This window comes from Anolis sagrei, chromosome 2 (assembly GCF_037176765.1).
Source record: "Anolis sagrei isolate rAnoSag1 chromosome 2, rAnoSag1.mat, whole genome shotgun sequence".
Taxonomy (NCBI): domain Eukaryota; kingdom Metazoa; phylum Chordata; class Lepidosauria; order Squamata; family Dactyloidae; genus Anolis; species Anolis sagrei.
In genome coordinates this window covers 75198217-75255623 of record NC_090022.1, presented here as the reverse complement: position 1 = coordinate 75255623, position 57407 = coordinate 75198217, and the positions used below count along the sequence as shown (strand labels likewise).

Genomic DNA, 57407 nt, shown 5'->3' with positions numbered 1-57407 from the left:
GTTCAAGTCAAATATCCCCCTCAGAAGTGCCCGCCATACCTCTTATGTCAAGCATCTTCAACAATGCATAAAGTTCAAAGCACACATTTCCCCTCTGCTCAGCATATTAACATCCCATTTTGAAAATTTCCTCTTGCAATTCAACAGGGGGATCCATTTCTTAACTCTTAACCCTTTCTTAACTAGCTGTATAATATAACCCAGTTTCACACATTTTCTGTCAGAATACACATTGAGATTTAGAGAACACTTTATTGAATAGACAAAATATATATTGGTTTTTTTTCCAAAAGCTCTTTGGCTATGATATGCCCAAGTGTGATCATCTTATGGCTTTCCTTGTGCTATCCATCATTCCTGCTCACAAAGCACTTCTATACTGGACTTTCTGTTTGAGCTGTGCAGGTGGAACAAAATCAGCTCTCAGATTGTCAAATTAGCGGTTTGACTGGTGAGACTCTGCCGCATATAGGCTCAGTTAGTATCCATGCCATCACATTCTTCTGATTTCATCTTAGTACTTGTGCAAGGAGAAGGGTTTCTCTGAAGCTTGTCATCTCTGCGTTGGTAGAATAGTACATAGGCTGCTTTTGTCTACAAGACAACAACAGACGGGTATGATATAGAACAAGTAAGAGGACATAGTAAGAGGACAAAATTATACTTCAGGCCCAATTCTAGTGTTCATTTTGACCTTTAATTTTTTTTTCTGAAACATTCTTAATGGCTTGGGACCTCTGGTGCTGCAAGGAAGAGATCCTCCTTTGGTACCTTCACACTGATTGTGGAGTGGCTTCTTTCAAAAGATTGGCCTGGCAATTTTTTTATGGTAATTCTGATACTAAATTAAGGTTTTTATTCTTTCAGACCTTTTCAATTTTAAATTAAAATTTTCACCATGATGTGAAGTTGTTTGACCCCCTGCCCTGGAACAATGTAAGCCATTTCACTGAGAACTGTATTTTATTTTATGTTTGTGAGCTATTTAGTAGTCAATATTGTTGCGATCTAACTCGGTAAACATGAAGGGTCCCAATCATAAATGTTTAAAATGTGTAAAGCCTACCTTTCTCAAAAATAGTGCTGCACGTAGATGAAAAGCTAGCTCAAAGAGCAAGAAACCAAACCACAGTATGTGGTCAGTAAGCCAATATCAAAATAACTGCGGCGAGACATATGAATTTCAGCAACTCAATTCTACTGCTTGAAAGATATGACCTTTAACTTATAAAGGCTTCTATGGAAACAGATAAGGCCAGCAAACATTGATGCACGAAAACAGTGCAAAGAAAGTACGACTTAATAGAGCTTTCTCCTTGGAACTCCCCATGACTTGAATATAATTTTCTTTAGAAATGGATCTGTAAGTCCATTCTTTCCTTGCACTTGGCAAATTTAACCACCATATATATTACCGTATATACTCGAGTATAAGCCAACCCAAATATAAGCCAAGGAACCTAATTTTACAACAAAAAACTGGGAAAACTTATTGATTTGAGGGTGGGAAATGCAGCAGCTACTGGTAAATTTCAAAAATAAAAATAGATGTCAATAAAATTACATTAATTGAGGCATCAGTAGGTTAAATGTGTCTGAATATTTACATAAAACTGTAATTTAAGATAACACTGTCCAACTCCGATTAAATAATTATTTTAATCTTCTTCAACATAAATGTGCTTACGTATCTTTCCAATAATACATTTTGGGGAAAATGCTGTGTGTATATGAATAAGGAAAAGTGGGAAAGACTAGCTTGGAAAGGGGGTGAGAAATAAGGACTGGAAATGGGAAAGGGTTGGAATGGGAAGTGGGTGGTTGAAAAGTGGGAAAAGGAAGTGGAAGGGGTAGCTGGGACACACTGGGATGGAAAGGGGGCAACTAGAGAAGGGGGAACAACTGAAGTGTGAAAGGGGGGCTAGAAACTGGGAAAGGTCGGAATGAAAAGGGGGGGCTGAAAAAGTGGGAAAGACCCCAGTTTAGAGTGTGAAAGGGGGAGGATTGGGAAAAGCTGGGGAAATTGGGGTGGTAAAGAGGGGAAGCTGGAAAAGATTTGGTTTGGGGAAAGGAAGACTGCAAAATAAGCAAGACTGGGGTGCAAAAGGGAGGGCTGGAAAGGTGGAAAGATTGGAGTGGGAAGGGAGCAAGTGGAAAAGTGGGAAAGATTGAAGTGGGAAAAGGGGTTGGGAAAGTGGGAAACCGTGGTGGGCAAGGGGAAATACAGAAATGGGAAAGAGAGGGTGGAACTTGATAAAGGCTGGGATGGAAAGGGGGTTGGGGTGGAAAGTGGAGAGAGAGGGGCTGGGGATACTAAAGAGTGGGGTAGGAAGGGGGAAACTAGAAAAAAAGAATGAGATGGGAAAGGGGTGCTGGAAAAGCAGGGAAAAACTGAAGTGGGGAGGGAAGTGAGAAGGACCGAGGAAGGAAATTGTGGGGGGGGGGGGGGGGGGAGGTCCTTTCTTTGGAAGGGGCTGCCTGGGAGAGCCGCCTGCCTTTGCAAAGCATCCAAAGGACTACTGTCTGAGCAGCAGGCCGAGAATGGTGTTGGGCTTCAGGGCTCCCAGCATGGCTGCCTGTCTGCCTGCTTTTGAGCTCTTTCCTCTTCAAGGCCAGCAGCAGAGCAGCCACCTGGGGTTGCCTCCTCTTCCACTCCCTCCCCTCCAGAGGGGAGTCCCAGAAAGGGGGAGGGGAGCAGAAGTGCGGAGGAAACAAACCCTCCCACGATTCATCAATCCCCCTCCCCGTGGAACAAACAGGCAAAAAGTGAACTGATCAGAATGGGAGGAGGGAGGCTGCGCAGCCATCTGGACCAGGGCAGCACTGCCTGGCAGATCCAACCTTGCAGCAGCAACAACCCAATCTGCCCACCTTCCTGCTGCACCATGAATTGCTCCTCTGCCCCAGCTCTGTTTGAGGAGGCTGTTTGGTGGCTCCCAACCGAGGGAAGCCCCCAAGGTGCTCCTGTAGTCCAGGAAATGGCTCAGAACCCAGTAGACTTTGCTGCTGCCACTACTTTTACCACCATTCCTCTTCCTCCTCCTCTGGCCCGCAGCATGGCACTATGAAAGGCCGAACATTGCATGGAGCTGAATGTCAACCGGCCTCGGAGCCGAGCCGTTTGCCCTCAACTGCCTGCCATGAACCGGCTTATACCTTCACTTGAGTATAAGCTGAGGGGGCCTTTTTCAGCCTAAAAAAAGGCTGAAAAACTCAGCTTATACTTGAGTATATATGGTAATTCTAAAAGTTAGAAAATACCTTAACATTAATCTTATTACTATTTATTTATTTATTATTTATTTGCGACTGATACTTACCACAATTTGATCTTCAGAGGCTGGTGACACACTGCTATCATCAAAATAATACCATTTCCCATTGATTTTATTCTTTGCATATGCAGTATCTACCAGGAAAGTTGGAGGGAAGAAAGCATAGACAAGACAATATGACTTTTCTTTATGAGAAAGCAAATACTGATAATCTCAATGGCATTTAACAACATAACAAAAGGAACAGTTCCCATGTGATCATACCAACGAATCATTCACTTAACCATATTCAGGTGGCAAAGTCTCTGCATACACTGATTTCAAAGTATTAAAAATCTGTAATGATCACGAAACACCTTAAAATGTGTATTTTTATCCTTCTGAATATACTTCACAATTGGGGAGGGGGAGTCCAGGCAGGGGGGAAAAGAGTCTTTTTTCAGCTATCTTGTTGTAAAGAAAATGCAAGACAAGGTGCAAGTTAAGGTGTAATTTGACTACAGGATTAATCTAAGCTAAAAAGCCACAAAATACAGATACATGGGGAAAGGCTGCATTTAATTATCTGTGTTGTCATAAGAATTACCCCAAGGCAAGAACATGTTTAAGGAACATTGCTTAGCCTCTTTTATTGGCAAAAGAAAGCGTTACTTCATAATCCATAATTAAGAGTTTCTTTAAGGAGTCTGCCACACAATTGATAGAGTAAGAAGGAATGGCAGCACAGAGGGAATGAAAGTGATTCCTTTCCTCAGGAATACCGTCACTTACTCGTATGCCCCAAGTTCTCAGGCATTAAACCTTCCTACAGCACTAGCCTTGTTAATGAAGCAGAGCAGCATATTGGATTGATTACAACAGCTGAAACTCAGATCCTGGCTGTCTTTTTTAAAATGCACAAACTCAGGTTAGTTGGAACATCGTCTTCTGAAGCCTCTTATCTGAAGGAACCACTGTGTTCCCTTGCTCACAGAGTCCATTATTCTGTTTTCTTGCTTTAAAAAACCCTAGAAAGGTATACCAGCCAAAAGCAGAAGTCTGGGAAAGTCATGTGACATTTTGCCCAATTGCTGTCCTTCTCCTGAGGACCAGAGACCAGTTACTTACAGTGACCAACCCCCATGCCTCCGTAGTGATTGGAAACGGCAATCAGGTCATACACATAGGGACTTGCTGCTGGGTCACATACAAACTCAGACATGTTCAAATCTCTGCAAGAAAAGGAAGGCCAGTTCATCAGTGTGAGGCAAAATGGTACTGACTCAAGATAAAGAACATTTATGAACTTACAGAAAGTCTAGCATGTTCTTCAGTATTTATTTCAACACCAGTGTTCTCATTATTTAGTTGCTAACTTTTAGTAATGGAGCCAGTTCAAAAAAACAATTTCCAAATAACATTTCCCAAGTGTTTATGGAACTGCATTTGCTCAGGAACGGTCTTGCTGGACAATATTTCTACAATAGTCAGCATTTCCTGGACTTCAACTGCAATAGCAACGTTCCAAGTTACTATAATTGTAGTGTTAATCAAGAGGCACTACTATGACAAGACTGGTTGAAAAGGAACATTCTCTGCACAAACTGAGTGGCCAAATTACCTAGCCATAAATACAGTAACTCCTACAACCATGGAATCTATATCTATGGTTTCACTTACCACATGCCTAGGGGAAAAAGTTGCTATGCGCTCCAGGTACTTTTATGCTATACTTCCCCTAGAAGTTATCAAAAAGTTGCCTTGGGGGACCAAGCAAATTCTTAGAGAGGATACCTGTCTAGAAATTTCCTTCCAGAAGCCTAATATTCCTTTAAGGGTGGTGGTTGCCAGTGATCACAGAACTTTACCTCAGAAAATAGTGTGTTGGTGGCAAAGTCTCAGCAGCCTCCAAACACTTAATTGAATTTATATAATAATTCTTTTACATGTTTTGGTGGCGGCGGTGGGATGAATGAAGTCCCCCCTGCCAGAAGAATTTTGGATTTGCCCTGAGTGTGTGGATTTAGAAATTCACAATAATTCTTTACAATTGGTGGTTCAGCGTTGGGATTGTTAGAATAAATCCCATAGATCTTTACACACACACCCTTCCCCCCGTCCAAAATTGAGATAAAATATGGTTATTTCCTCATCATTTGGAGCAACCTACTCAGCAGTTTTGCTCTCTCTAGCTGTGTGAGACTGTGTTTTAAAATTGTACAGAGGCCTCTCCCACATTAGACTGAGCAAGAGAAACACTGGAACAGAAAGCAAAAGAAGGAGATGTCAAGGAAAAGCAGAAATATTTTTCAATGTATCCAACAATAATATTAGAATACTGAAGAAAAATATATTTAATATAACGACATCTAGAAAACAATCTTGTATAGAGAAGAAATAGAGAAGTCTATCCTATGTATGTTTGCTGGGCACCAAATCTAAGCAGCTCTAGCTAATTCAGTCAATGATGAGGAACGTTGAGAGTTACTGTCCATCATTTGGAGGGCCATATGATTACGATTCGTATTTGAAACCATGTGCATTTCTGCCTAAACCTGTGTAGCAAGTGGAAGCTAACTATTGCCTGTATGTCTTCTTCCCCACAGAGGAGATGTTTCTTCCCATATTTTATTTGGGCTTTATCTAGTTACTCATAACTTCAGTTATTAGCCATAATTGAAGAAACCTTAGAACAAAGGATAAATATACTTTTGCCTCTTTACATTTTTAAGGCTATTATCTGGTACAAGAGCAAGATTCTAGATACAAGTTAAGTCTCCAAAGAGTTAATTCACATCAGAGATGGCTTTGCTTTAATAATCAATCCAGCTGAAAAGCCTACCTGATGGGGAATTCAACCACAGTGTCAAGTTTGTCTCTCCAGTATCTGTTGTATGAGAAACGTTTTAAATGTACTACCAAAATGCGTGGCAGAGACCAGAGGTCAAATTTCTTTGTGGCTTGCTGATGTTTCTTGCAATTAGGACAGTACCTGAAACAATACATGGAACAAGTTACTCTGTCAGAACAAATGCAGTATACAAATCTGTTCTTTTAGTTCTATGAAATGGTAAAGCAAGAAAATTGAATATGATGAAGCCTTTCTTTTCCCAAAAGACATCAAAATCAGCTGAATCTTTCTTATCTGGGTGGGTTAACACCCACTACCTACCCCACTGCTCTGTATCATACCTTACTTTCCACATGGCTAATTGGATTAACAAACTATACTTGGACACCAAAGTGTTAAGAAACAGCAACTCCTTTCTGAAGAGGGATTGTGCTGTTCCAAAGCATTCAGTTATACACTGTTCAAGGACAACTAATCTGTAAGGCCTCACTCTAATTTGTAAAGTCTTGCCCAGTAATGTGATTAGCAACAGAACCCACAATGAACCTACCAGGGATCATGTTCACCAAGTGTTTCCATAGTTGTGAAGAGCTCTATGCAATCTCTAAGTGCTACTGTAGTTTTCTTCTTCTGTGGCTGAAACATACTGCAGTGTTTTTCAAATGCCTACCAAAAACAAATGTATATATGTTTTTGCCCTTCCAATACAAAATACGTGTTACATTATTCTAAAAACTAGGAGCATACTTTAAATTCCTTGGTACAAATAGGTAATATTTTAATCTCAAAATTCATTATCTGTCATCCTCCCCTCTAGTCTGAAAGTCTCATATCTGCACTATCGGTAGCTGATCTAGACTATAGGTGAAGAAGGCCTAAAATAATTAAGTAATCAATTGGACTTGCTAGAGGGAACAGCTAGAGGGAGATAATTTCCACATACGTGTAAAAACATAAACAAAAGTTTATTCAGACCAAAATAATTAAAAAACACCAACAAATGCAAACAAAAGAATCAGAGAAGGGGAAATGCATAAACTGGGTTCCAAATTTGTGTCATCACATTTAATATCTCTATAGGAATAGTGATGCTACTAGGAAATAGTGATTCTGAGTCGACTTCAGGCTGATATGGGTGGGATACAAATGTAAATAAAATAAATAAATTTCTTTAAAAATGAGATTGGCCTATTGTAGATATAACCCTAAACCATGGTTCAATGCATGATAGACAACTTGGCTGAGGTCAGTTTTAGCATTACTAATTCAGCAGATGTGGGAAACCCTCATCCAACATCTTCTCAGCAAAGAGAAGTGCATGGGCTGGCAAGCCCTACTTTAGTGGTACACGACAAAATGCACTCCCTCAACTTGTGCATTCCCCACTCTTTGTTCTTGCAGCTATACTAGTGGTGTGGACAAAACATCTGAGTCCTGCTGTAGACTGACCAGAATCTACTTGATCCAAAATGAAAGGAGCATGAGTTAGTAATGATTCTGGGAGTCAATCCTCCCCCCACCCCTCAACCAAGTAAGAAGCCCAAATGATACAATAGGATGGTCTCCACCAAATGTGCCTCCTCTTCTCTTATTCTCTGCTCTTCCCCAGCACCCATTTTTCTTTCTCTGTGTTTCCCTGTATAGAGAGAATGCTGCTTTTATCTCCAACTGCTGTTTGGAACTAACACTATGAGGACAATTGGAAAGTGAGAGGAGCAGGAGAGAGGTTCAAACAATTTATTGCTTTACTAGCTGAAAATGGTGACTCAAGTATTGGTCTAATGGTCCATGCTTACAGAAGCAAAATATAGTAAGATTTCTATAATGACCCTGGGATCTGGTTCTAGGACCCCCTGTAGATACCCAAAATCATGGATGCCCAAGTTCCTTTATATACATTGGCATGGCAAAATAGTGTTTCTTATATAAAATGACTAGATTAATAATTTCCTTTTGGATCTTTTTTGATGTTGGTTGGGATGAGGGGGAGTTTTCAAGCCATGGATGGTGGAATCTATGGATGTAGAATCTCTGCATATAGAGGGATGACTGAATTTGAAACATAAATAAATATTTACCTAATTAATGCAGCCTCTACATAATATATAAATGGAATGCCACTAAATACCCCTCTGGACAGGTATATTAAGCTCTAAATACATTTTATCCAGTTTTATCAGAATGAACCTTGTAACTGCAATAGGAGGGGGCTCCCCACACCCAAATATCTGTAAGGCAGTTACATTTCCCTCTTGATTTGGTAGCAGACATGAACAAGGAGATGGAAGAAGGAAACGAATGTAGTCCATATACTTTGGTATGTAACAGCTCAGAGCATCTAGTATTGTTCACTTGGATTGTCTAAAATTTTGGACAGATGTTTGCCCAGGTCTCAATACTTAAAAATGGTTTTAACTGAACACTTCAGAGGATGAATCTGAAATCTTTTTATTCAAAGCATTTCTATGTTCCACAAATCCTTAGGCCCTCTTTATGTGCAGCTGGTTTGCATTAAAATCCCAAGTCAAAGACATAGAAAAGTCAAGCACTTCCCTAAACATGCATCTACATGAATAAAATGGACAACTTCATACCTGGCCTTCTTACATGGCTCTACTTAAAGTATCTGTTCTTCTCATATGAGTTCAACATCCAATTATCATATGTAGTTGCTCACATACTACTTTTTTAAGGAAACAATGTGAGAAGCAAGGCAAAAGCAGGGTTGCTGTTTTCCAGGCTGTATGACCATGTTCCAGAAGCATTCTCTCTTGACGTTTCACCCACATCTATGGCAGGCATCCTCAGAAGTTGAGGGATCTGTTGGAAACTAGACAAGTGAGGTTTATATATCTGTGGAATGTCCAGGGTGGGAGAAAGAACTCTTGTCTGCTTGAGGCAAGTATGAATGTTGCAAATGGCCACCTTGATTAGAATTTAATGGCCTTGCAGCTTCAAGGCCTGGCTGGTTGCTGCCTGGGGGAATTCTTTGTTGGGAGGTGTTAGCTCGCCCTGATTGTTTCCTGTCTGGAATTATCTTGTTTTTTTAGTGTTGCTCTTTATTTATTGTCCTGATTTAAGACTTTTTAAAATACTGGTAGTCAGATTTTGTTCATGTTCATAGTTTCCTCCTGTGTGTTGAAATTGCCCACATTCTTGTGAATTTCAATGGCTTCTCTGTGTAGCCTGACATGGTGGTTGTGAGAGTGGTCCTGCAGTTCTGTGTTCTCAAATAATATGCTGTGCCCAGGTTGCTTCATCAGGTGCTCTGCTATGGCTGACTTTTCAGGTTGAATTAGTCTGCAGCGCCTTTCATGTTCCTTGGTCCGTGTTTGGGCAATGCTGCGTTTATTGGTTCGTATGTAGAATTGTCCACAGCTGCATGGTATATGGTAAACTGCTGCAGAGGTGAGAGGATCCCTCTTGCCCTTTGCTGAAATAGCATTTGTTGGATTTTCTTAGTGGGTCTGTAGATTATTTGTAGGTTGTGTTTCTTCATCAGCTTTCCTATGTAGTCAGTGGTTCCTTTGATGTATGGTAAGAACACTTTTCCTCTGGGTGGATAATCAAGGTGGCCAGTTGCAACATTCACACTTGCCTCAAGCAGAAAGTTCTTTCTCCCACCCTGGACATTCCACAGATACATAAACCTCACTTGCCTAGTTTCCAACAGATCCCTCAATCTCTGAGGATACTTGCCATAGATGTGGGTGAAACGTCAGGAGAGAACGCTTCTGGAACATGGCCATACAGCCTGGAAAACTCACAGCAATCCAGTGATTCTGGCTATGAAAGCCTTCGACAACACAATGCAAAAGCATCTGGAGTGATTACGATATTTCTTTTCTAGATGAGAAAAGGACTGATCTGGAAGTCTAGAAGGAGCAAGTAATTCATGCTCTCTGGCTTATGACAAGAACATTAATTATTGCATTAAATTACAACCATTTATGGGAACAAGATGTAGCCATTATTGCTTGCTATAAGGCAGATCAGACAGACTAGTTCTACAAAGCAGCTTCTTCAGTGCAGCCACCCTCAATATTTCTTCTAATATTTGCTTGCTCAGGACCATTCCAAAAGTATATGGTCAAGAGAAACCAAATCATCTTGCCTTACTCCCTGGTGACAAGAGTTGAGCCAGAGTAGCACCCAGCATTGCCTTTTAAAGGGGGGACAGAAAAGCTAATCACCTGTGCCTCATGTTCATCAAAAAGCAACTTCCGAGTGTCAGAATCCCAGTCAATAGCAACAGTAGCATGGGCTGGAAAAAATAAACAAAAGGAAAAACAAAGAATAGCAGCTCATAAAATCTGCCACAGATGAGATGTGTCTGAGGTGGCATTTAGAGGTGAATACCTACAACTCAACTTGAGGATTTTCCCCTCTGTGGGAAGGGAGTTTATTTCTGATGTTCCGTAGGAATTCACAAGACTGAAGGAGAAGAGCCGCTTTCTGTGGTGCAGGCCTTCCTTTCCTGATTCAACCTGGGTGCCATCTTCTGACTGGCAGACATCTGTTTCTGATATTTTCTCCTTGTTTTCTTCCTCACCATTCTGATGTTCCATCTCTTCAATTTCACCTGAAATATATACATAAAGTTGTTTTTCACTTTTCAATTCCACCTAATTTGCCCTTCAATATTTGCAACATTGTGACACTGTCTGTCTGAAAACTGTCTGAAAACTGAAGAGCAATTGGGGTTTGGGGAGGACACATTGTTTTATTTCAGAGAGACAGAAAAGTTGTCTATGTGTAAGATGGAAATTATATGAAGAATATTCCAAAATAATGGAATATTTAAGGCTGACAGAATATTTTAGTAACAAAATATTTAAGGCTTTGGACTAAGTCCCTGAATGTTGAATCGAACTTGGATGCAACCATATTATTGTTATATTTAATGTTTTAATCAATGTTTTAATTGTGTTTTATTGCTATGTTGTGTACTGGCATTGAATGGTTGCCGCTCTGAGTCCCCCCTCAGGGGTTGAGAAGTACGGGGTACAAATGTTTGAAATAAATAAATAAATAAATAAATAAGATTTATGTCCAGTCTTTTAGATGACCCCTTCTTTTATAATATCCCTGATTACAAGAAGTTTGATTTCATAACGTAAGGACCTTAATTTAAAGATTGGCAGGGTTTAACAAAACCTTGTGCAGTACCACACTTCAGCAATCTGTCAAAATTTGCCTAGTCATCTATCAACTCACTACACCCAACCCACATTAAATCCAGATTTTACTCCCTATAATAATTTCAGGAAAACATACCTTCAGGCACACTACTGGAGCCATTGCAAGTTTCATTATCTGAACAGACATCAGGGCACTCTTCTTTTGAAGGAATTTTTACATAGCGGCTGAAAAAACATTTTTTTTTAAATTAAAAACTGTTAGAAGCTATTATTCATTACAACATGAGGAAGATCAGAAAAGAAGAACAATGGAGATGCACATTACATTCAATGGTGCATTACAATTATGCACCAAAAGGTGCCTGTACTCCTCTGTCAGGCTGAGACTAAGAAACTCACCAGCCTCATTGTGATGGTGGAGCAGCAGCTTCCCTCCCAAAGCCCTTTTTCATTCATCTCTTAGCTAGGAGATGAAAGAGAAATAGTGTACCTTCCCACCCATGCCATTTCTCCTTCATCCTCCAGCTGGGAGACAAAGGAGAAACAACACCCTTTTTCTAAAGAAGGAAGAAGTGGCATTGTCCTCCACCTGGTGAAAAAGCACTGCTTCTCCTTCCTTCTTTAGAAAATCCTTTTTTTTTAAAGTAATGTGCCCATCAAAATTGCAGGTAAAATAAAAATAAAATAGTAAAAATTCATGCAGTCCAGAAACGCTAGTCAAAGATGAAGAGAAAGATTCCTAGCTGCTGCAATGGTGGCGGATGAAAAGAACTGAGGCAGTAGCCCCTCTCACTGGCTATATACTCTATGGGGAGAGTGGGCGTGGCTAAAAGTGTCTAATAAGTTTTCTAGAAGATTCCGAACTGTCTGCGCAAGCGCAGGAAATACCATATGTGCGATTCACAGTTGACCATGATGGGAAACTTGGATAGTTTTTTTTAAATGGCTATAGTAAATTAATGAAAGACAGATCTATCAGGGATAAATAATAATGAAATCTAAGTCTATGTAATATGCAATTTGTGTGCATAACAGCAATAAATGGAATACTGCCATCATCTCAGGTTTGCTGCTTGGACATTCATCTGACTACTTGTTATTAGTAACAAGCCCTTCCCTTTTACTTTTTATAATTTAATACAATCTTATTGTGAGGAAGAGAATTTCAGAGACATTTTTTTATTATAGGAATAAGCTAAATAACACATTTATATATAAAAAAACAACCTGCAGTTCTTAAGGCCCATACAGTTTTCATGAACATCTTCATGATAAAATCTGTGGAGGCCATATACAAATTAATATAAAGTGGATATCAGACAAGCATTTAATAGGCAGCAGACAAGTATGGAGATCTTTCCAGAGATAGTGCTACTGCAGAGTAACTGGAAAATTGAATATATCTGCATTTCAAATGGATAAAAAGCTATGGTATAAGTGGAACCTAGACTCACCCAATCCTCTCCAATATAACACTGTACAAGTAATCTAGAGTAAGCTTATGTTTGGGCACAGCTATGAGTAGTGGCTGGCCATATAGGACTGTAGCTGGAGTAGCATTGGATTGTCTTGCTTTCTTTTCTCTGAAGTAAATTGAAAGAGTAACACATTCAGCACCATCTTCAGCAGGCTTACAAATTTCATACCTACAAAGAGAGAAAAAAAGAAGGGATGAATTTTATTTCTTCAGAGTTACCATCCTATTTGTTTTCATAATCTCAAACAATTTCAGATCACAGCTCTTATACCTGTGGTGGATTCTGATCTCTTTACCGAGTGCAGTATACCATTTCCCTTTTGTTACCCTAAGCAAGCACCATAAACCTAACTGAAAGGAAATTTTAAAATGGGACCTCTGCCTGGAGGCTTAAAATCTAAAAATATTTTAATATTTTAACCAATTCTGTGTTCTTATCTATACAAATAAAAATGTAATGTTCGTTTGTGGGATTAACATAACTCAAAAACCACTGGAAGAATTGCCGCCCATTTTGGCCACAAGACACCTACTAACACTACTAACCATCACTAAAAAAATTGATTTTGTTATTTGGAAGTTGTAGTTGCTGGGATTTATAGTTCACCTACAATCAAAGAGCATTCTGAACTCCACCAAGGACTCCCATGACCAACATGGGCATTGATGGGCATTGACCTAGAGTTTGGGAGTTGTAGTTCACCTACATCCAGATTGCACTGTGGATTCAAATAATGATGGGTCTGGACCAAACTTGGCACGAATATTCCATATGTCAAAATATGAACACAGAAGGAGTTTGGGGGGAAACAGACCTTGACATTTAGGAGTTGTAGTTACTGGGATTTATAGTTCATCTACAATCAAAGAGCATTATGGACCCCACGAACAAGAGAATTGGGGCAAACTTCCCACACAGAACCCACATGACCAACAGAAAATACTGGAGGGATTTGGAATGAATTGAGAAATGGTGCCTTAAGGTCATCCAGTCCAACTCCCTTCACCAGGGCAAGAAAATGTTATCAAAGCCCCCCTGACAAAGAGCCATTCGGCCATAGATATAGATAGATATATATGATTCACACACACACAGATACAGTATCATAGATTTAAAAGGGACCCCTAAAGAAAGACAATTACATGTTGCATGTTCCTGAGTAGGCAAACCAGACCATCTCTACATCAACACTAACAAAGAAACAACAAGAAATACTGTTTACCCACAAGCATAAAGAAATTACATATATTAGAAACCAACACTTTCTAATTACTTTTTTTTCCAGATCACTAGACTGGGCCACAGCAACGCCTGGCAAGGGATGGCTAATTAAAATAATATAATTTAATTATATCAGTTCCTTATCCCTCCTGTAACTAATAACCACAAGTTCCAACTGAAAATACCACAGCAAAAAAAGGCTTTTGGAAATTAGAATGAAAGCATACCATTTTAAATACCAAGAACGTTAACTTGTGCATGGAATAAGTTCACAAACATGCGTTCTGTAACAAAACTAGAGCCATGTTATCTAGCCACATAGGAGGCCCCGGTGGTGCAGTGGGTTAAACCCTTGTGCCGACAGGACTGAAGACCGACACGATTGGAGGTTCGAATCCAGAGAGAGAGCAGATGAGCTCCCTCTGTCAGTTTCATCTTCCCATGCAGGGACATGAGAAAAGCCTCCCACAAGGATAGGAAAACATCAAAACATCCGTGCGTCCCCTGGGCAACATCCTTGCAGATGGCCAATTCTCTGACACCAGAAGTAACTTGCGGTTTCTCAAGTCACTACTGACACAAGGAAAAAAAACCTAGCTACATCTCTGACAAACTGTGGGAAATGCTCCAAGATGTTACTCATTTATGCTTATAAAGACTAGAAATTCCAATATATCATATGAATTATTTAGAACTAGAATACTAATTCATATTTGTTAGAAATAATGTTCTATCAGCCAACAGAAATTTATTTTATTTTTATGTGTCTTTCTTTTGTATGGCATTGAATGTTTGCTGACTTTGTTGTTCACCGCCATGAATCCTTTCGGGAAGATAGGACAGTATATAAATAAAGTATTATTATTATTATTATTATTATTAATTTCTTAAATAACAACAATTGTATGTGGATGTCCACATGTGTGTGTGCATCCAACAAGATGAGAGAGAACAAAGACACCCAAAAATAAAAAGACCCAGGCAAGACTGGAATATGAAAGCAATAAAATTGAGTGTGGTTTCCTCAGACACAGTTCCAAAAGAGACAAGGCATTAGGAGAGGTAAGGCATTAAATTCTATCTCCTGAAATTGCACAGCATGAAAGGCCTCCCATCTACTGACACCTTTCACAGATCCTCAATGCCATTCAACATCCTGTGGTGATCTATCATCACTTTTCTGAATGACAAAGCAAAGGCATTTCACTAACAGGAAAAATTACACTAAAAATGTTTAACCCCCCCCCCCCCCACGAAAAAAAATCTTATATAATTGTAACTATGCTTATAGGTTATGCTAGAGCTCGTCATTTAGACAATGAACACTTGACATATGTAAATAATTCATTTTTCTATTCCTGTTGCCAATACTGCATAACAACTGTATACACAAATACATTAAAGAGCTCATAAACTTTAAATTTTTTGAGAAGATGAACTCTAAGTTCAACTCCTAACATACAATTAATTCTACTTCCTATTTAATGGAAGTTAAAAGCAGTTTTGAAACACACATTTAAAACATAATAATAGAGAAATAAAATACTCCCAATTAAAAGCTCCACTATTCATACACATGCCATGTTAAAGAAAAAACTATTTACCTGCTGGAGGAAAGATAGCAAGGAAGAGACTAACTAGATCTCCCAGGGTTTATTTCCACAACTTGGTAGAAATAACCAAGAAGGCTTTATCTCATGTACTCACCAGGCAAACCTGTGATGGCAGTGGGACCAAAAGAAAGCCTTTCATCAAAGATCTCAAGAATTCAGGCAGGTTCATATTGGGAGATATGGTTCAGCATGACCAGCTCAACTGCTTTTCTTAGAAGAAGCAGCTTCTGAGATGTTCATGAAGGTTTATTACACATAGTGCGATGAGGTTCAACTCTCAAAGCATAACTAATGGAGAGGAACTGGCAGGGAAAATACTTATGTATGAAGGAATCACTGATACAGGATGCCAATACATTTTCCTTTACAGATATCAAATTACAGACTGTATGCCACTTCTCCTTCATAAGTCAGGATTGATTTTCTAGTTCTTATTTGCATTTCAGCACTAGTAATGGATAAATTCTGAACTATGCTTTAAGTAGGTTATAAAATCATCATAAGTAATAACTATAATCCTCCCCAATATTACCTTTAAAACAAAGGCCATAACAATTCCTCTCCAAAGTATACAACCTAAGGAAGCAGCCATCAAAGAAACATGTTCTATTTCATTAACAGATGTAACAAAGAAGAGTAGGTTCAAAATCATTCAATCTTCTACCTGTTTCAAACAATACTGGATAAGACATGGTGCAAGATTTTAAAAATCTGGTTGAAATGGCTAACATGGGACTACATGCTATTCAGTGCTGACATTTCACATATTTTTATAAAGTAAAAGTGATCTGCAAACCATTTTGACAAAATTTCATCAACTTTATTTATAAATGTTGAATGCCCCTATTTATCCAAGCTAAGAGAACAGGAGCACTCAAACATGTGTCAATGCTAATGCAATGTTAATCTCTCTGTCCTCCTGTTCCAAAATTAAGGGTAGAGGAGAGAGAAAACAAACCTCTGCATATTGGAGCATTTGACAGAAAAGCTTACCTGACCCCTTGTAGGCTGGCTCCGTGCTCCAGCAGGATTCTGGGTGATGTGACATCACCATCATGGTGCATGCTGGGGCTTTACATCGGAGCAGAAGCCTAATGGGGGCTGGACATCATGGGATCTGAAGGGAAAAAATAGTGAGTGTCTGGGTTGTGTGCTGAATGTCCGATTCAGTTTAGCTTGGGAAAATTCAGCATAAGCAACCCATATAGTTGATGTAGTTTTGTCAGATTGATTTGCAGATCACATTTATTACCATCGATCAATTTATTTTTCAGGAGAAACATCTCCCAATAGAACTGCTGGATTCCAACCAGTGGCACCATTAATGTTCCTGTCTGAGCTCAAAGTGTGCATTCAAAAAGTACCCTAATGCACCTGCCAGTTTCATACTGACTAATCCTCCAGTAATACCTAAGGTACATGATCAATGTATATAGGAATTCAACAGGGAAATAACACTACTGGTTTTAGTGGGGCTTCCAATAGCTGCACAACATTAGGAATTTGTAGCATTTGTAAGACAGAGACATTACAAATGAATAGAACAAATAAAAGAAACCGCAATCTCAAAGTTGGCGCTCCCAACCTTTCATCCTCTGCTTCAAAAGGAGACTGATCTGATTTTAAACTCAACAACGACATTGGAAGAGAAGGAATGTACCCTTTCATTATGTACCATTCTCTCAATCTAAGTAACACACATATTGCAGCCCAATACCAAAATAAATAAATAAACAAAGCTATGTACATTTTGATAGTCTTCATTGATAGAATGACTTATCCTGCGATACTACATTAAACCCTTTCATTTCTGGTTCTCTCCCAGTTAATATGTCACCTGTCATTCCAACATATAAATAATTTCACATTCACAAAATTTCTCAGTTTATAAAGATTAATGAAGAGAGATTCAGGATAGATATAATGGAGTACCTTCTCACATACCACATAGTTAATTCACTGAATTTGTTACCAAAGCAGACAGCATGACTGTTGATTTAGACAGTTTTAAAAGAGAATTAAACAAATTCATGGAAAACAGGCCATCAACGCCTATTAAATCATTATGCCAAATTGGCATATTTCAAGGATAGTATGATGATGATGATGATGATGATGATGATGATGATGATGATGTTATTTCTTACCCGCCTCTCCTTGTGGCTTGAGGCGGGTTACAACATTGCTAGAAGTACATGATCATCTAAAAACATTCTATAAAATTCACATATTAAAACATATTTCTACAAAATACATATTAAAATACACAGAAAATAAGATTAAACTTACGTCTCAAGTTTACAATTTGCGATTACAACTGGCTAGGTAGGTCTGCCAGAAGAGATAGGTCTTCAAATGTGTTTTAAATTCTGACAGCAGGTCATTCTGACAGCCAACAAAAAGGTCCTCTGGGTGACAGTTCTGGTAGGCTGGAGTAGCTGCCCCCCAGAGGACCTGATTGTACTGGGCAAGAGGATCCTGTAGGTAACCTGGACTCAAACCACGTAGGGCTTTAAAGATCAAGGACAACATGATGTACTTTGCACTTTGTATACCTGCGAACACTAGTTGTTGGAAAACACGACTGGGAGGGACGTATTGCATTCATTTCCTGCAGACTGGTTTCTCAGAGTCATCTGACTGGCTAACTATGATAACAGAATGTTGTACCAAGTAAGCTTTGTTTTAATCCAACATATAGCTCCTTATACTTTTACTCACTAAGGCCATTCACTCTGACATCTTGTACTTTAAATAAGTATATGTGCCTAAAAGGATGTGGTTGGAGGATGGGGAGAGACAACTAACCACTTCTGTATACCACCTGGAAAGTGTTGCAACTGCAAACACAGATTCAACTGGAACACCCCCCAACCATAATGAAAAAAGCGAATTTGTGGCTTTTTAGGTGCTTCTGCACCTTCCATTCTTGTAGTTTAACCCCGAAGATACCCTTTTCCGCTTAGACATAACAATGAGGATTAGCTTAAAAATTTCAATTCAACTACTGATAGGTACTTGTTATATAAAAAAAAGTGGGGTGTTACCCATGGTTTTAGGAAAGATTCTTCTTTAGCACTTCAGAAAACCTTGGAGGGCCTCACCATCTGCACCATATCCCTCATTAAAACAACTCAAATTCTCAAATGCCCTCAATTTTATTTTAATGGGTATGAAAGGCATTTTCATTATGTTTTAAAGTAAACTAGGCCACATCTATTTTGAAAAAGACCACTCCTGGCCCTAAAACAGCCCAGGTGGATCAAGCATCTTGCCGTGTAGAAATACATACACCATTTAAGCAATATTCTCTTCTTTAAGCTATTGGCTGAGAAAGGCGGTATACAAATACAGTAAATAAAATAAACAAACATACCTCCCTAAATTGTTTCTCATAAAGCTTAGTTTCTAGACCTTCAATATTCTTAGTTGTCCTTCTGTGGTCAGATTCCATCTTCTTGCTATGTTTTTTTAAATTATAGTCCCCAGAACTGGACATAATATTTCAGGTGAGGTCTGACTAAATCAACACAAAGTGATGCCACTGCTTCCTTTGAACTGGACACTATAATCCTGTTGATGCAGACTAAATTGTGTTGGCTTTTTTGTTTGCCACATGGCACATAGAGGGATTTGACTCTCAAAAACAAAGTACAGGAATCTCAGTACAGCAGTCTTAGTTGACTGCATTGGCATACTTGCCTATCACACAAACTAAAAAAAAATGCAGACATGATAGCATACAATTTTCCTGAAAGGATGATTGAACTCTGTCAATAGGAGAGCTTTTGCCAGAATACAAGTAGAACAGAATACAAGTAGAACGTATAAGGTTAAAGGCAGCAATAGAATATCGACTTTGTGGCAGCAATAGAATATCGAAGTTTTATTGCCTTCTGTCACTTTTCATCTTTTCTTTCTTGAGTGGGGAGATAGGGTCTAAACATTTTCTCTAACTCACACACTCTGTAACAAATAACATGACTGCAAATCTGTGACAACATCAAAATTCTTTCCCAGCATGAATTCTGTACCATTGTCACTCAATGAAGAAACCATTGAGCTTCAAAGACTAGCATAGTATTTGGCACTTTCTGGTTGATCTAATAAGGCAGCATCAATTAGCGTTTGGAGGGTTTTCATCCTAATAAAAGGAATGGGTAGGAAACAGAAGTAATGAAGGTCTATTTATAATCTAATTTTTCATAAACTGATTTCTCATAATCAGTTATTAGAAAGTTAGTGAACAAGTTCCTTTTCTGAGTTTATAGTGTTAATTTCAGCACTCCCACTCCACCATAGTGGAACATTGTGGAACAAAAGCACTCTCACTCTACCATAATGGATGACTTTAATAGAACTGAGAAAGTCTTGATTCTGGTGAGGCTATAAAACAAACCATTAATTTTGTGTCTACACATAATTTTTATATTGAAAGGTTCTACATTTGTTTTGAGCAGGTGATGTTTCACTCATTTCATCCACCACTCTCTCATAGATGAGTTTTTGGCTACTGTTAGAGTTAAGCTCTTAAGAACCTCTTAAGATACCTAAAACCTGCCTTAAATAGTATTATCCAAATAATCATTATGTGACACAGCTGAATAAGGCTGACTTTCCAAGATGCTCTTTCCTTAAATCTCAAATAACTGCTAAATAAGACTCGATCTAAACTGACCAAGCCCATGACATTGAAATGTGTTCAACACAGATTCCAAGAAGTAAAAGACACTGACATGGAGTTAATGTAATCATTTTTGTATTTAACACATGACAGCATTGAGGAATGATTGCTTACAAGTATATCAGATACTGGAAGAAAGATGCAAATGAGAAAAGAGCCTGGTGTGCAACATCTAGTTCTTCATGTATAACTGTTCAATGTGATCAATAGTTTAATCTTTTCATAGACTTTTCAAATCTCACTTACTATAAAGAAGGAAGGCTCAAGGCACAGATGCACCACTTCAACGTTTACTAGAATCTACTTTTATTTATTTATTTGGGACATTACTATCTTGCCTTTTTCTGAAGACCCAAGGCATTTTATAGCAACAATTACACACAAATATAAAAATTACCATAAAATAAAATAATCATTAAATAAATAAACCAGTAAAATTCGGCTGCCCTGATTGATACTGGCAAAGCATTCCAGAGTTTAGGTGCTGCATCCATAAAGGAGCTGTCTCTAGCCATTTTTAGGTGCAGTGTGTTCCTGAGCTGAGCAGAGAGGAGTGTTCTGCTGCTTGATCTTTGGGGTCTAGCTGGTAAGACTTGCTGTCTCAAGTATCCTGGACTGAAACCGTGTGGGGCTTTATAGGTTAAAACCAGCACCTTAAATTGAGTCCGGAAGCAATATAGGCATATCCAATTCAGAATACACTCTAGTGTAAAATCCACTAGATCACCATTAGAAGTTTGGGGAATGGTAGTTTACCAATATATAAGCTCAAGGATAATACAGCCCATTTAACACCTCCACCCACCCACCACCTTTAATTGTCCTTTTTGGAAAGCTGGTACTCACACAAAGATGTTGTCCTTTGGCATAATATTACTCAAGCCTTCATCCATTTGGAAAATTTTGTGAAATCTGTGATTATAAACATCTGTCACTACCATCTGAAAGAGCAAACATTTGAGACTGAAGTGGGAATTGAACAATAATAAACTAATGTTAACAACAGAACAAAAATTATCTAAATCACTTGATATCTAAGTAAAGAACAATTTATATTACACATGTTCAACATTGTGCAATGTTAAGAAAATTACCTGTCAGGGACTTACAAGACATGTTTAGTAGAGCAACTAAGAAAAATGCAGAACTAAGTGATCGAGTTTACTGATTCTCAAAGGAGAATCAGTAAACTTGATATACATATTTCTTTTCTTTTAAAAATAGCACATTACAAGGGAAAATACCCGAGGATATTTCCAGAATAAAATAGTATTTTCTTCTTCTGGTCCTAGAGAAAAAGATATTAAGAAAAGCTTTCACTATACAGAATTCTGTAAAACCCAGGAGCTACTTCTGTTAATACAGAAAAATAAAAACATCTCTCTTAAGTAGTCTGGATACAGTTCCCTTTCCATTATGTATTTTTAATACACACATTATAATCTGTTAGCAGTCCGAGGATAAAGTCAACTAATAGGGCACACATTTCAAAAGTAGTGGGACACATAATTTGTTGTTATAGCAAACAAAAGAAAGACACAGTAAAATACTACTCATATTCAAAAGTTTTCCTATTGGAAAACTTATCTTAGACTAAACAGTTTAGTTTAATATGGGCAAACAAATTACTATTCATATACTACAATGATTCGTTACATCTATAAAAGCTCTTTAAACCAGAACTCAGAAATAGCTTTAATGAACAGTATTTCTGAAAAGATTGAGCAATTTTTATGTGTGGTGTCACTTTCCTAAACCATTATTATTATTATTTATTATTTATTATTTATTTCTTGCATTTATTGACCGCCCCTCTCAGCCCGAGGGCGACTCGGGGCGGTGAACAGCAACAAAGAAAGACAGTGTACAGTGAATCACGACAATACAAACCAGACACATACAACACAACATATACTTATACTAAAAATCCGCTTCGTCAAGTCCTGGGGTCATAGCCGAAATTCGTAGTCCTAGATCATTCCAGTGTCATTCCAAGATACACTCAGTTGAAGGCCTGCTCGAAGAGCCATGTTTTCAGGCCCCTACGAAAGGCCATCAAGGAGGGCGCCTGTCTAACTTCAGCAGGGAGGGTGTTCCACAGCCGGGGGGCCACCACCGAGAAGGCCCGCTCCCTCGTCCCCGCCAGACGTGCCTGTGAGGCAGGCGGGACCGAGAGAAGGGCCTCCCCGGATGATCTCAAGGCCCTCGTGGGCTCGTAGGCCGAGATGCGGTCTGCAAGGTATTTTGGGCCGGAATACTTAAAATTCATGCTTTTACCTCTAGAATCATTTAATCAAATAATATTTTTGCATATCATTTTGTCAGTCATAATTATTTAAGCTTACATTTTCTGCAGGAATCCCAGAGAGTTGTGAGAGTGCATCACAAAGGTCCGATACACCCCCCATCATTGGCACCACTACTCGGCACTGGAAATGAATAGAACATAAAACTTACAGCTGGCAAAACAAGACCTAACCAAAAAAATACAAATGATTGACAAAATGATTTCCAACAATAATCAGTTCTGCTATTTTCTTGACAGGAAACTCAGCCTTGCAGATTTTCAAGTAAGTTGCAGTTTCTCATTTGGGCAAGCTACATTTATACAGTCTTTTGTTTCTTATAAGAACCATGGCACTCATCAGTGTTGCTAGGTCACAAATGGTTTAGGACAGTGGTTCTCAACTTTTGGTTCTCCAGGCATTTTGGACTTCAGCTGCCTGGGATTTCTGAGATTTGAAGTTCAAAACACTTGGAGGACCAAACGTGGATAACCACTGGTTTCGGTGAATTAGTGCTTAAATACAGTACATTATTATAATATATTCTATATGAATCTCCCTTTGAAAAAGGTTCAATAACTTCAGTTGATACAAATGTTTCAGCTTTCGTTTTCACCAAAGACAACTATTAGATCCTGTGGATTCAGTTCTTATTTTATTTATATTTCACCTTTCTCCCAGAATGGGATCCAATTTATCATTGCCTCACAATCCATTTTCAATTCTAATATGAAGTGCTGGCCATTATATTTATAGGTTTCAAAACAAGATTTGAAAATATGGGTCTCCTACACAAGGGTAACTGGCAGACAAGGTGGGGATATCTTGTATCACATGACTTCCAGAAGTGCAGCTAATTAATATACTGGAATGGGCATTTGCTACAGATAATCCCAGCCTCTTCACCCAGGATACCACATTAATCCTTCCCTGATAGCATTGAAGTACTGGGAAAATTCTTGATTGCTGTAATTTTAAATTATGATGTAAGATGATTTGGAAATCTGCTGCATGAAATGGAAACTTAGGGCATTTTAAATAATTCTAAGCAATGTTATTGCTATAACACAAGACACAATTTCCACCGAGTACCCATGGGAAGATGGGACAGGGTATAAATAAAGTTGACTTGACAATTTCCACAAACACACTAGAGATGTGTACTCTTTTTACAGAGAAAATATTACACAAGATTTTGGAGCCCTTTTAACAGACTTGGCAGTTTACTCTAGAGTAGATTATATTTATGCCAAAGCATGATACAAATCTCTACTTACTTGAGATGGTTTGCGTTGTGGATCTGCAAAAACGAACAGCACCTCCATTGTTCGATCTTTTTTCATGGGCAATGGAAGAGTTAAGTAGCAAAAAGGATCAAAAGTCACTGAAACTTTAGAACATTTGGGGCAGACCAATGTGGATTTGAAGAGACCATGAAAAATATCTACAATGATGGAGTCATTCCGTAATCGATGATTCTCCCAGGCTTCTTTTGCCACCACCTATAAAAGTATAACACATTGCTCACAACCATAAGCACTATATAACTTAAGTTTTGAATTCAGATGAAAATTCTGTTTCTACTGATTAGAATTTAAATTATTCAAATATCAGAAATAATGAGTATGCCTGCTGAGTTTCCAGTCTCTTGAAAGTGGGGGAGGTGTATATAAACTTGTGCACAAAGTGTGCACACAAACCTAAATTGTTACATCCAACTCAGCCTCTATATATTGACTTATTAAGCAACATAATGGGTTGGACATTTTTTTTTCATGTGATGGATTTTTGAACCCTTTTATCTTAGAATAACTTCTAAGATGAAAAATGGATACACATTCTCCTCAAGGAAGGCAGACAGCAAGGAAAGTGAATGGTTGAAAAGGACTGTTCTCTGTCTATAGTGGCCTTTTATACTACACTTTAACCCCTAAGAGAAGATTCACTTTAAAGTGTACCGAATCAGGTCTGCCATTAGCATCCTTCAACTCCAAGTAGGGTTTCTTCTTTACACGGTTTAGATCCTCATGTAAACCATCCAGAAGAAAGGATAAGAGCTCCTGTGAATCTTGTTGCTGGTACCCTGAAAACTGAGGAGCAAAGCGGCCAACCTGGGTCTAAAATTAAAAACAGAAAGATGTCATCAAACGAGAAATAAAACAGACACTACCTTAACAACAGGGTTCTATTTAGTATGGGATTTTTTGGTAAATTTTATTAACAAAGAACATATACCTTCAACACTCATAGCAACTATAGAGACAGTCTCAAAATACTATCAATCAATAGATAATAAAAACCTTAATAGAACAATTTCAAATTATATTAATTAGCTAGCATAAAGCCAACTATGTTTGTAGTTGTACATTTTTCATTAGCCTAAGGACAGTATCTGATTGAGTGTTCATTGTGCAATTGGTTGATCTTTGTATCTGGAAGATCTCAAAATAATAACCCAGCAACAATTCTCCAGTTTTATTATATTCCCACATTATCTTGGAGAATGACCTTTTGCAAGGAACTAAATGTCCTATTTGGTTTTGCTGTTCCTCTCAGTAGATGATGGTATCCTTCTGGATTACCTGAAGGATTATATTACGAAGATAGAGTTGGAAGATTCCAATCCAACATTTTAAAAAATAATCTGTCATGGCCTTGATTCTCTCCCCCATACTAATTCATATCTACGTATAGACCTGTGGGGAAAGATGCCTGAGGCCTTTTAGAAGAAATTGTGATCAACATGAAGATGGCATTTTCCCTCATGCTAGCCATACCAAGAATACTGACATAATCTGGAGAGAGCAGACAGAATAATTATAATTATAATTATACTTTATTTATAACTCGCCCTCTCCCCAAATGCACTCAGAAAATACTGTTTCACCAACACTGTCCACACTCCTGGCAAGAATTCCACCTTTTATCTAAGAATTAGTTTCCCCAATGTCATGCAGTAAAGCATGACACCAAAAACGTTACTAGCTCTACTTACTTTGAAAATGCGGGGGGCTACATGAGTATACCTCCCAGACCACATCTGTTTAATAAGTTCTGCATATGCTTCTGCAATTTCTCCTCTCATTCCTAGAGGGTTTTCTTGATTTATTTCAGCTTCATATTCATCTTCCAAGAAGTATTCTGTCAGTGGGGGAGTGTTACTCAAACACTAAGAGAACAATGAGAGAAAAAAGTTACATAAGGAAGAAAATAATGTCAACAGCTCTTCTAGGCAAAAATAAAGATTGTGATAACATCAAGAAGACAACTTGCAAAATTAGACTGCAAGGTAACTTAAGTATTACATATGGATTTTGCTAAAGAAGAAACAGGAACACACATGAACTGATGTGCTTTTATTTACTTCGAATATATGTAGCTTTCATACATTACTTCCAAAAACCAGCTTACATGTGTTACTAAAACATGTCAAATATTGAAACAGTACAAAATTCCAGCCCATGTCAATTTTTCAGAAAGTTATATGACTACAATGACAATATGGCACAAATATGATCCAGTGCCATTTAAATATAACTTGAAAACACAATTTCCGAGTGAATCCCACCCCTTTCCCCATAGCTCATAAACTGTCTTAGTACAGCCAGTTAATCAACCACAGAACAAACATATCAAAAGGAATTCAATATTAAAAGCCTTGCGTAGCCTTTGGTGTTCCAGCACAGCAAGCAATGGAATAAAAATGTCTTCCACTTTCTTATATGGAATGTTGTTGTTTTTAAAAGAGAAGTAAAATAGTTTTATATTATAGAGAAAAATTAAAAAAAATAAGAAATTTTAGCTGTGGGATGGAGGGTGGGAAGTCAATTTTTATATGCTTTTTGTGGTGAGGGGCAAAATAGCGTAACTGTGAACATTTCATGTTGGTGCTTATATACTGCGAGTGGTTTGAAAAGTTTTTATCTAGTATATAGTTCTTGTGCGCTCTTCTGTAAAATAAAAAAATTAAAAAATCAAGTAGCAACTATAAGGTCATACAAATATCCAGAGGCAGATGTCAATGTAATCACCACAGGCTTCCAGTTTTTTTGGATTAGATAGAACCACAAGTCCCGTGGAAATCACATGTGCAAAATGTTCCATGTTCCATCCATGCATCAGATAGTGAGATAAACCATAATCTGAATCCCTAGCTAGCGGCTGCCATGGACAAATCTGAGATATAGCCAATGTAAATTTCTCTGTGTCTCTCAAGAATTTTGCTTATCTAGCTTTTCAAGTATATAGGGAGCTAATAAAATTGTATATTTTAAGACAGAGAAACTATAAACTTTAAATACTGTAATAAAGAATTCTGAAATAGACTGTACCAGCTCTTTACCTGTAATGCTGAGTTCATGAAACATGTATTTCCTAGGTTACTGAGACCACAGAGGCCAGGCTGTGACTGCGAAGAGTTCTCTCTGTTGTTGTAGAAGTTGCAAGAAAAGCTAGAGCCCCTGCAAAAAAAGAGGCATCAGTAGATCAAGTAATCATTTTATGCTATCAAAATATTTACAACCAGATAAAAAGCAAGTATAATACTAACACAAATAAATCATTTTGTCACTTGCCTTTTCTTATGGCTCAAGGCAGGGCACAACGTAGATAAATACAGGCTATCCCTGAGTTATAAACATCCAACTTACAAACGTTTCATAGTTATAAACGAGGGTGAGACAACAGGAAGTGAGAGAAATCTACCCCTAGGAAGGGAAATTCACTCCTGAAAAAGTTATCATGGGGGAAAAGGTGTCTCCACTGAAGCTTTCTCACCAATCCCTGTTTCCACAACAAGCCACATTTTTCAAATCCAATGATCACAGGGACAGAAAGTAAGGTGAAATTTTCAGAACTGGGGCACAAACAGCAAAACAAACATCACAGGGTGTTAACCCCTCTTTATGCTATCCAATTACCAGCTTACAGGAGTTACACTTAAAAATGTACCTGTTCTGAATTACAAACAAATTCAACTTAAGAAGAAATCTACAGAACCTATCTTGTTCGTAACTTAAGGGCTGCCTATACATACATAAAACAAAGTACCATAAAGTATATATAAAAATATGAAAACAGCAATACTAATACAATGTACATTAAAAATTCATGTTTTGAAATTGACTGGGTAGGCCTTACCTAAATTTTGACAACTCATGTAGCTGTCAAATCTCTTCTGGAATATCATTCCAGTCTTGGGGCAGTGGATGAAAAGGTCCTCTGGTGATGGTTACCAGTCAGGTTCTGGCTGGTTGGACATAAGTGTATGTGGACTGAATGGGAGAAGGCGATCCTGTAGGTAGCCTCGACCCAAAACATGTAAGGCTTTAAGGGCAATAACCAATACTTTGTACTTTGCCTGGAAACTAACTGATTTTAGTATGGATGTTATATATATCTTCCCGTAACCAGCCTGGCTGCTGTGTCTTGAACTAATTGAAGTTTCCAGATTTGGTGCAGAGGCAGCCCAATGTACAGCACATTACAGATATCCAACCTTGAGGTTACTAAAGTGTGCACTACCATCTTTAGTTCTTCCAGTTCTAGAAAAGGGCACAGCTGGAATATCAGTGTAAGATAATCAATGCTGAGTGTATTTCTATACTTTCAAATCTGTTACTCATACCTGCTTTTCACAAGCAGCAAATAAAAAACACACACATATAGTGTTACCATTGCTAAGAGGTTTAACCATTCACCATCTATTGTTCAGTGTTCACATCTTACCACTTTAGCTCTACATGGATATTATTTTATAGGTATAATCTCTGTGTGTGTGTGTGTGTGTATAATCAACATTGTATATATTACCATACATTATGTACTTTCCATGTTGTTTTTTTCTTTTCTCACTCTTTTCTTATACTTTAAAAGTTCAACAAAATGTAAGACATGAAATGGAAGTCAGCCTGTTCCCTAACTGCATAACAAGCTTTCTTCAATTAATTTTATTAAGATCTTTTGTGCCCTACTTTTCACTTTACATTACACAAAAGGAAACAGCAATCCAAATACAGTCCTTAAACCATATAACTAAAAACCACTATAAAAAGCTACCTAAGCACATCCACATCCATATAAAAGCATACAATCAAAAGGGATTTTAAAAATAAGCACCTAACATTACAGCACCACCAAAACTCTTGTATACAAAACTACTCTTGCCAGTCTTCTAAAAACTACCAGGAAAAAAAGTGACGGAAACTACCCTCAGGGGAAAGTCCAAAACGTTGATGCCACCATTGAGAAATAACAACCCTCTATATTTCTGACACCATGGGAACCTGGAGCAACAAATCCAATTTTTTATTTGGTTTTACTATTATATTTAGGCCCTAAATCCAAACTTAGACCATTTGGGCCTTTACACTTCATGATAAAAATCAACACTTGAAACTGGACTGAGAAATAATTGGAAATCAAATTTTTCTCTGTAAAACTTTGTACATGAATGCTGGTTTAAACTCAGGAATGCTGTTTACAACTCTTCAGCTACCAATGTTATGTTTTATTCGTAGGTTTCATTCTGTGGAATTTCTTCAGCAGAATGTGATTCAGGGGGATTAAAGTGTCCCATCTACTTGGAAGTTAAAATATTCCATATGAAATCCCCTCTTATTACAAAAACATTCCATGTACAGTACATTGAAAAACTGAATGTATGCAAAGAGATCTTGGAGCACCTTAAGAGACTGAGAGAAGGAAGTTGTTAAAATAACCTTTTGTGAACTAAGGCTGATTTACACTGTAGAATTAATGTAATTTGGTGAGGCACAAACACAATTTGGCAAAGAAGGCTAAAGACCTTGTAAAACTACAAGCCCCGTGATTCCATACATAGCACTGAGCTGTGACCATTAAAGTGGTACTAAACTGCATTAATTCTACAGTGCAGATGCACCCTAAGCTACTTTCTTGATGTTGAGAAACCCAGCATCAGAAAGAACTCAAGTTCTTTCTCCATCTCTAATCTAAACTTATGTAAAATGAAAAACATATTTACTATAATCTTTATAGTAGAAATAGGGGAAATACCTATTGTTGTGTGATCAAATACACTCTTGTGAAATGGAACATACATTCCATGAGTCCTCCCTATAGTTGTTTTGTGCCCCCGCCCCCTGCATGCCTACCTCCTTCTGGGAGGTTCTCTAAACCTGCTGATTCAATCCAGGAGGAGTTATAGGGAGCTAAAGGGAGAGTTGGAATCAATTTGACTGATAGAAGATGCTCTGATGAAGCATAGTAATTGTTACATGCAATCTATACCTCATTATTTTGTCAGCAGATAACAATCCTTTCTCCAGTGATTAGCTTCCAATTTATGAATCAGCTCCAGTGGTTGTTTCCCCATCCAATACTCCACATATATCTATTGCTCCCTTCTTACTTGTACTGAATATGAATACTAACACCATTGTTATCCAACAACTGTGGAATCTGAAGTTGCCAGGCACCTGGGCCAAGATAGTGAGGTATGGTAGAACTTGGCTTGGTGGAATTTGACCCTGGCCTAAGTCTAATACTAACCAGTTATCCAGACTAGTTCAAAATGCCTTGGAACCAGTGTAAGGAAACTACTGCTGTCAGATCAAACCTATTGATCTGTCATTTGCACATGTTTAGTAAAACAACTGTTTTACTAAAAATGCTGCTCCATGCCCCAAAGGTCCACTGAGGTCCAAAATCATGGTGAAATACTCCCTCCTTCTTTCAGCTGTGCTTCTACAGGGATTTTTAAAAGCAAAAAATTCAGGCAGCAGGAGATGCGACTCTTCAAAGTCCCATTCCCATTACATAAAGCTACATGTTATTTTAGCCTTGAAGAATACTAGACTGCAGTGTTTTTCCATCAGCTACTGTATAACAACAGGCTGTTACAAAATAAAAATAACTGGCACGTCTGAAAAGAAATGTTACCAACTCAAATAAATACAAGTTAGAACAATTAAAATGCCTGTTTGTATATACAATAGATATACACATAGCAAGCTTGCAAACAGGACAGACACGACTCCCTCCAGGGCAGGACCTTATTTAATAAAGAATAGAATGTATAAAAGCATTCAGAGAAAGGAATGTACATAAACGACGCATTCCTCTTACCCTTTGCCATGACTGGAGTTCAAACCATAGGAGTTATTGCTATCACCATTTGTAATGGTTGAAGAGGCAACTACTGAGGAGCAAGAACCTGCTGATGATTTTGAAGAGGTAGCTAGATTTCTGCTTGTTGCAGTGCTTGATCTGGGAAAAAAAGAAGAAGCTGTCATACTTTCCAGATTCTTTGTGTGTGTTTGTTATTTTTCCAGAATAGTAATTTAACCTATTGGGTATTTCTGGATTTCCAACAGAGTAAGACAGAAAGACTGAGGTACCAGATAAAGTGGAGCATTTTCAATTATACAGGACAAGTACTAGGGATTCAGTTTCATTCATTCTGTGTGAAATTTTTCTACAGTGAAAATAACAACCACATTTAATTGCCAAAGCCTTGAATACAGTAGCCAGTTTCAGATATGATAAAGGACTCTGTAAAATGCCACTTCCAACTAAAAGATTGCTGAATCACAGCTTAGAAACCCTATGCTTGTACCAGGTACTGAAACTCATTAATTTAAACCTCTTGCTTCTCCCAAAAGTATAGTTTCTCTTCTCAGTAGTGACATGCATCTACTGGCTCACGTGCATTTTTAAACTGGCATAAAAGATAGCAAGTATTATTTCCGATAATTTGCAATTGATTCCTAGGTACAGTTTAACAATGAAGTCCCCCAAGTAGAGGTTCATAACACCAGTCTTTTCAATGTACACCACCATTCTAAAGGAAAAAAGACACTTGTCAGCTGGACACTGCGCCAGAGCTTTTAAGTTAGTGTCTTTTAACAGTTATTGGTTTAATTTATAGCCTGCCTTTCTCCCAGTACAGTAACCAAGGCAGAATGTTAGTTTGTAGCAAGTTCAGAAACAAATAACACTGCAAAAAACTCCCAAAAGTTAAGGAATAGCTTGATTAATTTCTTTTAAACTCTGAAGCAATCCCAACATTGCCACACTGTGTTTACAGCAGGAGCAGCAAAGAAGAAAAAGACAACGACAACAAAATGAAGCAGCTTTAGACACTACCTTAAAATTAATTATCTAACTCTTTTACGACATTTTGAAGAATCTAACAGTGATTTTTATAAAAATGCACAACCAAACAAAGTTGATTCACCTAGTTATAATATATAGCTCAAGTGGTTGAAAATGACTTGGGAACAGGCTCAGTTAAGAATGAAGTAGTGTTTAGAATAAACAGCCCTTTCCTTTGAAGAAATTGCTGAGCATTTCACTGCATCTAAAGAAAAAATATTGTTCCTGTAATGTAGAAGTATAATTCAATTATTTAAGGCTACATAAAATAAAACTTAAAAGGGAGCCCACTTTGTGTACTAGTTTTTTGCCCAAATTATATTCCTCAGACTTAAGAGTCTTAAATAATTAAACACCGAAACACCGAAACAAAACAAAATACAATGAAAACACAGTTGGGAAAAAAATGAAAAATAAGTCAGAACAATGCCAGGTTGAATAATGATATCTCCCAGAGCCAATTCTTCACTGAGCAATTGTATCGAAAGTGAAAAGAAGAAATGTTTACTTTGTCTGTGAAGATTGTCTTGGCCAACTGCCATCTTCATTCTTTATCTCTATTAATACTACCTAGAAATGAAAAATAAAAAATAACAGTGTTGTGATTTTTAGGAGAATGTACAAAAAACAAACAAATTAATGCTTTCTTAAGAAAGAACTAAGCGAAAACAGTTTCTAACCGCCTACAAGTAGCTCAATAGAGATAGAGGAGTCACTGCCAAACTGATTTCAGTGACAAATGTTAACACCAATAATTTTAAGGGTCTAACTAAATCTGCATTCAAATCACTTTTTTTAAAAAGTGCAATCAATACTGATAGTTTACAAGGGTAGTACTAGAATTGATACAAGATACCAAAAATTCCATCATCACCACCAAAACATTTTAGGATACAACAATAAAAGTATTTAGATTTCTTACCTGTCCCTGATAGAGACCTGCATCTTGTATAGTGCTGTCAAGTTTGCTTAGTTGTTCATAGGTATTACTCATATATCTGCTCCATAATCTAATTTCTTTTCCATCAGGAATATTAAACTGTTTCCTCATTTCTTTTTCAATGGTAGCTGAAGAGAAAAAAAAAACTCACACCATGTATTTTTAGCAGCTGCTAATAATGGGTTATTAAAAATGCAATCCTTTCCCACACTTTCTTGCTGGCACAAAATACATTTTAAAAGTTCACATTCATCTGAATTACTTTGCACTATTATTACTGGTCTAACATATGTAGAATGGTTTTATATTAATCTAATAATCCTGGGTCCTGGGATCATAAATTGAAGATTGGAACATATATTTAAATTTAGAAAGTTTTGAATTTAAATTTCACGGCATAAACTATTTGTATATTCTCATTCTAAACATAAGAAATCTCTTTTTCCCTTCAAAATAAACCTATTAGTTTTTTCCTAATCCTAAAACCCATAATGTTCCAAAATCTAAAACTTTCTTATATCAGTGTCCTGCTTTCTTGCAGATGGTAGTTGCTGCACTCCTGCCTGTTTTTTGAAAGGTGGAAGTGGGCAGCTGGTAGGCTGCTCAGAGATCTCTTGTACAGAACTGTACTCCCAGTTCCCCAAATGTCACTTCACTTTTATCATCAGTCCAGTCACACACCCCATACACAGCACAAGTAGCAAATGAATGAGACCAAAGATTGGAGTGATAATATGCAAACTATCTGTATAATGGTGGAGGTGTGGATTTGCATCAAGCACTAAACTTGGATTCCCGCCATTACTCAGATATATCAAAATCTGGTCCCAGGCATTTTGGATAAAAGATACTCAATCTATATTACTCTCCAAGCAGAATTTTTTTAATGCAAGAAGAACATCTGAAGTTCAAAATAGCCACTAGCAGTAGCTAAGGTCAAAAGATAAGAACTGAAATATAGCAGCACATTACTTTGCAATGATATATGTATATCAGACAAACAGCATTTACCATTTTACAGGAAATTAGCTATTTTCAACAGAATGTAAAGAATACTACAAGGCACCCCCAGAAAATAGCAAACTATTCCTGCTCTGTATAGTTTTCTAAAAAATTATTATAAGGCATGTAGAAGTGTTGAAAGAGGACTTGTGGCATTAAGAATGACTCACCCACAGTATCTGCTTTGCTGAAATAAGAGCTTACAAGATTAGTAGAGTCGTTGTTTTGACATAGCTTCAACTCCAAAAGATAAACCTCTACTTTACAGTGCTTCACAAACAATCCATACTCCACAACCTAAGAAGAAAAAACTTTTTGTGAGACAGGTACAAACATCTAGACAGCAAAATATTTTATGAAACCAGCCCTTCATTTTCACTTCTATCACATTTTTAATGGATATAAAATCTGTAGCAAATTATTCTTGCTCAAATCCACTCATTTATAAACACATTGTCAGTCATTTTATTTATCTAAGCAAAGATTCTATAAAACTGCATGTTCAGTTCCCAGTAGTCTTTAGCCATACATATCTACTGGGGAGGGACAGCTGCCTCTTTTTCTTGCTCTCAGATATCTTCCCAGGACATTATAAAGAGTGGAACCCTGAAAAATGTACAACACTTTGCAAATTTCAGACAGATACAAGGGATTTAAATTAAAGAAGTTTGTATTTTTAGAAAAGGTGCCACAGAATCCTTGTGTTTTGTGGCCAAGTTGCACAAACACTTACAAAGTTAAGATGCTCCAGCATTTTTTTTAATCCCTGAAAATTTTCAGGAGGACAGGTGGAGGAGTTGTGACCAATATGTGACCAATTGAATGGCAATAACATTACAAGAAAAGTGTAGGAAGCTGCCAGGACAGTGATAGATATGTACAGGTGGGAAAGGCAGAACACAGCTGGTTAGAATTACAACTGAGCAACAACTCCCAAGACTAGACTCTTCTAGTCCTATATAAAAGTCAGAAAAGTGAAGGAAAGTCAATGCAGACATGTCTGTTTCTTGATCAGAGAGAAATGCACACAGTTAGACAGGAATTTTTGAAAACAGAACTCAATGGGATTTATTTCTGAACCACATACAGACAGATTGCACCAGAAATCATACTAGGATCACAAACACTTACTTTCCTCACAATTGGCTTCTGTCCCTCTATACAGCCATACCAATTTACTAACTTATTCCAGGCTTCAGTAGGAACCAACACATAATCCAATTCATCAATAAGGTGCTCTTTCAAAGTCTGAGTTTCTGAATCTAAAAGGAAATGGAATAAGTTACACTCAGAAAAATGAGCAAACAATTCAACACACAGCCATCCTTCAAAGCAGCAGCCAAACAGATACCTTTGAAAATCTTCACAGGCAATTCAAATAGTCATGCCCATGTGGAGTGTTACTCAGAAACCATTACCTTGTGTTCAAAAAATAAAACATCTAATCTATTCAAATACATTTTCAAACTGTGTGATATTGAAGGCTTCCTAAAATTGTACCGCACAGAACTGGAAGATAAAGCAAATAAGAATTTATAAAACTAAAGGACACATACTATTTTTTTCATAATGGTATGCAGCAATGGACATGATCTTCCAGCCTATAGGACCAAACTGACCCACTAGACTCAGCCTACAAGTAATGTTCCTCTCCTAAGTTCTGCTACTTGTTTTGGAGTGATTCTCCCACAGGCAGTTTGCCATTCCAACTGGGAAAACAAGCTGCAGGCCAGGGAGAATCCTGCTGTTGTCACTGATCTCAATGGAATGTGAAATAAAGCCTTGGTATTACCAATTTATGAAGCCAGTTTCTACTTCTTTTTGCACATAGAAGAAAAGCATGATTTCTAGGAGAAAGAAGAGTCAGATGACTGCCCCCTCTCCACGTACACAGATTGGTCCTCAGGGCAAACTTCCCCCACCCTTGATATAGAGAGTTTCTAAAGAAAACAAGTAATTTAGTACTGCTTTCTGCCAAATTCATGACAGTCACAACTTTCTGTAAAATGTGTCATCTTAAACCTATTGAAGGCCTGTTCAAATATTATTTCCAGCTGACTCTAGTTTCCCTTTCACTTTTCCCTGGAAGTTCCCTGAAAGGAGGAGCAACACTGAAATCCAAGCCCAAGGATCTTCAGAATACTAAGGGGGGCAGCAAATGAAAAGATATTTAGATTTTAAGTGCGTCACTTTACCAAGTTCAGCATATCACAAACCTGATCCTTGCATCAATGTTAGAAAACTGATTGAGAACTAAAGCTCTAAGAAGGAACTGATTGAGACATCCAAAGATTGCAAAACACATATGTCTAAACATCTGAAGTTCAACGGCCCACTAAATATACCAACTTATGAAGGGGCTGTGATCATATCTGCCACCAGCATATGTCTTCTTTAGTTCTCTTTCTGTTTTTATGTAAGAAAAAAAAACCCTCACAATCAGCACTAAGTGAAGGAATGGAAGGTGAGCAAACAAATGGCAGTAAGGGTGTGAGAAGCAATTGTTGAGACACTAATTTAAGGGTGGAATCTCTCCTCTCGAATTCAAAAGCAGTTTGGATTGCAACACTTGCTAGAAACCAATTATAACTTCCACAACCAAGAGTTTATTACAAGGGAGGTCCAAATATTACTTCAGAATTAGGAAAACACGCCTAGAAGAGGCTGGAATATGAGGGCATAAAGCCTCCAGATATATTCGCCCTTGCCAAACCCACACAACCTACCCTCCCCAACCCTTTTTATTTCCCCCCAACCATGTTTACCTGCAAAAAGCCCTGAGTTGTCAATGGGTCCTGGGTAGAGATTAGGCTCCCCCACATTATACAGGTCCCAGCTGTCAAAGCCCACGTACTTCTTCCACTGCTTGAACCACCGGCTGTCAATCAGGTACCTACAATTATGAAACGAAAAATGCACCGAGGTGAGTGTGCGTGGGGCGGCCCAAGATTCAGGAGAGAGGGAAGGAAGGAAGGACGGGAAGGCATTGCTAAGGGTCGACGGGGCGGTGACTCAGCAGCACCCCTTCGGGGCAGCCGGCTAGGGAGGGAGGGAGGCAGGAGGAAAGAAGAAAGGTCCTTCAGGGCCGCCGTCCCGCGCGCACTGCTCCCTCCTGCCCAGCCCCCTCCCTCCGGCCGCGCGCGTGGCCATTCGGAGGCCAACGGCCCCCGCGGGGAAGGGGGGGAGGCGCGCGGCCTAGCCCCGAGCCAGCCCTCCTCCTCCTCACCAGGACTCCCCCGGGCACAGCGGCGTCCCCAAAAGCGGCGTGAGCTCAGCCCGCTGCGTCCCCGCGTCCGGCCTCGGGCTGGCCGTGGCTCCTCCGCCGCCGCCGCCGCCGCCACCGCCGCCGCCCTCGAACCCTGCTTCGGCGGCCGCCATGACGGTTGCGCGCGCTGCTGCTGCCGGCCGGCCAGTTCTCCTCTCCTCTCTTCTCAACTGCGGCTCGCCTTCTTCGCCCGTCGCACGCCCAAGGGCGGCACTGCGCATGCGCGACCTCGACGCCCAGGCCCTGGCGGATGAGAACGGCAGGCCGCCCGAGAGACCCGGATTCAGCCTGGCCTTGCGCGAAGAGGGCAACGACGAGGGTGCCCGCCCGGGTCCATCTGCACCGAAGAGTGGGTGCGGTTTGGCAGCTCTTTCACTGACATGGCTTCATGCGCTGGAATCCTGGGAGCTGTAGTTTGGTGAGGCACCCACACAATTTGCCTGAGGAGGCTGAAGACCTTGTAGAACAGCACCTCCCTTGATTCCACAGCATGGAGCCATGGCAATTAAAGTGGTGCCAAACTGCATTTATTCTACAGCAGGCCTGGGCAAACTTGGGCCCTCCCTTCAGGGGTTTTGGACTCCAACTCCCACCATTCCTAACAGCCTCAAGCCTCCTTCCTTTTGCTTAAGCGACTGAATGGGAAAAAGGAAGGGACCTGAGGCTGTAAGGAATGGTGGGAGTTGGAGTCCAAAACATCTGGAGGACCCAGATTTGTCCATACCTGAGCGACAGTGTAGATCAGGAGTCCTCAAACTTTTTAAACAGAGGGCTGGGTCACAGTCCCTCAAACTGTTGGAGGGCCGGATTATAATTTGAAAAAAAAACCCATAAATTCATATGCACAGTGCACATATCTTATCTGTAGTGCAAAAGACACTTAAAACAATACAATAATTAAGATGAAGAACAATTTTAACAAATATAAACTTATTAGTATTTCAATGGGAAGTGTGGGCCTAGTTTTGGCTGATGAGATACGATTGTTGTTGTGTCCTTTCAAGTAGTTTCAGACTTAGGTTGATCCTGAGCAAGGGCCGGGTAAATGACCTTGGAGGGCCACATCCGGCCTCTGGGCCTTAGTTTGAGGACCCCTGGTGTAGATGCACCCTTGAAAAACTTTTTAAAAGAGTCTCTTAAACTGGACTGTGATCAGAATCATGTAACTGGGATGTGAAACTGGGTTGCTGGCCATTTTCCAGAAGCATTGTCTCCTGATGCTTCGCCTGCGTCTATGGCAGGCATCCTCAGAGGTTGAGAAACTGGAAGTTGCTTCTGGTGTGAGAGAATTGGCCGTCTGCAAGGATGTTGCCCAGGGGATGCCCAGATGTTTTACCATCCTGTGGGAGACTTCTCTCATGTCCCCACACAGGAAGCTGGAGCTGATAGACAGGAGCCCACCCTTCTCCCCAGATTTGAACCACTGACCTTTTGTTCAGCAGTCTTGCAACTAAGAGTCAGGCAATAGCTAGTAAGTGAATTGTTGTGAGAACAGTCTGTTTGGCACTATTGTTAGTTTTATGACTGGTTGAAGTATCCTGTTTCTTAGGCCCCTTCCACAGTTATATAACCCAGAATATCAAGGCAGAAAATCCCACAATGTCTCCTTTGAATTGAGTTATCTGAGTCCATATTGCCATATATTCCAGTTCAAAGCAGAAAATGTGGAATTTTATTCAGCTGTGTGTAAGAGACCTCTTATTTTTCCCCATAAATATAGTAGAACTCTATGTGAGATACCAGCTCTCCTTCCATTTGTATTAAGCTTATATTTAAGCCATAGCTTCTGGCTCTCATTGCTCACCTGTCATCATGTCACAGTAATAAGCAAGCTAGGTTTAGAATTTACTGGTTTGGGGTATTTAATAACTAGCAGCTTATACTAAAACAATGGCATATAAAAGAGGCATAACACCTGAATAAATCTCCACAAATTTCAACTCCAGAAGTGTCACCAGTTTTACAAATATATAAAAAGGCAAATGTATTTAGTTCTGAAAAGCTCAGAGGATATATGCTAGGTGAGTCTTCCTACAGAGATTTCCCCATCTATGTAATGTGTTGTACAGTCAGGAAAGCTCTCTGCTCTGTCCTTTCAGCTTTGGGTTTCCAAAACTGAAAGGGAGGGCTTTAGGCAAATTTGTTTCAGTTGAGTATGGAAATTGAAGCAGATGACAATGTTACTCTGTATATGCTACCCACTCCTCTGATCTAGTTTGGCTTTTATATTCTAACTTCAAGGAGGGCTATTTCATTTTAACTGTTCAATATATTGTGCTGTTGGAGGTGAAAGACTCTAGCTCTTAGGGCATCTTGGAAAAGGTAGTAAGATATTCAAGATGGGGTGTTTTTGTTGTTTTTTAAAAAACTTAACTAACCAATTTGATCAAGACAGAAGTGAATAATAATGTAGACTGCAGACTCTGAGATCATTGTAAATATAGTAGTAAAGTGTCCTCATCATGCATTATCTGAACAAAAACTGGAACAAATAAGTGAATTTGTGTTGCAATACAAATAGCTCAGTTATAGCTATGGTTTTCAAGCATTTTATTGTTTGACAATGATTTTCACAAACTGCTGCAGTCAACTGTTTTCCCAATTTAATTTACTATAGCTTCACACAAACTTTTAGAAGATCAGGTGCTTTTCAAGGCTTTAGAAAAAGCACCATCATGAATAAAATTTTGATAGAGAATAGAAAATTAATATCAAGAAAACAGCTGACAAGTCATAGAAAAATAAGCAGTGCAGAAAAGGACAAAGTCTGGTACTCAGGAGTATTGCTGCTTCACAAAGTATGATTTTAAGCCATACATGCTACAGCACATTGTGTTGATACTAAACTGTAATATTTGAAACACATATCTGGAATGTTTAATGTGTATGCGGACTAGGGATGAACAAAAGATTGATAGACTTAGCAGAGATACTATGCTGTAATGGGTACCTATTAACTTTATAGCACATTTAGAAACCACAAGACATAAGTGTCACCTTATGCCTTATAGGTGAGAGGAAATAGCTAAAGGTACAATTCACATTATAGCATAAAAACAAACTGCTCAATTTCAGAAAAGCTTTGCTGTTGTAATTCACATACATAATTTCCCTTCACACAATGAGATTGCTGTGTTTAATATGGGACATACAATAAATGTACTGTAACATGGGAATTAATACATTCAACCCTAGGGTAATTCTAGCTGAAAGCAAAGAGGTGGAAAGACATTTCAGCAAGATATAATATGGTTTGCTCTAAGGAACTTGTTGAAGCAGCTTTTCAATATCATCCTGGATCTTGATGGTTTCAAAGCGCCTGCTGTAGCGTTTGAATGGTTTCCCATCCGGACCAATGAGGAATTTTTCAAAATTCCATGCGATGTCATTGCGGCACACAGGAGACCAGATGATGTTCTGTGGGTGTGTCATCAGAGACACAGCGTCATCATGTGGGTATGGCAATTCTTCTTTCAGGAATTTGAAGAGTGGGTGAGCATTTTCCCCATTGACCTCACACTTCTCAAACACAATGAAGTTAGGCTCATACCCATTGCCTGGGCGGACATACTTCAGTGAGTTCAGGATCTCCTCATTGGTGGTATTCTCCTGTTAAAGGATAGAGGGGACACAATCTTAAATCCACAGCTCAGCAAATAGCATTTAATCCTTTGCTTCCCTCCAAACTTTGTCACTAGTAGTTAGATGAAATATAGCCAAAATATATTCTTATATACATTCCAATGGACTGATATGCCAGCTTTTCTACTTGCCATTGAAATTATGGAATTTTCAAATTTTTAAAAAATGTAACCTATTGCAGCATAAAAAAGATTTCATAAGATTTTATTGCCACAGCACTAACTTGAAGTTTTCGGTTTCTAACAGAAACTACAGTTTGAAAACGGAACTACATTTAGGGAACAGTTATCTGCATCCTCCAATACAGGAAAAACCCATAACATATTGCCCAATTGATCATAAGTATATTGGGGAGATGCTGCAGAAAGCATACTAGATGAATCCTTTCCTAGGAGTAAGCTATATACTGAATAATAAATACAGAATTTGACAAAAACTCAGACCCAAACCTGGGCAGGCCTATCTACAGGTTAATATGAGTGCTCTACTTTAACTCTCTCAGAAAAAGAACAATTCCTGCTCTGAGCAGAGTGGCAAAAGGTAACACCTTATTTATTTATTTCTTATACTTGTACCCTGCCCTTCTCACCCCTGAGGGGGGACTCGGGGCAGCCTCACAACAAACAACATTCGGTGCCATCATAATGATAAAAACAATCAACAAATTCATTCAAACAAAACATTAAACAGTTGTTAAAACATGCCAATTAAAATCCGGGTCCGGGTGAATTCATTATCACTTCAAAACTGCTTATGTCTTCTTCATACAAGCCGCTATTCAATGGTCAAACGCAAGGTCCCACAGCCAAGTCTTGAGCTTCCTTCTAAAGGACCTTAGCCTGCTCTGGGAGAACCTAAAGCGCTACTAACCCTCTCTGCTCTCTCCATCATGGTGCTGTTTTTAACAGAGGTGGCTGGCCACTGAGGCTACATTGGTGCTTTCTTCTCTCTGCAGAATGACCCTCAACTTATCCACCTGTCATATCAAAATCCATAGTTTTGGCCCCAAGACCTGCCCTCAACGTATACATGACATTGACCTATACATGAGTATATGCAATAATAATCTGATCCAAGCTCTTTCAACTGAGGGGGTCATACAGCCTTCCAAGGAAAACATGTGAATTGACCCTGTCCAAAGTAAAGGGTACATTTCACCTCAAGTTTTTCTTCTGCAGCTTTCCAGCCTAGTCAAAATGTAACTGCTTCAAGTTGTTAAATCATGTTGTTGCATGCAGGATTCTGGTACTTCATTTCCTTCCCTGCATGATGTGTTTAAAGTGGATTTTTCTCAGTCTCACCACTATCACAGATACATTTAGTGAGATTTCTTGGCAACTGCTCCAAGGTTGTGACCCCCTCCCACCCAAACTTGTGGTTAGCGTGGTTCCAGTTCAGTTGTTTTCTTCTGCTAGCAAGCAAGGGCCTTTTTATTTAAGAAGGTCTTTGGCTCTTAACTCATGTGACAGAAGGGAAGCTTTAATGAGGCACATTGTACTTTTATTATATTTAGCTCAATCTTAATTTAATTAAGTGCCTAATCTTTGTACCAATAATTTTTAAGTTTTGTACTAGAGGGTTTTGCTATTTGCTATAAACCACCTTAGGTCCTATGCTGTGGGGGGGGGGGGGTGGAGGATGTGATTGGCATCTGTATTTAAGAGCATCTGTGGAAGTGGAGTATAATTATTGGTTGTTTATATTGACATTGTTCTGTTAGTTTTAAAGAGGCTGCAATACTCCCTTTTCCTTAAATCTTGCAGTAGCTAATGCATTAAAAGGGCTTGGCTCACCTTTTCTATCAATAGAAACAACATACCTAAATTGAAACATTTCTTACTGACCCACACATCATGGAAGGACTTCAGTGGGTAATGTTGAATAACATGTACTATATTTGGATGGTTTTATGCAACTGGTCTTAAAACAGTCTGCCATGCTTTGTCCTTCCAGAATAACTAGGTATCCACAACCGAGGGTGGACATCTGAGTTTATCCCTTTTTAAAAATATATATATTCCTCTTTGTGTTTGCTAAAAGGACCCCAACCACCAGCTCCATCCCTATTCAGCATCAAAGACACCTTGATAGATAAACCCACTGCTAGAACATATAAAAGCTTGATTTTCCAAGTCTGGAATCTATGGCAGTGTGGACTTAGATAACCCAGTTCAAAGCAGATATTGTGGGATTTTTGGCCTTGATGTTCTGGGTTAGATGTGGAAGGGCCCTGAGAGAGCTGGAAGAAGAGCATGCGGATGGCTTGAGAAAGTGTGGAAAGTCGCAAAAACAATCCTGTTTCTAGAACCTGAATTATAGCCAGATTTCCCTTCAACTCATTTGACAAACTAATGATGCGAGAACCTAGGAAACTGAGTAACTTTTACCAAAAGTGCTAGAAATATCATGTTTTCAAAACTGCAATAAGAGACAGTTGAAATTCATGGTATGTTGGGTAACGTTCAGAAAAGCGCTATCAAGAGCAACCAGAAAGCAGCTACAGGCAGAGCACCTCTTATCTGAAATGCTTGGGACCAGAAATGTTTTTTTGCTGATACTTATGTACATTTTGGTGTTGGGACCCAAATCTAATCAGAAAGTTTATTATATTCCATATATGCCTAACGGTAATTTATGCATCATTTTAAATCTAATTTTGTCCATGAGAGAAAAGTTTGTGTGCACTGAGTCAGCTGAAAGCAAGGGTGTCACTATCTAGGGATTGTGGCTTATTTCAAAATTTTGGCTGAAGGATGCTGGCACCTGTATCAACATGCTGTTTGTGCTTGGTAAATTCCAAATGAGTGATTCAACTAGCTATGCATTTGTCTGCAAAATAAAATAAAATGACAGGATGCATCTCTCTAGATCCGGAATGGGCAAACTTTGGGCCCTCCAGGTGTTTTGGACTTCAACTCCCACAATTCCTCACAGCCTCAGGCCCCTTCCTTAAGCGGCTGAGGGGGCAAAGGAAGGGGCCTGAGGCTGTGAGGAATTGTGGGAGTTGAAGTCCAAAACACCTGGAGGGCCCAAGTTTGCCCAGGCCTGGTGTAACTGCACCCAAAGCTGTGCCTGCCCATATAAAGAAAGGGGGTTTGGCATCTCTTTCAGATATTATATAAAAGGAGGAGCTTCCCAGCTTTCCAGTAAGGGATGCCTGGCACCAGCCCTCTCTGGCAAAGAAGGCTAAAGACCTTGCAAAACCACAACTCCCAGGCGCCTTTGGCATTTGAGCCATGCCAGTTAGAAGCAGCGCCAGAGCGTGGGTATCCCTGCAGTACTGGGTTCCGCCAGGAGGGGCGCACGGCCCGCCTCTTCCCACTCATTCAACTGTTCGAAGAGCCGAACTCACCTGGTGGCCGAACTGGTTGCAGGGGAAAGCGAGCACGACGAACCCTCGGGGCCCGAAGCGCCGCTGGAGCTCCGAGAACTGCGTGTAGTCCCGGGTGGTGGTGCCTCAGAGGGAGGCCACGTTGGAGACCAGCACCACCTGCCCCGCGAAGGAGCCTAAGTCCACGGACTCCTTCGCTCCCAGCGGTCGCGCCATCAGCCCCGACAAACCACGCACAGACAGACCAGCCATCACTACAGCGCTTGTACGAACCACGCAGCAAATGCAAGCAGCCAAGCGCGGGCCTGCCTTTTATAGCACCATACAAGCCCCGCCCACTAACGCACAAGCTCCGCCCACTCTCCTTGACCTTGTAGCCGGCGGCACTTTTTGCAACCTGGCCGTATTGAGTTGAGAGAGTCCTGCGCATGCGCGACTCTAACTTCCCTCAAGGGGCGCCTTTGTTGCTTCCCGACCATTACACTGGAGACCGTGCAATTTGGCCATTACTTAAAGCTCGTGTTTTCTCTCCCTTGGTTTCATTGAACCCTGCTTTTAGGAGCAAAGTACAATTTACCTCAAACACGCCTTCTGAGAAACACAATCTCATCTCTTTTGCCACATTACGGCATTAAGGCGGTTGGCAAAGATGAAGATGCCACTCCCCAATGAGCCCTTCCTTTTTTCGGCCGAAAGAAAGAACAAAAGTTGGTGATGTGCTTCAGTGGCACCATGCCCTTTTTAATAGAGCGCCTTCTGTGCCTTCCAGACTTCTCTAATCCTGTGCCCCTTCTACCCTGCCATATAAAATCCATATTATCTGCTTTGAAATGGATTTTATGGTAGTGTAAACTCATATAATCCGGTTCAAAGTGGATAATGTGGAGTATCCACTTTGAGAATCTGAATTATGTTGTAAAGCAATGCTTTCGGGCTGGACGCAACTGCTCAGCATGCCTGCCCCGTCTGGCATAAATCTGCCCATGCAAAGTGGGTGAATATCACTGAATGAGACACGAAGAACACTCACAGGATGTTTGCAACCTGCACCTGTTGATAAGACTATAAACTAGCTGGCATTGCCCCCCCCCCCCCCCCCGGCGCGGATGTGTGACAAGAAGTTGCTGCCACTTGCAAGAGAAATAAGGTTGAACACTGTGAAAGCCACCCACTGCATGGCTATCAGCCTCCTCCCAGGAGACTTAAATCAAGGGAAAGTTTCATGATAACCACCACTCCTCTAAATGTTCCTGAGTGCTTCAGCTGGAGGTCAGCTGTGACCAGCAGTGCTGCAGAATTTGAAGAGGCAGGAATGGAGGGCAAAAAAGAGAAACGTGCCAAGAGGAAGGCGCGTCAAGCCAACACCAACTGAGACCGCCTTCCACCTGGAAACCAATGCCCTCACTGTGGAAGAAGATGCAGGTCAAGAATAGGGCTCCACAGCCACTTACAGACCCACAAGAATACTGATCCTGGAAGACTATCCTACTCAGCCAACGAGGGATCGCCCAAGTAAAGGAAGTAAGTAAAATGTTCCTCCAGCAACAGCAAGAATATTCCTGTGGGTAGTAAAATCAGGCAATTTAGTCTAAAACAATCTAACACCTTGTGATCCCTTTATTTTATAACTTTTAGATAAACTATTTTATGCAATGCTTTTGACACAAAATAAAATAAATCTGGTTTATATAGCAGTGTGGAAGGGGCCTTATAAACAGGTGGTTGAATCACCTATTTATTTTATTGTGTCAGAAGCTAATTGAGGGTACAGTTGTAATGTATTTGAAAATGCAAACAAAGTTAAAAACATGGCATGATACTAAATATCCTTTGACCAGAAGCTGGCCACTTGGAGTGCCTCTGGTGTCACTGTAAGGAGGTCCTCCATTGTGCATGTGGCAGAGCTCAGACTGTATTGTAATAGGCGGTTTGTGGTTTGCTCTTCTCCACACTCACATGTCGTGGACTGTGGCCCCATTTCTTAAGGTGCCACAGCACAGTATGTTCAGCACCCTCCAAGTCACCCAGTCTTCTGTGTGCCCAGGAGGGAATCTCTCATTTGGTATCAGTCATGGATTGAGGTTTTGGGTTTTAGCCTGCCACTTTTGGACTCTTGCTTGCTGAGGCGTTCCTGAGATTTTCTTTGTAGATCTTAGAAAGCTATTTCTTGATTTAAGGTGTTGCCATGCTGCCTGATATCTGAACAGGGGATGGGCTGGAGATGTCACTGGCTCAGTCCTTTAATTATTGGCTGCTACTTCCTGGTGGATGCCAGGTGATGCAATTCTGGCTAAACAGTATACCGTATATTCCGGCATATAAGGCGACTGGGCATATAAGACGACCCCCAACTTTTCCAGTTAAAATATAGAGTTAAGACGACTCCCATGCATAAGACTACACCCGCGTATAAGACGACCCCTGACTTTTGAGAAGATTTTCTTGGGTTAAAAAGTAGTCTTATACGCCAGAATATACTGTAATTTCTTCAGTGATGTGGGGCGTAGACATCCTGTGATAATGCAGCATAGCTCATTAAGAGCCACATCCACTGTTTTTAACATGGTGAGATGTGTTTCACACTGGTCATGCGTATTCAGCAACAGCAGCAAAGCGCAAGGGCAGATGTCTTCACTATCTCTGGTTGTGATTCCCAGGTTGTGCCAGTCAGCTTTCATTTTTTGCACCCATTTTTTGCTTGATATTCAAGCAGCGCTTCGGTCAGAGCATGGTCTATGGTAACTCCCAGGTATTTGGGTTTGCTGTAATGTTCCACTGGGATTCATTCTCAGGTAATCCTCACAGCTCAGGATGCTTGTCTGTTCTTAAGATAGAAAACAGATGTCTGCATTTTAGATGGATAAGGAATCAGCTGGTTTTCTCTGCAATAGGCAGTAAGAGCACCTAAAGCTTCAGAAAGCTTCTGTTCAACCCTTTCAAAGCTGCCTGCTTGGGTGGTGATGGCACAATTTTCAGCATAGATGAACCTCCCTGTCCCTTCTGACAGTGGCTGATTATTTGTGTAAATGTTAAACAATGATGGAGCAAGCACACTCCCAGGGCAGGCTGTTCTTCTGTTTTGACCATCTGCTTTTCTGACCCTGGAACTCAACAAAGACAGATCTTGTAATCTGGGTGTCCCCTGGGCAACGTCTTTGTAGATGGCTGATTCTCTCACAGCCGAAGCTACTTGTAGCATTGAATCCATCGGGGCCCCTTCTATACTCCCATATAATCCAGAATATCAAAGCAGATAATCCACATTATTTGCTTTGGAAATGATTATATAAGTCTATACTGCCATATAATCCAGTTCAAAAGAGATAATATGTATTTTATATGGCAGTGTAGAAAGGGCCTCTGCCTCAAGGAAGGCAATGGCAGACCTTTTCTGAACAAATCTTGCCGAGAAAAACTTGTTAAAAAGTCGCCATAGGCAACAACAACAACAACAACAACAACAGTATAGGCTAGGTATATGTTTTAGTATTTGCTTTGGGACAATGGTATGTACCTCCATTGCTGCCCACTGTCCCACCCCTGCTCTCTTTGTAATGTTCTTAAATCTTTTCACAAACTCCAGTAACTTAGAGACAGAGAGCTGTGGAAACACTATGGTTGCATAATTGACAAATAACCGTTTTTGCTTTTCCTCTTCCTTCATCATGCCAGAATCTGTGGTTTTTGTTTCATAGAAGGTGGAGTGTTTAGTGCAAGATTCAACTGAAAATGAGGAAGTGGGAATCACTTGTTTTTACCTCTGCATGCATTGGTCATTAAACAAAAATAATGCCAATCACTGTAATCCAGAAGTTCCTAAAAATTATGCAGTGTATAACTTTAATTTTTGAAGTCTTTTTCTGCACTGTCATTCTGATCTAGCAGGGCTTTCCTTAAGTTCATATGACAACAAATATAAATATCTTTGCAATAGCTTCCTCCTTTTTGATGTGATTCACTCCCGCTTTGAAAGAAACTCCACCCTTGTCTTTGCAAATATAGTGAGCAGATCCATGTTGCAGTCCGCAAGTGAGGTTCTTAGATCAGATGTTTGCTCCATCTTTTGTTAGTGAAATAGCTGGACGGCTAGCCGGATGTTTCTAGAAGAAAGCACCCTTGCCTTAAAAGGAGGAAATGTTCACTGTGTCCATTGAAGGGAAAACCCACTTCCTTTGACAAACTTTGGGTGTTGTTTATTCATAGCTTTAGCTCATGGGATAGAGACTTAAAGATACAGCTTTTAAAGAGACAAGATTCGGAGGCCTTAGTAACAGCTGGAATTAAGTCAAAGCCAGTGAAAGTAGCTGGGGCCTGCGTTACCTTTTCTTACATCAGGATGGTAACATACAGTTGCATAAATTATGTTTGTTTGTTTTAAAATGATTGCACCGTGTTTCAGTAAGTTGTAGTAAATACCTGTTGAGTTTCTGGGGTACTTTCACACTATATAGTTAACTATGATTTCACTTTAACCGCCATGGTTGTCTCCTATGGAAACCTGAGGTTTGTGGTTTGGTGAAGCACTCCAGTTCTCTGCCTAACCCTTTTAAATGCCTCTCTTAATCTGTAAATCTTGGGTTTTCATAAGATGCAACCATAGCAGTCAAAGTGAAATCATAGTGCTCTAATTATGTGCTGTGATCAGGTGGATACCCAGATTCAAAATCCTTCTGAAGTGATTCATCATTAAATCAGGTGTCCAGATGGATAGGGTATGGCTCTGGTGCCTTACGTAGGACATTTCAGTAATAGCTTGTCATGGAAAATCTCTACTGACAAATTTATCTTCCTGTGCAACCGTTAAAAGATGCAGGATAATTTTCTTTTGTATTCAGTCATCCTACAATTAAGTAGACGTTTTGGTCATCTGTCCCCAGGGTGGAGGAGGCACAGTTAATTACATGAGAGAGCTTTTCTTTAAACCATAAGTAATATCAAACAGTATACGTTTGTTTAGGAGATATGTCTGTAGGCCCATTGCCAGGTTAGGAACACTTTAGGTGCTGCACTAATATCCACGGTGGACATGTGTTCCTTATTACAATTTAATAAAATGACAGAATCAAGGTCTTAGCAGAGTCCCCAAGGACTCTCACAATTCAGGAATAGATAATCAAAGCACTCCCGACAACAGTGAGTTTGAGGAGCATGTAGGAGCCAACTGTACTCTCCGTTTATGTGAGTCTCATGTTCTGATATGAGACCAAATACCCTAGGGTTGTGGTCAGAGTGGTGGACTAAAATGGACCGGAAAGACCCAGGTTCAAATTCTGCAGTGGTTGGGAGGCTCACCAGGAGAATTTACGTAACTCCATTTTCTCTCAGCCTCGTCAAGTTCAAAGCATATGGTTTCAGACTGAACGTGGGAGATGGCTCCTGTATCTTTAACGGTTGCATAGAAGAGGGAATTCCATCTTCTGCCCAAACATTAGAGGTACAGGAGTTTTGTTTTGTTTTTTTGTTTTTTTGAGTTTTCAGTCTGGCAGTCCTATGTGAGATAACATGGCAGAGTGAAGCTTCTATGTCACTTTTGAGCTCCTTGTAGATGCAAAAGTAAGATAACTTTGACATAAATATTATATTAATTCATTAAAATGTATCGCAAAAAGACAGTGATCTGCTCCACCAACTATTCAGCCACTTAATTTACAGGCTACACTGCATATTATAGAGAAAAAAATTCTATATGGGATTAGACTATTAATTATGTTTATTAGAAGTTTATAGACAAGAACACTCAGTTCCTCCTGCCACTTCCTTTGCAAGTGTAGGGATTTTCCCATTACATCAGCCTTTGTTCATAAGTCAAGGCCACTGCCCATTTTTCCTTGCAATGTTTCCATCACTTTTAAATCAGGCAGGTTGAACATCTGCTTGTCTCAGGGAATATATGAGTGGCCTGCCAGAGGTTGGGTGGGGAAGTACACTCTGCCTCAGAGAAAAAGAAATAAATAATGCAATGCACGCCTGCCAGTTGTATAAATCCTTGACTATGTTGTTTTGCTCCCGATAGGAAAGTGGAACAATACAATGCTCACTTATTGTCTTCAATTTGCTATTTATTGTCTTTAGTCTACCAGCATACATTTAGCTTTTCTCCTGAGAAGTAGCTCCTGGTCTGCATAGGGGGAATATTATCCAAAAACAATGACATGTTGTGGTGTAGTGATTTGTATGTGGAACTAGGACTCTGGGAGACCAAGATTCAAATCCCCACCCGGCCATTTAAATCAACTAGGTTTTTCAAAAATAGGTCACATTTTCATCTTGAGACTAAGGCAACCCACCTGCTCTGAACAAATATTTGCAAGAAAACTCTAGGATGGAGTCACCATTGGTTGAAATTGATCTGAAGGCACAAAATAATCACAGTGAGGTGTAAATATGAAAAGCAGGACAAGAGGGATCCTCTCACTTCTGCAGGAGTCTACCGTATACCATGCAGCTGTGGACAAGTCTACATAGGGACTACCAAACATAGCATTACCTAAACACGAATCAAGGAACATGGAAGACACTGCAGACTACTTCAACCAGAGAAGTCAGCCATAGCAGAGAACCTGATGAACCAACCTGGACACAGCATATTATTAACTGAAAAGGATTACTAATCAATAATTTATAGTTACAAAAGAATACCACAACGTTTGTTAGAAACACTTGAAAACTGTGTCAATACACTTTGACAGAAATCAGGCTCTATTGATAAGCTTCGGTGGACACTCAAGAGTGCAAGTCCAGTCAGTCTTTCTTGCCTAATTGTACTTCTTGTGTGTTTTCAAACATTTAAGGATTGAAAATGACTTTTCATTTGTAGCTGTTGACACTGGCAATGTTGCAGAAATCTGAAGAAGTTTCTTCACATTCGGAAAAAACTGTCCATCACAAACAAGATAAGATATGCTTCCAGTGCATTTGATGGTTTTTTTTGCAGGTGCAATCTCATAGACTTAGCATGGGGATTTGGTTAACCAGTTAAAATTCATGAGTAAACCAGTTTTTTTTTAACTTGAAAAATTTCGGGCGGGGGGAGTTGAACTCCTAATTCCCCCCCCCCCCCCGGCTACAGGCCTGCTCAGTATCCCATGGGATGCAGTCATAGTATGTAAAATGGAATCAAAGCACTGTGCTTGCACAGTGTCAATGTCCTGTGTCAAAAAAGGGTAAATGTTGCACCAGCATGGAAACCGGACATAAAGCCATATAGACATAATTTGCATGATATCTAATATCTATTGCTCACACATTATCTGCTTGTCTAAGTCCATTTGCTTTTTCACCTGCAAAGAGCAGTTCCTGCAAACTCATTAATACCAAGTTTTCTGTGATTGTCGTTTCTATTTCAATACTAGTGTTACTTCCTCAAAGGTGTGCCCTTGGAACAGAGAGTTCCTCTGTCTCTTGCTTCAACCTAACCACAGTGGAAACTGTTGCACAAAAGTTTATGGGCAGACAGTAAAAACAGAATCCAATGTATTTCTTACCAAGTTTGTGCTGCAAATATGTTTCCCTCCTTATAAATCCAATGTTATAAAACGGCAGACAATACAGACTGTTATGCTCTAGAAACACCATATTTATTGCTGTCATCCTCCCTTCTCTGGACACTGAGTGCTTTTCTGGATTACTGAGGTACAGCTTGTAAAAAGTCTATATATAATTATGTGTACCTGCAAATGCTTGAAATCAGCTACTTTATTACAGACAACTAGCTGCTTGTAGTTCAGGTATGGGCAAACTCAGGTCTGCGGGCCAAATGCACCCCCTCATCTCAGCAGGAGGATGCAGCGGACCAATGCATCTTCCTGCTGAGAGGAGCTCCCTGCAGGCATATGCAGCTGCACAGGGTTATCCCAAGAGCCCTGCGCAGCTGTGTGTTAAATCCTCCCCCCAGTGCCAATCACTCTCAACCTCCCCCCTCCCCCATCCCAACTCTCTCTCTTGGCCTGGTCCGCCATACAGCCCCAATTTTAAAATGTTTGCCCATGTCTGTTGTAATTAGTTCCTCTTCCAAACAGCAAAGTTAGATATACTGTGCATTATTAATGTAACATTAACCAGAGATAAGCATAATTTATTTTGTGGTATAACTTTGCTGTTTTGCAGTCAGTTCTGTGGCCTCACTACATTTTGAATTATGAATATCACATAGTCAAAGTACGGTCTTGCATTGCTGCCTCATTCAATCTTTCAGACACTGAAATGACAAGGTTTGGTAAGAATGTCTGCTTTGTATTATACATCAATATTGTGTGCTTGTGTATGTGTGTTTATGTGCCCAGAAACAAACTGGTATATTAAGTTTAAAGAAGCTGAAAAGTACATAGTTACTTTTGAAAACTGTATCTATAATGGTTATCAACCACTCAGTTATTTTTAACACTGTACCAAGCAGTAGGTAAGAGAGCCCCCGGTGGCGCAGTGGGTTAAAGCCCTGTGCCAGCAGGACTGAAGACCGACAGGTCGCAGGTTCGAATCCGGGGAGAGGCAGATGAGCTCCCTCTATCAGCTCCAGCTCCTCATGCGGGGACATGAGAGAAGCCTCCCACAAGGATGATAAAACATCAAAAATCATCCGGACGTCCCCTGGGCAACGTCCTTGCAGACGGCCAATTCTCTCACAACAGGACACTCCTGGCACGACCAAAAAGAAAAGAAAAGAAAAGAAAAATACAAACAGGTAACTGTGTCAAGTGTAATAGTAAACATATTTGAGGAGTAGAGGAATCTCAGGGTATATCTGCACTAAACCATTATGGCTTAATCATATGGATTTGTGTGATCTGTAAGTTGCTAAAGTACTTAGAATTATTTGCTTTCAGGGAAAGCTCTATGCTTGGGAAGGACAAATTGAAAGTATGAAGGCTAACTTCTGGAATATCAGAAAGGCAATAGATTTCTGGCCACGAAAAGCCAGGGCTTCTTTTCTCTCTGGAGAGCTAAACAAAGACCTTGATCTCCTCCCACATTTGTAAATTACAGTACTTGGAACTTTTCCTATCTGAGTATCCCAGTTGCATGATAGATCTTTGAGGGCTGCCTCACTCCCTCTTCTCCCAGCCCTTTTCCTCTTGACCATCTGCGAGCAACAGAAAAACATAACCTTGAGCCTAGCTCATGTGTTTCTTTTCTGTTCAGCAAATGTAATGAGATTCTTAGCTACATAAAGTTCTCGAGCTAGATTTCATATCGTATATATAGGCTTTAAGAAGTATACAGTACAAAGATTGGAATGATACTCATTGAATTGTATGCAATTATTATAGGCATTGTTACTTTAATTGTAATATTTTTTATGTTTCAATATAGTTCCTGAAAAAGGCCCATTGCAAACCAGATACTTTGGCCAGCATCTAAAGAGATGCTCCAGGTATATCAAATGATTTTGGCACTAGCAGAGTTAAAACAACCTTTTACTGTCACGAGATGTGCTGCTCCGTGAAGTGATTTATAGTTTTCAAATAATGACCTGCCTAAACCGCTGCAAGCTAGATAGCAAGTGTCATAGAAGCAAGCAAAAATACAGCAAAAACATGCTTCTCCTCATGTATCAGCAGAGTCCAACTGCCAGTATCTGACTTTATCTACACACACTGTTTAGTAAACTCACAGAATCAGGTTTTCATCCAAAATACCTGGAAGCTTTAATCTTCACAGTTGAAATATATACAAATATAGAAACAGAATATGCAGATCCAGTTTCCTTGTACTTGCAAACAATCAGAGTTGTCAGATAGTCACATACAACATAGGCAGATACTCACGACAAGTCCTACAGGAGAGAGAAAGATGGATTATTTCATCCTCCTTATATAGCCACCTGTTAACAGGTCATCAGTAAGGGACACTGGCTGATGCGACCCCTTTGCAATAACTTTCAGTGGTTATGACTCGGCCATTACCACATTCCCTTCGGTATTGCATCGTAATGTTCACAGTCATTATCCAGGTGCTCTCAATTAACCAAATGTTCATCTAACAGTATTTTTTTTTTGCGATTTTCTATCTAACATTTATGTGAGCAGTAAAATCCAACGCTGTATCAAATGGCTTTTGAACTGTACAGCATAGGAGAGGATTACTTTTCAAAATCTAATCTAGTTTTGAGTTTCACTTAGATAAGTCCCACTCACCTGAGGATCACAACCAGAAACAGAGAAGACATCTGGCCTTGTGCTTTGCTACTCTGCTGCTGAGTATGCATGCCCAGTGTGGAGCACATCTCACCACGCTAAAACAATGGATGAGACATGTCACATTATCACAGGATGTCTACGCCTTACACCACTGAAGAAATTATACTGTTTACGCAGTATTGCACCACCTGACATCCACCGGGCAGTAACAGCCAATAATGAAAGGACCAAGACAGTGACAACTCTGGCTCATCCCCTGTTCGGATATCAGCCAGCATGCCAACGCCTTAAACCAATAAATAGCTTTCTAAGATCTACAGATACATGCAGGAACATCTCAGAAAGCGAGAGTCCAAAAGTGGCAGGCTGAAACCTGAACCTCAATCCATGGCTGATATTGAATGAGAAACTCCCCCCTCCCCCTCTGGGCATACAGAAGACTGGGAGACTTGGAAGGCACTAAACAGACTGCACTCTGGCACCATGAGATGCAGAGCCAACCTTAAGAAATGTGGCCACAAAGTGGAGTCCATGACATGCGAGTGTGGGAGAAAACCACAGACCACCTATTGCAATGCAGTCTGAGTCCTCCCACATGCACAATGGTGGACCTTCTTATAGCAACACCAGAGGCACTCCAAGTGGCCAGCTACCAGTCAAAGGACATTTAGTATCATGCCCAGTTTTTAAACTTTTGTGTTTTTTAAATACATTACAACTGTACCCTTGGTTCACTTTTGATACGATAAATAAATAAATCCCACTCGGCCAGTGGAATTTACCAAATGTCGTTTTACTAAATTGTAATCTCTTTCTGCTTTAAACTGGATTATATGCATCTGCACTGCCAGATAATCTGGAATAAACCGAAAACCTGGGATCAGCTCCTCGAATATTAGGCCTGTCTAGAAGGGCCCTGGGAAGAAGCTACAGAAGTATGTGTCTTGGGTCCCATAATGGGAAAAAGGTGAGATATAAATAAAATAGCAACTGAAAAGGATATCCAACACCGTATGAACAAATCTATGACATTGTAAGCTTCTGAATATAGGATGGATTTTGCTAAACATTTCAACAGTAATGAGTTAGTCAGACAACTATGACTCAGGAATGAGTGTCAAAGTTTGGATGCAGGTCTTGCTCTAGAAGCCACCTACTCATTCACAGACTGTGAGAAGGTGGGCAGCTTCATGTAAAAGAGTAGTCATGGTGCCTGGTACAAAACTGTTCAAAGTTTTAGACATAGGCCAGCAAGTAAATTGAGTCTGGAAGTGGATAGGTAGTTAGTTGCACACTTCAATGCTAGCATATATTAATGGTAGCAAATCCTTGTTAAATCTTTTTGTTGACAGCTGGCACCATATTTTGTATGAGCACTTGGTTTGGGACCACATTCAAGCATTCCACACAGAACACGTTGCAGGTCATTCAACCCGGATGGTTCTAGTGCATGGATGATCATTGCCAGATCATTTCCCAAGAAGGGTTGGACCTGGCCCATAGCCACAACCAGTTAGATACTTGCTGGCTATTAATACAGTGCCTGGAAGTAGGCCTTGTTTGAAGCAGTTCCCGATTGCCAGCAACTGTGATCCCCACCCACCCAGCAAAGACTAAAGGACACCCACAAGGATTAGTAGATCATTCCAACAGCAGTTTGTTTTAGAGTGATTAGTAATTATTAATAAGTTACCAGTAACGAAGAGATACATGACTACTATAAAACACTTTTCAGAAAAACTTAAGACATCAAAGATGCTATGTTGTTTTCTATAGTAAGTTTTCAGAAACATATTACAACAATAAAACATAGATTTTGTGGATCCCCCATCAAAACCAACATGACGTTTTCTTCCATTAAGAAGGAAGGGTCCAACCAGTCAGGCAACATCTTTTTGCACTTGTGTATATAACAATCAAGAGTGATCTCACCAAGCCTTATCTATGGATTAGATGAAACCTTGTCAAATATAAAGTCAAGGAGAAGCGGAACTTGTCTGTTTGCATGCCAGTTTGCTTTGTGTTTTCTTAGCACAGCTTTCTATGCTCCATGAATAAAGAAATCTGTTCCATGCAACTAGTTCCTCCTTGCCTCTTGTACCAACAAAATAAAAGTGAAAGAAACTTCTAATGAAATAGTACTACTTTAGAGTGTAGTTAGTATCCAACAAAGGTTCTCTTTAGGGCCCAATTCAAGGTGCTGGTGCTGGCCTACAAAGCCCTAAACGGTTCCAGCCCAAAATACCTGTCTGACCGCATCTCGGCCTATGAGCCCACGAGGACTTTGAGATCGTCTGGGGAGGCCCTTCTCTCGATCCCGCCTGCCTCACAGGCACGCCTGGCGGGGACGAGGATAGGGCCTTCTCGGTGGTGGCCCCCTGGCTGTGGAACACCCTCCCTGTAGACATCAGACAGGCGCCCTCCCTTATGACATTCCACAAGAGACTAAAGACGTGGTTGTTTGAGAAGGCGTTTGACTAAGTGCTACAAGAATTGGCAATGATGATTGGAACGGAATATGGAAAACGAGATTGGACTGTGATTCTATGATGAGATGTCGCGAATGATTTAGTGTAATTGTATTATTAATAGTGATGTTGCTATTGTTGTTTGTGTAATTGCCTTATTGTAAATTGTTTTTTATATGTTGTACACCACCGTGAGTCGCCCTAGGGCTGAGAACGGCGGTCTACAAGTGCAGTAAATAAATAAAATAAATAAATTTAATTAAAAAGCTTTTACATAGTAGCTGTGAACCGAAAAGCTCTATTCCTATCCATGACTTTGTCATATAAAGAATTATGCCAAATTATATATATCTAAATGTTATAGATATCACATATCTTTAGGAGTCTATATATTAGCTGCACATTTTAACTTTTTTTTTTCTGGCTATTCATGAACCTTACCAATTGCAACCTGGTCAACCATTTAACCATGGATTCTTTCCCTTCTCTAGCTTCTTCAGATTGGAAAGCCCAGTGTTAAATCAGTTTCCATGTATGCCTTTTAGCACCCAACAACAGATAACTATAAAAAGCTGCTGTGTTATTAGATTTAACCCCTATCAGGCAATTCTGTCAGCTGAATACCTGAGTGCTCTCAAGAGTCACAGAACCCAAATGTACTTTAAAAAAGGTTTGGTGCTCATTAGGCAGATATTAAGGAACAAGTAACATATATTGTACCTTGAGCCGCTGGTGGCGCAGCAGGTTAAACTGCCGAGCTGCTGAACTTGCTGACCAAAAGGTCACTGGTTTGAAACTGGGGAGCGGGGGGAGCTTCCGCTGTTAGCCCCAGTTTCTGCCAACCTAGCAGTTCGAAAACATGCAAATGTGAGTAGATCAATAGGTACACTCCGTCAGGAAGGTAATGGCGCTCCATGAAGTCATGCCGGCCACATGACCTTAGAGGCATCTATGGACAACA

At 39.6% G+C, this 57407-nt stretch overlaps 2 protein-coding genes across 3 annotated transcripts; both read right to left on the bottom strand.

Moving 5' to 3' along the window:
* Positions 1-232: 232 nt before the first annotated feature.
* USP4 (ubiquitin specific peptidase 4) lies at positions 233-37193 on the bottom strand. 2 transcript variants are annotated; one of them, XM_060765733.2, is made up of 22 exons: positions 36831-37186; positions 36370-36497; positions 34736-34866; positions 33775-33901; positions 32585-32730; positions 32171-32232; positions 30634-30774; positions 26870-26987; positions 25523-25696; positions 24486-24644; positions 23805-24029; positions 22588-22671; positions 21089-21183; positions 12701-12892; positions 11383-11471; positions 10469-10687; positions 10299-10369; positions 6656-6771; positions 6097-6246; positions 4383-4486; positions 3321-3409; positions 233-594 (listed from the first exon to the last, which is right to left on the bottom strand). In XM_060765733.2, the coding sequence occupies exons 1-22, from the start codon at positions 37088-37090 to the stop codon at positions 475-477; spliced, it is 3000 nt and encodes a 999-aa protein (XP_060621716.2). In that variant the 5' UTR covers positions 37091-37186; the 3' UTR covers positions 233-474. The 2 variants fall into 2 exon arrangements, 1 of the variants encoding a protein (XP_060621716.2); XR_010909171.1 differs by lacking the exons at positions 233-594; positions 3321-3409; positions 4383-4486; ... (3 more) ...; positions 10469-10687; positions 11383-11471 and adding an exon at positions 16552-16675 and having other exon boundaries at positions 12804-12892; positions 36831-37193.
* Positions 37194-39402: 2209 nt separating this feature from the next.
* On the bottom strand, positions 39403-44183 carry GPX1 (glutathione peroxidase 1). Its single transcript, XM_060765734.2, has 2 exons — positions 43864-44183; positions 39403-40478 (listed from the first exon to the last, which is right to left on the bottom strand). Exons 1-2 carry the CDS (start codon positions 44092-44094, stop codon positions 40128-40130), a joined length of 582 nt encoding a protein of 193 aa, XP_060621717.2. The 5' UTR covers positions 44095-44183; the 3' UTR covers positions 39403-40127.
* Between the last annotated feature and the right edge of the window lie 13224 nt (positions 44184-57407).

Excerpts from the sequence above, each read along its gene's own strand:
- USP4 (XM_060765733.2), bottom strand. The coding sequence starts at position 37,090 with ATGCGCAGTGCCGCCCTTGGGCGTGCGACGGGCGAAGAAGGCGAGCCG. Across the intron at positions 6,247-6,655 it reads CTTGGTGAACATGATCCCTG|GTACTGTCCTAATTGCAAGA; the intron begins GTAGGTTCATTG and ends GTATTGTTTCAG. Across the intron at positions 3,410-4,382 it reads AGGCATGGGGGTTGGTCACT|ATACTGCATATGCAAAGAAT; the intron begins GTAAGTAACTGG and ends CTTTCCTGGTAG.